Source organism: Heteronotia binoei, chromosome 8, assembly GCF_032191835.1.
Source record: "Heteronotia binoei isolate CCM8104 ecotype False Entrance Well chromosome 8, APGP_CSIRO_Hbin_v1, whole genome shotgun sequence".
Classification (NCBI taxonomy): domain Eukaryota; kingdom Metazoa; phylum Chordata; class Lepidosauria; order Squamata; family Gekkonidae; genus Heteronotia; species Heteronotia binoei.
In genome coordinates, this window is record NC_083230.1 from 62,183,030 (window position 1) to 62,255,118 (window position 72,089).

A 72,089-nucleotide genomic window follows, 5' to 3' on the forward strand; every position below is an offset into this window, starting at 1 on the left:
AGGCAGAACAGACTTTGTTATCCAGCCAGGGAAGGGAAAGGAGGTGAATGATTATGGCTAAAACTTTGAAAATGCTCTCACTGAATGTCAACGGACTAAGTTCAGACCTGAAAAGATATAGATTAACAAGAATGGCAAAACAACACAATATAGATATCGTGTATTTACAGGAAACACATAAGGCAAAGGATGATATTAAACCGTTGATTAAACACCCAGGATGGAAAGTATTGGCTGAAGCAAGAAGTAGAACTAAGACGAGAGGAATAGCAATTTTAGTACACACAAGGATCGATATTAGGATACTAGATCTCATTAGTGATAGGGAAGGGAGATATTTGTTTATCAAAGGTAGGTTTCAAAATAGAGTAATAACGCTTATAAATATATATGCCCCAAATACAGGACAGAGGAGATTTTTGAATAAAGTTATGCAAAAAGTTCAGAAATTCTCAGAGGGAGAAGTTATTATAGCAGGAGACTTTAACATAGATATGACCAAGGAGAAGGAGGCTAGGTGGAAAAGGAATTTGGTAGAAGCGCATGAGGCCTTAGGCTTGGTTCCAAAGCCGACACATTTATCAAGTAGACACAAGACAGCTTCTTGTATAGATTATATATTTCTTAAAAAATCAAATATTTCTTAAAAAATCTTTTAAGAAATTATATATTTCTTAAAAAATCAAATAATTGGGAGGTGAGGAAAGTAACAACCCATCCAATATGGATCTCAGATCATGCTCCACTAACTATAGAACTGGTGATAAAAAACGAACAAATTAGAAGGACTTGGAGATTTAACAGCATGGTCTTATTAAAAAAAGAAAATAGACAATATATGGAAAATCAAGTAAAACAATATTTTAGAGAAAATAAGGGAACAGTGGCCACAAATATCTTGTGGGAAGCAGCAAAAGCAGTGTTAAGAGGTCATTGTATGATGAAGGAGAAAGAAATAAAAAAAGAATGGTATGCTAACAAGACACAGAAACTCCAGGAATTAGGCGCACTGCAGAGCAGTCAAGGTATTAGATTCTGCCCTGATAGGAAAAAAAAGATCGATGAAATTAGGAAACAATTGGACTTTATGGATTCGAGGGCATTATGGAAAAAACAAACCATGGTAAGAAATGAGTTTCAAAGAGATTCAATAAACTCCATTAGGAGACTGGCTAATTATCTCAAGACTAGGAAAGAAAAGCAAAAGGTGGAAAGTATTAAGAGACAAGGAAAGGTCACGCAGAACCCGAGAGAAATTAGGCAAGTGTTTCAAGAATTCTACAAAGAGTTATATGCTAGGAGGGATATAACAGAACATATTGAAGAAAGTGGAGAAGTGTTGGGAGATACAGATAGAGAGAGTTTGGAGAAGGAAATAACAGTTCAAGAAATAGAGGAAGTTGTAAACAATTTAAAGGTAGGTAAATCCCCAGGGCCTGACGGCTTTACTGTGGATTTTTATAAGGAGATGAAGGAGTTACTGATCCCCGAATTACAACAAGTGTTTAATGCTATATTGAAGGGAGGGAAAGCTCCCGACTCTTGGAGAATGGCTGAAATAACCGTAATATTAAAACCCCAGAAGGATCCTCGAGAAGTGGGTTCATATAGACCAATAAGTTTACTTAACCAGGACTACAAAATTTTCGCTAAAGTTTTAGCAAATAGGTTAAGGAACATATTACCTCATATAATAAAAGAGGATCAATATGGCTTTGTAAAGAATAGGAGTATTGCACATCCTATAAGGAATATATTTAATGTATTGTACCATAAAATTAGATGTACTTAAATACTTAAATTAGATGTATACAAGGCATTTGATACGCTGTCCCATGAATTCTTATGGTCCATAATGAAGAAGTGTGGGATTGGGCCACTATTCTTAAAAGCCATTCAAGTGGTCTATAGGGAGGGGTCAGCAGTGGTAAGAGTAAACAACGAACATACGGATCAGCTCCCAATTGAGAGAGGTGTGAGGCAGGGGTGTCCACTTTCCCCATCCCTGTTTATAATGGCGATAGAGCAACTAGCAGAAAGGATTAGGAATTCAGGGAGGATAGAAGGCTGTAGAATAGGAAAGGAGGAAATAAAAATCAATTTATTTGCAGATCTCATAATCATGACAATATCTAACCCGAAAGAAGCCATTAGGGAAACGAAAATTATTTTAGAAGATTTTGAAGCAGTATCAGGTTTAAGAATAAATATGGGAAAGTCTGAAATAATGTACTTTAATGTTGGTTTGGAAGAAAGGAAAGAGATTAATAGGATAACTAATATGGGGATGGGAGTTAAGAAATTTAAATATCTAGGGATAGAAATTTATAAAAATATTAACAGGATAGTGGAGGGAAATTATAATAAAATCTGGGAGAAAATAGAGAGGGATATGCAGCAGTGGGGGAAAAGGACGATGAGCCCGACCACTAGAATAAAGAGTGTATCGATGTTTTGGATGCCAAGGTTGTCGTACCTTTTTCAAATGATACCATTGGAGTTAGATAAGCAAAAAATGACTAACTGGAACACTAAAATAAGGGAATGGATATTTGGTAGTAGGAAACTTAGATTTCCAAAAAAATTGGCATACAATCATAAATCAGAACTTGGATGGGGAGTCCCAGATATAGTCAATTATTATGAAGCATTTCAGCTTAAAGCATTATTAGAAATAGAGAAGGAAGGGGACCAGAAATGGATAAGGTTTGAGAATGAAGCTAATAATGGGGTAGGAAAACATGGCATCTTTACGAACATGGGGGCGAAGGAACTTAATTTAAACGTGGGACCAAGGAAAAATGGGCTAAATGTTTGGAAGAAATGGCAACCGAAATGGCTGAATCGGGTATCTAGATGGACGCCATTAGAAATGTTGATGGAAGGAGACAAGGAGCATAGGTGGAGCGAACTACTTAAGGCTAAAGGATTTAGAAGGGTAGAAGATTTGTTAATACTAGATAAGTTAAAACCATTACATGAATTTCAAGAAGTCGTAGGAATACAATACTGGCTTAAGGCTACAGGATTGTATACTAAAGTTAAGAAGGAAGTGGAGAAGAGTAACTTAAATGAAGAAGAACCTATGGAAAAGTTTTATAAATTAATGGGTAAAACAAAAAAAGGATTAGTAGGCATCCTATATAGGAGCATGAATTTAGGTAACGAAGGAGCAATAAGCTACCTTCAACGGTCATGGAGTTTAGAAGGCCAAATAACGAAACGAACAGGGGAGAAGATAATGGAAGGTTTAAAAAAAGTTAAGATACATAAGGTTAGAGAAATGGAATTGAAATTTTTCACTAAATGGTATAGAACTCCGGCTACTTTAGCCAATATGTTTCCTGGGTTGAGCCCTAAGTGTTGGCACTGTAAGAAACAAAAGGGATGGTATTCCCACATGTGGTGGGAGTGTCCTGAGGCCAAGAAACTATGGGATATGGTAGTGGGAATGATAAAGAAATTCTTTCAGGTAGAGCCGAGAATTAACTTTGAACTAATGCAGATGAGTTTATTAGGGAATGAAAAAATAGGGAAGAACAACCAACATTTACTAAAAGCAATGATATCAGCGGGTAAAGCGGTAATAGCGGCAGGATGGAAGGATAAAAGTAAATGGAAGGAAAGTACTTGGCATAACTATCTCTTTGATTTTGTCCAGTCAGATATAGCCGCTATAATGTTGCAAGAAGAATCATGGGAAGAAAGAAGATCAAGAATTAAAGAAAAGTGGCTGACGTATCTGAAATGGGCGAAGGAAGAAAGGAGAGTGGACATTCAGTGGAAGCTTCAAGTCCTTTGTCCCTGGCTGGAAGAAGAAAAGGATGTATAGACTAAGGGGGGTGGGTTGGGGGTAAATGTAAAATGGATATCAGAAACCATGTAGAGAAACTGATAATGTATTAATAATAAAAATATACATATTAAAAAAAAGAAAAAAAAAGAAAAAACTTATAAAAGATCGTAGCCCAACCAACTACATCATAGTGCTGCACAATTTTTAGTATTCAGGTTCTTTCTTCCAATTTTTAATCCTAGATTATAATACAGTCTACAAGACTCTGTTTATTCCAGCTGCATGACAGGAAACCTTTGAATACAATGATGGGAGAGGTATTACATGGCATAGCACAGAAAAAGCAAAGGCACCTGACAACACCACCAATTATTTTGTTTTATAAATATTGTATCCTTTTTCCAAGGCAAGAGGAGTACAGAAATGAATAAAGAAACAGGAAACGCATCCAATGCAACCCCCCCCCCAAAAAAACCGCTAATTATAATATAGGATACAAGTGAGATGAGAGTCTTACTGATACCAGCCATGTCCTGGAGCTGGTTCCTTTCAGTGTCTAGCTGAAGCAGCACAAAGATTCTCGATCAACACAAACCAAATCTCTTGGCATTGAAGCTGGAAATATCAAAGGCACAACAATTGTAGGAGAAGCAGCTGCAGCAGCCCACTCTGTTTCTAACATCCCTTATGACTTCACTAGAATGTTTACAATAGCAGCATGACATCTACTTCTACACATGACCCATAGGAGGAAATGTGCTCTAATCAGGCAACAGGTTCCCTGAAAGCTTCCTCTTTCCTAAGATAAAAGGCAGAAGAGGCAGACAGCTGGGAGCACTCAGTCAATGCCACAGAAAAAAGACAGGGGAAAAAAGCAATGCTGCACAGCAGTTTTCATAAATTCGACAATGCAGGACTCCGTGCAATCTTATCTAGGAGCAGGAAGAACATTGATAACATGCAGTTAGTACTAGTTACTCCTCAGAGTGTTGGCTATGATCACTACCACTGGGATATTTATAATACATGGTGTCCCAACCTTGTGTGGTAGTTCATTCCAATGAGCTCTTCCCTGCCTGAAGTGGCTGTTCTATAGGAGACATTGGCTGCTAACAGACTGGCACTTTGGGCTGACTCAGAGATGCTTCTGAGATCGACCCAAAAAATCCCTCTACACACAAACATCTGCTGCCCATCCTCCCCCGTCCTCACCCTGTCCTCCAGGTGCCTGAGACTGGCTCAAAAAGCTACCACTTCCAAAGTGGTAGGAAAGCTTTGAGCCGGCTGCCATTCACTTCCCTGCCATCTGGACAGAGAAGAGCGCAAGCGAGGTGACTTGGTGGTGTGAAACTGCCAAGCTGCCCCAAGCCATTTCTGATTTTTTTTTCTGACAAAACCATTCAGAGTGCTTGAGCACGTATGTGCATTAGCGCTTGACCTGCAAAGAAAAAAAAGAGGAATCCAGCTTCTGAGGCGCCTTTCCATGTGGAGGCGCCATGCCGCCTCAGAGACAGGATGGGGACGGCTTGCAGAGGACCATCTGGAGGTTTTAGAATGACTCAAAAAGAGCTCTCCCAATTCGGCACGCCTCCCAACGGGCCCAAATTGCCCGTCTGTTATCAGTGATCATGTGTTTTTTTTTTCCTGAAGTGCCAAGGTTGTAGCTAGATACAAGTACTGTTGCCAGGGTGCGCACCCTCCAGCCAGGGGTGGTCTTTCCCCATGAGTAGAGACACCCCAATATCCACAGACACTCATAGCCTCCACAGCAGTGCCCTCAGAAACACCAGGCTTAGCATTAATGGTGGGTCTGCCAGGAGTCATTGCTGGACCTGAGAGAGATACAAGTTCCACTGACAAGCTGGTTGCAACATTCTTCTGTGCTCCTCCCCCCTTTCATTCTTCTGTCTCCTCTGGGAAACAAAGGATGGGCAATTGCCATAATTCAAAGATCCCAGTTTCTAATGGGCTAAGAAGATACCTATTGTCAAGACAAGGTACACAGATAAAAGGATCCTGCCTCTGGCTCATCCTCCATAGTATGATTGAATTATTTTCTGTTACTAATGCCATTTTCTCCCTCTAGCTATCACTTTGAGTGTGGACACACCTATTATAATGTTTCTCTATATAAAAATAACGAATTTCCTTTGCCAGTTCTTTTAAATATTTGTTAAAATCTGCATTTCTCCTCTTCAAGCCAGGCTATCAAGGAACTATTACCTAGGAAGCTCCACCCAGCTGCCACCTTATAGAATTGTTTTTAAAGTGGGAATTGTTTTTAAAATGAACGCTCAGAATTCTTTTGAATCGTATCCCAAACCTTTTATGTTTCTTCCATAGGGCTGTCCCTGTCTGTAGCCTATCCAGACCACAGATAGAACAAAACCACATTACCTTGCAAATGAAATGCTTTCCTGGTTTGTGTCACTTCAATGGCAGCCATGTGTCTCCAGTGATGTCTAGGTCTAGTCTTAAACTGATGCTCAGCATTCATCAATGTTGTGCATTATTAAGCATTCTCTAGCTGAACATTAGAGCTGTCAACGACAAAAAACCCGGTAATATCCGGATTCGGAAATATCTGGAAATAAATTTTTCAGTATTCTGGATATTACCAAATAGTGGTATTCGGATACATCTGAATATACAGATATATTTGGATATATATGGTATTCAGCTCCCATTATACCCTATGGGCCATTGAAGTCAATGGCAAAATAGGTATATTGGAAGCCACCTGGAGGGGAGGGGGTTTGAGGGAGAGCCCCCAAATTTGCAGAGAACCTTCAGGGAACCCTCCCCTGCAAAACCCCCAAGTCCCAAAAAGATTGGGCCAGGGAGTCCCATTCCAAGGGCACCATTATACCATATGGGCCATTGAACACAATGGCAACATAGGGAAGACTCAAAGGCTGCTGGGGGTCAGGGGGGTTGAGGAAGAGCCCCCAAAACTGCAGGCAACCTGCAGGGAACTCTCCCCTACAAAAACCCCAAGTCCCAAAATGATTGGCCCAGGGGTCCTTGTCTGCGGGCTCTCCAAAAGGCCCATTGCTACCAATGCTGGGGAAAGCCCAATTAGCCACTTCCTCCACTATAATTGCTGCAAGAAAAGTGGCTGTGGCCAGAAGGGGGTTTGAGGGAGAGCCCCCAAAACTGCAGAGCAGATTCAGGGCACTGTCCCACACAAAACCCACAAGGCCAAAAAAAAAAAAAAATTGGACCAGGGGGTCCAATTCCTGGGGCACCCAAAGCCAAACCTAACTTCAAATCTGATAATCTCTATAGGACCCCAATACACTAAATCTGTCTATCTACTCTGTGCACCCTCGCACCAATATAAACCCAGTTGCCAACTTCAGTGCCACACAAAACACAATCTGCTCAAGGTCTGCTCTGCAGACCTGGCTTTAGCAAACCGAGATGCCAGCTCTTCAGACCTGCCCCAAACAACATGGGGAGAGCAGGCCACAGACAGACAAAAGCCAAAAAACAGCAGGTTAACCAAGCCCCCTCCCCAAAAAACCCTCAGGCCACAGAAAAATGGCCTGTGCCAAGGAACCAAAGTAGACTACCAGAGGCCCAAAACAGCAGAGCAGACCAGGAAGGGTAACCAGCCCCCCGCCAACCCACCCATAAGCACAACAACCAGACCAGGGATCTACTCAGGCCACAGAAAAATGGCCTGTGCCAAGGAACCAAAGCAAACTACCAGAGGCCCAAAACAGCAGAGAAGAGCAAAAATAATTTTAACAAACTAGACAGCATAATAAAGTTATAAAGTGATTAAAACAAATAATCCCAACCAGGCCAGACCAGAGCCACCCCCAATCCCCCCCAGCAACCCCTCCCAAACACAAAACCACCCATACACCTACCCAAAGCAGAAGGAAAACAGAAGGTTTTCTAAAAGATAGAAGCAAAAACCTGCTTATAAAAATTCCCCAATCCTCTTCCCCATCATAAGGGGAAAAAGGAAGGATTTCACCCAGTCAGATGCGGAAGTCCAGGATTTAGGATCAGGATCACCACACCAGGCCACAGAGAGCAGAGCAGCAAAGCACTGTGACAAAGCAGCAGAGGCTCAACACCAGCTCACAGTCTATCTATGGCAACAGGAACAGCCATGGAGTCCAGGGGGCCAGAGATGGTAAATAAATACCATCTCTCTGCCCATGGACAGAACAGGTTTGAAAATAAATTGTTCTGTTCTCTGGTTGGCTTGAGGGGGAAAGCATGCAATTCCACTAGAGAATTGCAGTTTCTCCCCTCCCCCTACTTTGCACAACAGAAACAGTCCTGCAGGGTCCTGAAAAGTCATGCATTAGCAATCTGCAAAAATGCATGGCTCTGATTGGTCAGAGGTCTCCCCCCACCCTCCCCCCACCCAGAGGTGGGAAAAGGCCAGGGAAAGGCAATCACAGTCTGCCTTTTGCCTTTCCCCATTGTTTTCTATAGAAAATATAGCTTTACCGAATATTTCCGAATAATACCGTAATTATTTGGAAATCAGGTATTCAGAAATACAAAATAGACTCAAAAGCCTATCCGGAATCCCTATTGCCGAATATTTACCAAAAAGGCTTCTATTCGGTAAATATTCAGTAAACCCTTTACTGAACTGACATCCCTACTGAACATCTCAAAAATACATTGTTCCATGCTACCTTTGATTTCTTTGAGGAACAGATGGCAGGGAAAGAAAAGATGGAAAAATCAGATAATCTTCCCAGGTGCCCCTTGCCCTAGCCATATTCCATTGGCTATAATACCCACTGGCCCTGATGATACACAATAATGGCTCATGAATTTACAGAGAAATGAGGTAGCATTGCTAATGTTGGTTGAACTACTGCACCCTTTTACTGCCCATATATTTGTTGGTGAGGATTTTCCCTGGTGTGGTAGCCACTTCAAGCAGTTTTCCAGGGTAAATTGCTGTTTGTACCACTAAAGCTTAAGCTTCAAGTCTTTAAAATCCCATGCTAGACATTCCAATTTCTTGCTTATAACCAACAGACCATGTGCACCAGGCCAGTTTGGTGTAGCGGTTAAGTATGCGGACTCTTATCTGGGAGAACTGGGTTTGAGTCCCCACTCCTCCACTTGCAGCTGCTGGAATGGCCCTGGGTCAGCCATAGCTATTGCAGAGATGTCTTTGAAAGGGCAGCTTCTGGGAGAGCTCTCTCTGAGCCCCACCTACCTCACAGGGTGTCTGTTGTGGGGGAGTAAGGTAAAGGAGATTGTAAGCCACTCTGAGACTCAGAGTAAAGAACGGGGTATAAATCCAATATCTCTTCTTCTTTTTCTCCTCCTTCTCCTCCTACAATATATCTTCTTCTTTTTCTTCTCCTCCTCCTCCTCCTCCTTTTATTTATTTATTTTATTATATTTACATCCTGCCCTCCCCTAGCACTACTACTACTACTACTACCAGGGCCAAATGCATGCTTTTATGCCCTCATTGAGCCTTGAGTGAGCCTCCCTCCCCGCTTTCATTGCAGCTGGATTGAAGGAAGCATAGTAAACCTTTTGACCATATTGGTTCTAGCAGATACAAATGGAATGTGTAAGGTTTGGCCTCCTTTCTTTCTAGTGCATCTGCCACTGATAAATGGGAGAGTGCACAAGATGCCCTTGTCTTTCAAGACTGACTGATGTGTGCGTGGAGGGAACAGCAGGGAGTGATTCTTCTTGTAACTGCCACTGCCACTGTGACTTTCTCCCATTAAAACATGAGAGTTTGACCACCTTGGCAGATGCCCAAACATGCTTACCCTTGACACCAGCTCTGGTCACTATTAGGTTGAGGATTTACCTCCCATACACCACCATAAAACTCTAGTTTGCCACAGCTGATTCTGACATGGCAACAGCACATATGCTCAACATGGGCTGACAGCCACTATGTTTGGGATTTCCGCATGACTATTGTGAACCAAAGGGGTGATGTGGACAAGTTTTGAGAAGTGTAAAAGTATAGGACCCCAACTTAACAGATCTTCATGCAGTGTAAGATCATTTCAGTGTTTAGTATTTCTCTACTCTGTCACTCTTGTGACAAGAAGGTATTTTACTCCTGTCATTTCAGACTCCACACAGTATAAATGTCCTTTTGCAGCCATAACAAATGCAGTCACTGTTGATTGTCTCAGATCTAATGCCTAAATGTGCCCATATATCATACACTGACAGCTCCTGTGACATCAAGACAAGCACTGTATATTTTGAACTTTAAAAACCTTTAACAGTTGTCAGCAAACCATGTTAGGAAATTAGAAATAATATGCTTGAAATAAATATTAATTTAAAAATCTAGCTTTCAATTAAGATTTATTATTGACATTATTGGAGGGAGCAGAACATGTATTTGTCCTTTAGTTTACAGTTTCTTATAAAATAATAAATACATGCAGAGTGTCATCCACAGTTTAAATAATTGATTGCTTAATGACACTTTTCAGGGATTTTAATTCCCTCTGAGGCTGACAGAAGAATGAGGTAACCCTGTAATTGTATTTCAGTTTAGGTTTTTTCCCCTTTGCATGATTGAACAAGAACCTGAAAGGGTCAAAACTTCAAACGATTTATGGGCTAATTTTAGTTTGGTAAGTCTAGAAATATTGATCTGACCTAAATACGTAATTGGAAAATCTATTCCCAAGTAGCATTTTAATGACAACACTTTCCCAATCATTATTGTAACAATGTTTCATGAATGAGATAACCATAGATCTTCTTACAAGGCCACCTTTTCTGCTTCATTTGCCAACTCTTTCTATATATGTAATCTGGGACTAGACAGCATATTTGACACTGAAAATGACATCTTTTTTTTTTAATTCCATATTTTTTTTTCTATTTTATTGTCAGCTCCAAGCTAGATGTAACCAAGTATGTTGGTAGCCAAAACACAGAATTGGAACTGTAGCTGAATATCTTATAAGCAACAATAAAACAGTACAAATCTAGTGACCACACAATAGAATTAGAATCAACATAAGGTTCTTAGGAACAATGCCTTCCTATACATTCTTCTAAATGCATGTAAGAAAAGAGCACTTAATGGCTCCACTGGCAACCAATTCCAAAACATCAGAGCCCACTTAGGAATGGGCTGCTATAAATCAAATTTCTAAGAGTACTTTATATCATAAGTGGGAGAAAAGTGAGGATGGAAGGAAAGAATGGTTGCCACACCAGGCTATATCAGAACATTTATAGAGTTTTAAGTACTAAAAATGGAATAATAAAAGAGAAAAAAGCCCACACATTTTAAAAACAAGTTTAATTTTTTTAAAAATAAAGATGAACTTTGGTAGGTGATGTAGTTTTGATTGAATAGTGTAAAGTTCAGTCAAAACTGGTCCTTCAATTTGTGATTTGTTAAGTTTTTCCTAAAGGAACACATCATCTGCCACGTGCAAAGCATTGTTGCTGCTGTATTTTAAAGAGCAAACTGATGTTTCAATAACATTATTAGTAAAAGTATCTGTCCTCTCCAAATGACATACTTGTCTACTCAGCAAAGTTTGAAGGCTTCTTTCAGTCTGAAAAGCTTATCTCTACATTACACATCGCAGAGTACATGCTTTGCCTCTGTGGTCTCCACTCTGTGTCTCCACTTTGAATAAAGCATTAAGCATGTTTGAAGTAAGGAGAATCTCAGGACATACGGCAGGGAGGCCAGACTCAACTTGTGTACTCCAGACTATTTAAATTCACCCCACTATGAAAGCACATCTTCTCTTGGAAACAGAGCTTTCTTGGGCTGTTTCTACACTTAGCAAAAAAATCCTCTCTTTGTGTGAATTTCAAAGACACTTTCTACACTGAACATCACTGTCACTCCTCTGTTGCCTCACATTTTCATAAGTCTTCTATATGCATTTTGTTGAATGCACAGTGAAGCTGCTTTCACACTTGAGTTGAGTTCCCCGCAGTTTTCAGGAGTAGTTCCAATCAGGAACTTTTTGAAGATCTGGATCTAAAGTAGGCTTCCAAACCCTCCCACCCTGGCGGGGGACCCCAGGATTTCCACCCTCTTCCCCCGCTCCCCAAAAAAATGGAAGCGGGAGAAGGGGGGAAACGGCGCCGGGGAGCATGGCGAGCCGCCCGATCCTGGAGCAGGCGAGGCCGCCACGCAGCTGCCGCCCCCTCCCCGCCCACCGCAGCTGCTCCTCTGAGATGGGCCCAGGCTGAGCCCATCTCGGAGGAGCAGCCAAGAGGCGGCAGCAGCGCAGGGGAGGGCGAGGCAGGCCAGGAGCATGGCGAGCTGTGAATCCGGGCCCTTCTAGGACCCGGACTTGCGGCTCGCCACGCCCCCAGCCCGCCTCCACCCCCCCTCCGCTTCCACCCCAGAGGCGGAGCAGGCGAGGCCGCCACACCGCTGCCGCCTCTTCTCTGCTCACCATGGCTGCTCCTCTGAGAAGGGCTCAGCCTGAGCCCATCTCGGAGGAGCAGCCACGGCGAGCGGAGAAGAGGCGGCAGCTGCGGGGCGGCTCCCCATGCTCCCCAGCACCATTTCCCCCCTCCCCCTAGCTGCACCCCAGTGTCTCCTGGCTCCACCCCCAAAGTCCCCAGATATTTCTGGGGTTGGATTTGGCAACCCTAATCTAAAGCCCAGTTTAGAAGTTTTCCTTTGGATTTCCAAACTCCTCCACAAGCTCCGCCCCACTTTTAATTGGTCTCTTCTCCAGTGAATTGAAGTTGTTGGGCAATTGATTAGCCATGAATGAATGACCTGCAGCAGTTCCTCAAAGGAATAAGCAGCATTGCTATGGTGGGAGGGGATAGAAATACAGACTGTTTGGAAGATAGCCTTAAAAATTTGCAAGGGGAATTAAATTTCCAGGCACTTTCTTCCTTATGTTTTTTGTTAATGATGAACAGGAGTGTCCCTCTTCCTCTTTATAATCTGATCCATGCCCATCTTGTTGGCAAACAGAAAGAGTTGGGAGGACATGAAGTGCATTGAATGATTGAATATATAGAAGGAAAACTCCACAAAAGGTGCAAAGCAAATTTTTAAAAGTAGAATCAATGATGTGGATCTAGGTGAAGTGGATCTGTAGCAGGTGGATTGAGTGCTCACAAACTGCCTCAAAGCTGAGTGCAGAAAGGACCTTAGTTTGGAAGACTGTTTAGGCTGCAAGAGGGCTTCAACATTTGTGAAGAGTAGTAATAGTACTAGCTGTCAGTTTTGGATTCCCAACAAACTTAATAAAATTTTGCATCATCTCTAAATTCTAGCCACAAAGGTACATGCCTAAGTGAAAGCCAGTTTTCTGTGAGTCAATCCTATGAACTATGTCTTACCACCAGGCTCATTTGATGCTGAAGTTTTGTAACTGGTGTTTCAGATATGTAATTTAGTTCTTTTTAAAAAAATTGGAGGGGATCCAGTATTGACTGGTGCTGTGGTACAAGTGGTTACTTTTTTCACATGCCATTTCTCTGGTCAAAAAGATTCCATTCTTTGTCTGCTTTAAACAAAGAATAAAGTTAGGGTCCAGTGGCACCTTTAAGGCCAACAAAGTTTTATTCAAGGTATGAGCTTTTGGGTGCATGCACACTTCCTAAGAAGCATAGAAATGGAATAAAACCATTCAAATGTATAGACAGGCTGAGCAGCAAATTAGCATATAACGTGATGAAAATATTTCGAGACAAAACTTCATCTTGTTATATGTTAATTACTGCTCAGCATCTGTCTATAAACTGGAATGGTTTTCTTCCATTTCTGTGTATCTGAGGAAGTGTGCATGCACACAGAAGCTCATACCTTGAATAAAACTTTATTGATCTTAAAAGTGCCACTGGACTCAAACTTTATTCTATTGCTTCACACCAACGCAGCTATCCACCTGGATCTGCTTTAAACATTGGCTGAATTCAGATGGCCAATTTTAGCTGACATAGGCATGACCCCCAGGCAGATTAAAAAAGCAAGGTCAGACAGATACAGCTGCCACCTGTCTTACTCTCATACTCACCCCATCCTCTGGCATCTCTGCGATGGACCAAATAGCTACCACTTGGGAAGTGATAGTAAATTCTTCTGCTGCACTCCATCCATCTTTCCAAGCATCATAACACAGGAGTGCACAAGCAGGGTGGATTGGTGGTGTAAACCTACCAATCCACTCTAGGCACTCACTGGTATTTAAAAAAAAATGCTGTCCAGAGCACATAAGCATATGTGCACATGAGCACAAAACTAATAAAAATGTAAGGAATGGGGAAGAAACCCAAATTGTGCTAAGAGGATGGCACACAACAACCGTGTGAATGTGCCAAAGTGTTCCTGCACAATATACAGGCATATCTCATGGGAGCATATGATTGGAATTTGCCCACTCCATTTTGGAACAGCATAGTTTGGGATGCCGCTGGTGCGTATGAAGTTGCTCATCTGTACCCAACCATAGACTCAGTATGGGTTTTTAAAATCCTTGGCACAGCTGAAAGTAGCCCGGAAGGCCACTTTGAATCTCTCTTTCTCTCACACACACAAGTTTATGGAAAGAGAAAATACTCCTGTATCCTCGCTATATTATAGGCCCTAATGTAGTTGCTCTTAAAAGAATCAAATTGTCCTTGAATGATGTAATGATGTGGATGGATACATAATGTAAGTCTTTCTCATGGAACTGGCAGCCTGCTGAGAAGAAGAGTAGATGCTGAAGATTGGAAGAATGCAATTAACTCCTGAACACACGTGTCAGTCACAGTACCCAGCTGTGTAGAATCAACTCAATACTATACATCTGGAAGGACTTCTAAAAGGCACTGTCACTACATCATTATATGTTAACTCTAATGTTGTTGTCCAGGAATTTATCAGAAACTGTTTGTGACTTTTGAAAAGGATTTTCAATCAATACTGCCTGTTACAGCCAGAACTAAAAAATTAAGCTAAAAGTTCCAGTTTTCTTTGAAAACTGGATGAGTGTCCGTCATTCATTGTGGAGTTATTTAGTTGGCTCATTCCTGGTCCAACCATGTACGTATGGCTGATAATTCAGACCCAGTCATAGATTCAGTCCTGTGTTTTAAGGTGTGGTTCTGGTGAAAAGACCAATGTATTTGGTCCCTTCCCAAGTAGCTATTGAATTGCTTCATAAATCCAGGACAGTTGTCATAACAAGTTACTTTGTTACATTCTACTATAAAAGCTTTATATAAAATAATGACATCAGCATCTATCAAGAATGGAAAGTCTTTGAACCTGACAGAAAAAAATGGCCTAATCATTATTGTATAGGCTTAATGTAATTCCAATATGAAGAAAATAACGGCAAGGGGTTTTTTTTGTAGCCAATTTATTAACAATTTGATCTGCTTAACTCTGTGTCTGAAAATGAAAGGCAATACAGTTGGTATGAATACTGAAATCAAAGAGTAAAACTAAGGGTGGGGGGGAGAGAGAGAGATGCTATGCTTTACTATATGTTGTAAATTCCTTCTGAAATTCATAATTATTAAACTAGCTACCATACAAGATAGGCTTTTCTTTTTCATCTCATGAAAACTTGGTGCCTTGAAATAGTATTCAAACTATATTCCGCACCTTCTATGGGATTGTGTAATATACTTGGCGTGTAAAGGGGGAAAACTGATTAGCATATGATTTGATATCAGCATTGCCAAAAGCTGGTTAGCACAAAATAGTTTTGCCCCCCCAAGTCAGAATAAAGAGATGGACACAATTAGATTGGTGAAACTATGGGCCACTTTATTAAATAACACAGCAAGGGCAACCAAACTGTGGCCAGGTCAGGGCCAGGGGTCTCATCAGACCACTCCCCTGCCTTTTCCAGCGGGCGAGAGACCTGGCCCCCCAGCCAGAGCTGTGAGCTACAGCTCCTGTTAGGCAAGCCCAGCAGGGAGGCTCACATCGGAGGGCCCAGACACCAGACGCGAGTCTTAGCAAAAGGCACCCATCCAATCGAGTCTCCAGGACAGTCTGCATTCCCACACCTTGGGCCACACCCAAAGGTTGATCCTGCCAGACCCCTAACTCCCCAAAAGGGGGAGGCTAACCGGTCCTCCCCAGGCTGCATGGTGCCATAAACCCCGTAAAACCTGCCCTAAAAAGTGACCAAGCTATATGAAGGCACCAACCTGAGGACAATTCCTCAATCCACTGATATGCTATGCAGGGTAGGCAAAAAACACCCCCCCCCCCAGTCACCAGCCAAACAGCCGGGGAGTAAAAAATTCCTACCCAGCCGCTCCACAAAAGAGGCGAGCAGCAATTGCTTACATAACAAACAGGGTGGGCGGGAGGGCCGAGCACCAAGAGCGGACTGAAGCGACGGGGAACAGAGGCTTTGAGGCAAGCACCAAAGCCCCGCCCCCGCCAGACGTGCCCAAAAGCGTGCCGAAGCGTCCGCTCTCCCTCGGGGGGGGGGGCAAAATCTCCCCTGCAGCCATGCCACAATGCAGCGGGCCGCAGGAGGCTTCGTTCTCCTGAATAGCAACCATTTGCTCCGTAGAAGGCGAATTACATATAACTGTAAGTTCTATTTTGGCATTCAAACAGATTATTACATATTATGCATGTAACTTTAGTTTAGCAATGCTGTCAAAGTTTAAAAACCACAGGCACAGAATAACCTTACAATTGCATATAGAGCAATCTTTAGCAGAATTGCCTCCTTCTAAGCCTATCAACTGAATGGATAGAAACATGCAGCTCTGCTTAGAGCTGCATTGACAGTGTCCACAGGACAAGATATGGTCCAACTGGAAAGACAGCTCACTGATAGATGTAGTTGTGCCATGAAGATTAATTTTTTGTCAGAGAGAACTTCTGCTCACTCTATTATTGCTTCCATTGTGTTGCTTACAATTGTATTTTTATCAGAGTTTTTGCTGGAGGTGCTGCTGGTTTGACCTGTTGTGTATTTTAGTGACATTCCTGACTCAATTCAGCATATGTTGCTTGATTGTTCCATATATCATAATCTCTGTAAAGATCTATTTTGCAAGCTTTCCTTCTCCCCAGATCTGTCTATTCTTCCAACTTGTCATCATTTACTGAATGATACTGATGAGAGGTTAGCGAGGCTGTGGCAAAATTTTTGGCTGACTTTCTTAAATTTAAATATGACCATGTATAAATGCATCTGTAATCTTGGTTTCTTTTTGATTTTATCTCCAATGTTTAAATTTTTTATATTCTCTGTATTCTCATTTGCAACTGTTATGTCATTAAAGGTTTGGTATGCGTATTTTAGTGATGCTAATTTAATTTATGATGTTTTTATGAGGACCTGAAGAATAACTGAGAACTGGCTGATAATTTTAATATCATTGAAACATTATGTTTGTTTTTAATATGTTGTAACCTTCCCTGAGTGTGGTTCATCAAATAAATGAAAAGGGTGTTCATATAAATTCAAAGGGTAGCATATAAAGGATTTCAATAAATAAAGCTGATCAGGGAGGCTTATGTTATGAGGTTCTAATGTCTATGGTAACTTGAATTAAGCTCTCTTAAAAGCTCAGTGATTAGATACAACCAAGAAGGATATGCTTGCTACTTTACACCCATGGATAGTGTAACAGGAAATTCCTCTAGAGCATTTATAGGGCACCCCAAGTTAATGAGCAAACAAACAATTAGAAAGGATGTGGAAAGTGAGAAACAGAGCTAGAGAATTCTTTTTGTCATGGCAACATACAAACATAGGCTTACACCAAAATGTTTGGAGTACTTCTAAATAGAATGTCAAATAATTGCCTATAATGTCAAATTGACCCAACCTTAGCAATCAAGTTTAATATAACTCATGCTCATTTACAAGTATTTTTTTAAGATTGCAAGTACAAGTTCAAGATTCCAAGTACAAAATAGCATATCTTTATACAGTGATGTAAAACCAAATCCACTCTACTACATTATGTTTCTTATTTTGTAGGACCAATGTAGAGACAATTATTTACCCCCCACCCACCCACCCACCAACCCAACAGAACTATGGCAAAAATCATAATAAAACTTTGATTTTCTAGTTTTTTTCATTAAGCAGCTTGAAATCATACCAACATTTTAAAGACGTCTGTTGAAGACAGCAAACAGCAGTTTGGCTCCATTCTGTGTATTTTTGCTGCGGATGGGAATTACTAAATTGCAATGAAGAACCTGGCAAGACTGAGAATACAAGTAGCTACTGTCACAGGTGCTGCATATGCAGAAACAATTAAGGTGTCTCTCAGTGAGAATCAAGTATCTCTTGAGAAAGCAGGCAGGCAGAGGAAGAGCAAAGCTACTTGATTACTTTGGAGTAGCTTTGCATTCATGTAAACGCAAATGGGTTAAGAAATTGTAGAAATAATGGCGGGGCACTAAGGGCCATCTATTCAAGTGAGAAACAAAAATATCAGTTTTAAGCATATTTGAGGAGGAACATAAATGTTCCTTTGTGTTCTGTAATGGTTTATTCTTAAAACATACAGTGACTTCTCATGCAAAATTTGCTGAAACCTTTCAAAACTACCCCAATCCCTGATCATTGTGTCATCTAGTGAAAGGCAAGGTAGCAATGGAGACAGTTTTCTGACTCAAGCATAAATTGTATGGATATGGACAAACTCTTTGCTTCAGTTACACATTTCTTAAGCTACATGATGAAGGCCTAAGTTCCAGGAATATAATATTATTAGAAAATAATAACAATGGAAATTACTTCGTACATTTAAAAGTAACAATTTCCTATAAAGTAACATGTTGTGTTGCTGTCTTTAACAAACCAATGTGTAAGTAATTGTTTCATCTTCCTCCAAGCCAAAGGGATCTTTGGGAGTTTTGGGGATAGATTAGTCTCAGCCAGTTCCTGCCTGCAACTCCCCCAATGAAAAGAAGTCTAGTTCAGATAGGATAGACCAGCAGAGAAAGCACCAGAATCATTGTTTTTACAACAGACGTGAAATATAACCCCAATTGGTTAGCAAGGGTGGACTTGATTGTTGTAGCATTGTCCACTGAGAGCCATTATGTTCTGTAAGCATATTGATTTCCTCACTCCTTCAGCTCTTGAGGAAATGAGCTGGGTGTTTTCCAAATATTCTATCAAGCATTTAAAACTGCTGCATGAGACAATGTCTTTGACCCATTGGTTCAGCACATAGACATTGATTCAGGCTCAAGAAGCATTTAAGATTTCATTTATTTCTACACAATTTGCAGATGATTTCATCGTGCAAAGGAAATGTGTATTATAATAAAATAAAGAACAAAAGGCTTGTTACAGTTATTTTACATTCTCCTCTAATTCTGAATACCTCTTTACTTTTTGTATTAAAATTTTTGCTGCAGTGGTAGGAAAATACAGTATTTTGCAACCATGGAATTATTGTTTGCTAATTATATTTAGAAATTAAAAATGAATAGAATGCTCATGTTATCGTTTGAAGGAAGGATCTCTCTTATGCATTTTGTGTCACATGCAGATCCACAACATACAGTTCCAGTTAATGAGAATCTGTCATTTCGATCCAGGTTATAGTTGACAGAAACAGTCATTTATCAAGTATAACTCACAGCAGCAGGTATACAACCACGTGGAAAGCTAGTAGTCACATGTTGACTTTCAAGGTACAACTGGACTCAAATGTTATTACATTAAAAACCATTCACATTGCACAATCCTAGTGTCTTGCTGTATTTCTTTAAGTTAAATATTCAATTTAAGTTACATTTAGCCTAAATTATGTTCTTCCCATATGGTTAGTCCTGAGAAACCAGCCTGAAGAGAAGAGATAGGTGATCGGTTTCTCAGAAAGGGACCAAAAAGTTCAGGGAGATAATCAAAACAGGATATTTGGAATCAAAAGAAAAAGAGTCTATACCCAGATGAGAACATTACAGGGAAGGCTAGCTGTTAAGGCCTGCCAGTGAGATCAAGAGAGAGAACATGGCAGATGCAGTTCATGTGTGGCAGATACGGTTCAAACGTGGCGTCAACGTGACAGATGCGGTTCAATGTTGCCAAGTGCAAAGTAATGCACATTGAGGCCAAGAACCCCAGCTACAAATACAAGTTGATGGGGTGTGAACTGTCAGAGACTGACCAAGAGAGAGATCTTGGGGTCGTGGTAGATAACTCACTGAAAATGTCAAGACAGTGTGCGTTTGCAATAAAAAAGGCCAACGCCATGCTGGGAATTACGTATTAGGAAGGGAATTGAAAACAAATCAGCCAGTATCATAATGGCCCTGTATAAATCGATGGTGCGGTCTCATTTGGAGTACTGTGTGCAGTTCTGGTCGCCACACCTCAAAAGGGATATTATAGCATTGGAGAAAGTCCAGAAAGGGGCAACTAGAATGATTAAAGGGCTGGAACACTTTCCCTATGAAGAAAGGTTGAAACGCTTGGGACTCTTTAGCTTGGAGAAATGTCGACTGCGGGGTGACATGATAGAGGTTTACAAGATAATGCATGGGATGGAGAAAGTAGAGAAAGAAGTACTTTTCTCCCTTTCTCACATTACAAGAACTCATGGGCATTTGATGAAATTGCTGAGCAGACAGGTTAAAATGAATAAAAGGAAGTACTTCTTCACCCAAAGGGTGATTAATATGTGGAATTCACTGCCACAGGATGTGGTGGTGGCCACAAGCATAGCCACCTTCAAGAGGGGTTTAGATAAAAATATGGAGCAGAGGTCCATCAGTGGCTGTTAGCCACAGTGTGTGTGTGTGTGTGTGTGTGTATATATATATATATATATATATATATATATATATACATTTTTGCCACTGTGTGACACAGAGTGTTGGACTGGATGGGCCATTGGCCTGATCTAACATGGCTTCTCTTATGTTCTTAAAACAGGAGCAGATACAGAGACATGGAGGGTCACATGAAAGGAAAGTGGAACAAGGACAGGAAAACATACTTCATCTGTCTTGATGAGGAAGGTCTGGTGATTTCATGCTTATGATGATAGAAGGTTTTGAAGTAGAACCAGTTAACACATTGTAAGGCAGGAGAATCCTACAATTTTAGTATTGGAAGAAAGCTCATGAACAGAGCTAGGTATGAAAATGGAAGATTTGAGATGTCCTTCTTATATACCTAGAGTAAGCTGAATGCAAACAGAAGAAGCACTGCAATTAACTGGGTTTCATGGAGAATGAGGATCTGCAATAAAGTTGATTAAAGTTGCCATATCTCATGATAAGACTTCCGGGGGAGGAAAATGTCGAGCTGAGCTGCTTCTCACAACGGGAGCAGGCTGGAACTTCTTTTCGTGGTAGTGGAAGGCAAATTAATGCCTACTGCCTATTTTTCTCAGTTAGAGATTAGCCCAAGATATGCACAGGAAACTTTGAAGAGATTTACCTTGGCTTAAAAGAAGTCCCAGGTGGGGGGGGGGGCTTCTTTGAGGCTTTGAGGGGTCTCCAGGAGGAGTTGCATTTTCATCTTCTGCAGAAGTTCTCAGAGTCATTTATTTGACATAAGCTCGACAGGATCCTAACCCTCTTGGACATTGCTAAACATCTAAAGCTTTGCAAGACCAGTGGAAACTTGGATAATTGGAAGAAAAGGTACAGATGACTATCTTTCATTCTGGAATTATTTACAATTTAAAGAAACAAATTTAAAAGATGAAAAAGGAAAATTTAGAGAGTTGGGAAGAAGAGGGGAGGAAGAGATGAAATTACGACTTTATAAATATAAAGGACAGTGTTAAAAACTGTTAAAAAGTGGAAAGGAATTTATTGTTTAGTCTATTTGCAGTTCTGGAAGAAAAAGCACCATCGTCATATTGGCACAGACCTGCATTACATTTGAGCAAGACAGGAAATACGTCAAGTATTGTGAGATCTCCTTACCAGTGTGAATGAGATTTTGTGGCAACAAAAGCAGGAAGTAGTGGAAAGAAAACCTACTCTAGGAATATATACCATTGAGAAACATTGGCGGCCATTGCTGAGAGACCAAAATAAAAAACAATATTTTTAAAGAATTCGGGACATTAAAAACTATTGGGATTAAATGAGAAGAGGGTAAGAAGATAAATACTATTGGTCATATTATTTGTGTGGTCCTCGGAAGTTTTTAAAAGGGGAAAAAAATTGCAAAGAGCAGTAAAACGTTGCGACCGTCATTTTGGAAGATTTAAAAACTTTAAAAATAAATATCTTGAATTTGGGAACTCCAAGGAAGGTGAAATTGGGCTTGTTATAGAGGGCAAGTCCTACTCTATTGATCCTGATAGTTGAATTGGAAATTGGTGAGGTCCAAAATTTCGTGGTTTTTTGATGGGTTTAAAAGTTTTAAAAATTAATATCTTGGTCTAGGAAGCTCCGAGGATGGCAAAATTAGGCTTATTATAAAAAGCAAGCTCTAATCTTTTGAACCTGATAGTTAAGTTTCTGTGAGATTAAAATTTTTGGTGTTTTTAAATGTCTGAACACAAACAGCCCCGAACAAGGGCTATTTAATTAGAAAAAATGCAGGATCAATTAGAGGCAATAGAGGCAAGAATGATGAAAGGGGTGAGAGAGATGATAGATGATTCAAAAAAAATATTGCAGAGATTAAAAAAGATATGGAAGATCTCAGAAAGGAAACTGAGAAAACATCTAAGAAAGTGCAGGAGGTAGAAGGCAAAATGAAAGTATATGATTCCACCTTGTTGAAAATGCAAGAAAAAGTGATGATCCATGACTGCAAATTGATGGAGACCCAGATACGTCTGAGAGGACTACCTGAAGGGGAGGATGGTGATTTAAAAGGATATATAATAAAAATAATTGAAGAATTTTTAGATGAAGACCCTGAAGAAACTAAAAACATGTATGACTATATGTATATGAGTGAATTCACTTTTTGCCAAGAAAAATAACCTTCCAAGAGATGTTCTTATAAGATATATGACGAAGGAAATGGTGGGAAGGATCATGAATAAAAACTTTGAAAAGACATTGATTGTGGGAGGCAGTAAAGTGAAGTCATGAAGGAGATGCCAAGGCAAGTGATAAGTGATAGAAGAACATATAAAAAGTAGACAGAAAAATTGAGAGACAATGGAATGAGGTTTAGATGGATAATACCTGAAGGCTTGAGTTTTGAACTCCAGGGGAAGAGAATCACAATTACAAATGCTCAGGAGCTGCATAGATTTTTTGAAGAAAATAAAGAATTTGCACCATGATGGATTACAAATTATCATCTTGGAATGTTAATGGACTAAATTCACCACAAAAAAGAAGGGAAGCATTTCATTGGATTAAGAAACAAAACTGTAATATAATTTGTTTGCAAGAAGTGCATATTAAACAAAAGGATTATAAATTTTTATGGAACAAACAATTGGGAGTAGAATTTTTTTCATTAGCTGAACAGAAAAAAGGGGAGTGGTTTTGTATATTAAACAAGAATTGGAGCCAAAATTAGTGTTTAAAGATAAAGATGGAAGATTTGTAGTAGTAGAGACAATATTAAATGGGGGAAAAAACGTTGTTATTGGGATTGTATGTGCCTAATGGTGCAAAGGATGCTTTTTAAAAAGATATTACACAACAGCTTGATGAACTGACCTATGACCAAGTTTTGATAATGGAAGATTTTAATGGAACAGTTAAAAACTCATTGGATAGATCTGGAGGGGAAAAAAATAATTGTAAAGAAGGAAAATTGCCAAAGTCTTTTTTTGAATTGGTTAAGCAAGAAAATTTGGAAGATATATGGAGGAAATTTAACCCTGAAGTTTAGGACTATACTTTTTTTTCAGCAAGACACAAAACTTTTTCTAGAATTGACATGCTGTGGGGAACTAAAGATTTAGGTCTTATAAAAAGAAAGATAGAGATTTTACCTAAAATTGGGGCTGATCATAACCCAATAATGTGGATTACAAAATTGTCCAAGAAATTGAAAAGATGGAGATTGAATGAAGATTTGCTACAGAATAAAGAAACAGTGACATTCCTAGAAAATGAAACTAAAGCTTTTTCCCAAGTGAATGATACAGAGGATATTGATTTTCAGATGGTCTGGGATGCTTATACAGCAGTACTGAGAGGAGTGTTGATTACTTTGAATAATAAAGATAAGAAAATGAAAGAAAAACAGTTGTTGGACATTCAAGTTACACCTTTGTTGTTAGCTAAAATACAAGAATATGGGAAATTGGCAGGACTTTGTATTAATAAAGAAAAATCAAAAATTCTGTGTAAAATATGCAGATGATTAAGCAACAAGAACTACAGAGACTAACGGTAGTTGAAATCCGCCTCTCTCTTTTGCATCAATCAAAATTTTCATTTTAATCCTTGGTTTCTTCCCAGCCCACACAAATTCTGAGATTTTCCTTCGCCATTTATCAAATTGTTTGCCCTCCTTCACAATAGAAATAGTTTGAAACAAATACATTATTCTTTGTAAGATATTCATTTTAATTGCAGCTATTCTACCCAGCAATGACAAATTAAGCTTGTTCCATTTTAGCATGTTTTCATCCATTTTACTCCATAAATCCTCATAGTTATTTTTAAATAAGTCAATATTTTTCATTGTAATCTCTACCCCTACGTACTTTACCTTAGAAGTGATTTCACAGCCCATTATGGATAGTGCCAGCTGAAGTAATAAAAATAATGGCTGAGATAGGTGAAGAAAAGTGGTTGTCATATAATCAATTATTAAAAATACAAAGTGGCAAAATAGAACTGAAAACTGCTGAAGAGTTGAATCATAAATATGATTGGTTCCAAATGCAACAAATAAAGAGCTTGGTGGAGAATGATATTAAAACTGAAGGATTAAGGAAAGAGCAAACAGAAACGGAAAAAGTTCTCCTTGGAGACAATGATAAATTAATTTCAAAAGTATATAAATTACTTCTACAATGGTCTACAGAAGATGAAGTAGTGAAATCTCAATTGATATAAAGAAATACAGATGGAAACTTGGGAATATTTGTGGAAGAACTCTATGAAACTTTCAACATGTCAAAATATTAAAGAAAACTGTTTTAAGATGATGTATAGATGGTATATGACTCCTAAAAAATTAGCAAAGATGAATAACAAGATGCCAGATAGATGTTGGAAATGTAAAAAGCATGAAGCTTCTTTCTTCCGTATGTGGTGGACTTGTGAAAGAGCAAAACAGTATCGGCAAATGATTAAACAAGAAATTTCTAGGATATTGGAATATGAAGTAATGGAAGTTGCAGAGACTTTCTTATTGGGATTACAAATGGAAAAATTTCCAAAAGAAGATAGAACTTTAATCTGGTACTTGCTTTCAGCTGCTAGGACATTGTATGTGCAGTTGTAGAAGCAAGAAAAAATACCAGAGAAATGGGATTGGATTATAAAAGTTTTGACATGGAATGAAATGGACAAATTAACAAGAATATTAAGAGACTATGATTTAGAAGTTTTTAAGATGGAGTGGAAAAAGTTTAGAAGATATATAGAAAAAGAGTGGAAATAAAACGACATTGGAAAATTTTTGATAATTAAGCTTTAAAAAGAAGAAGAATATACATTTTTGTTTTAATAGTTAAGGGTACCTTTAATATTTTTTAAAGTAAATAACACTGGCAGGGGTCAAGTAACGGGGGGAGGAATGGGTGGAAAATAATATATGGGGTAGATAAAATAATTTTTTAAAGATGTATGATATGGATATAGATTTATTACCATATGTTACTAGTAAAAATTGTTTTACCCCCCCCCCCCAAAAGTGCCGTATCTATAACCCATTGCTAGAATTTGGGTCGTACTATGAGTGGTGGAACTTTATTATCTGAGACCCCACTCTTGTGAAGCAGTCCCATTGTCTGTGACTATGGTTTCGGGGATCCCATGGGTGCAAAAGACCCTCCGTAGGGCTCTGACCATGGCTGCGGTGGAAGTTGAAACTATGGGAATCACCTCCAGCCACGGGGTTTTTCTGGAAGTCTCGCGGTATGAAATCAGCAGGATGCAACCAGGGCCAGCCGTGGGGGCAGAGTTTTCTTAGGGTCTCCTCCGAGATTATGGAGATGGAGGATCCCAAGTCCAGCTCCATTAGGCAGGAAGCACTACATTCTACAGTGAGAATACAATAATGTGTCAGATGTTTAAAGTATACATCTAACCGAGTGAAAAAAATATAATAAACAAATACAGTTGTAACTTGAGAACTGAATGAGAGGAGACACAATCGGAATAAGCATTAAATTCCCTAGTCATGGCATCACGTTAAACAGAATCCAAACTAAATGAGAGAAAAGGAAAAGAAAGGGAGGGAGGGAAAGAAAAAAAGGGGGGAGGAAGGAGGTGAAAAGGAGAAAGGGGAGGGGTTGCCAGTGAACAGCTATAACAGCTAAATAATCCTCAGGTGTTACAGAAAGATATTGGGCATCAAAACCTGAGTTCCACTCAAGAAAAGGTTTCCATTTCTAAATGAAAGAACAGTTACAAGGGCTATAGGATGATAGTCTAGTATTAGCAATTTTGTCAAGTAAGGAATGTTCCCAGAGCTTGAAAGTCCAAGCATGAAGTGAAGGGGAGGAGCACTTGGTATCAATAATGTGTTTAGCAACTGTTGTGTCTTGCAATTAGGTCCCTGAATGCACAACACAGCGCACATGTGCAGAGGTGACCAGTGGGAGACCGCAGGTCGCTGGATGTAAGGATGAAAATAAACTCTGCCTATGAAGATCTGTGGTGGGAAGCTTAACTGGCCAGGATTGGACCTGGCCAGGTAAGAGGGTTGTTCTGGGATATGTATATAATCAGGGACCCGGCCCCGCCATGTTCTCTTTGTGATGTACTCGCCAATAAAGCATGTTGCCTTCTACAAGTCTAGTAACTCAGTATGTTACACTGGTGACGAAGGTGGGATGCTAGCCAGGTAGTTTCCCCCATCGGGAAATTGCCGACCTGGCCAGAGATGAAGAAGGCATGCAACCCAGAGAGGCAGAAGCGCCCGCCGCCGCCATGGCAACCCTGAGTGGGATGACGGGCAACATCGCAGAGTTCAACACCGCCAAACCCAAAAGGTGGGAGACCTATGCAGAGCGTGTCAACTGCTATCTACGGGCGAACATGATTACGGATGATAGCCGGAAGCAAGACATGCTCCTGAGTGTCTGCGGGGATGCCACATTCGAGATTGCCAAAAGTCTCTCGGTCCCCGCGAAAACGTATGAGGAAGTAGTCAAACTCCTGATCAGGCATTTGTTGCCCCAGCCATCCAACATTGCCCGCTGATTCCTGTTCCACAAGAGAGATCAAGGGGCAGGAGAGACGGCCACCATCTACCTGGCCGCTCTCCGCCAAATCGCGGGAAACTGCAGCTTCGACAAGCTGGAGGAAGCCCTGAGGGATCGATTTATCTGGAGCCTCTGGGACGAAAGGCTACAGCAAAAGCTTTTTGCAAAGGATGAGCTGACCCTCCGACTCACCTTCAATGAAGCCACCACATTCAAGAGAGCTGCCAAGGCTCACTCCAGCCCTTGAGCGGAAGCCGTCCACCATGAGGAGATGGTGTCAGTGACCCCGAGCAGGAAGAGGCACACTAGCTCTGCCGCCAACCAGGAAACGGGCTGAAAACTTCCACCCAGCCGTGAGCTACAGAGAGGCCCACCGGCACAAAATGTGCCAGCGATGGAGACCCACACGAGCGATGGGACTGCCCCTATCGCAACGTTGGTTGTAGGAACTGCGGAAAAGTGGGCCACAGTGCGCGTGCTTGCAGGGCTAAGTCCAACTGTAGGCGCCAGTCCACTCACCATGACTCGACCGATGCTCACACGACTACATTGACCAGCATCCAGGTAATGAATTTGCCCCTAGCCACCCCTGATAAGGTCAAGGTGTTGGTCCAAATGGAGGGTGCTTCCTGCCTAATGGAGCTGGACTTGGGATCCTTCATCTCCATAATCTCGGAGGAAACCCTAAGAAAACTCTGCCCCCACGGCCGGCCCTGGTTGCGTCCTGCTGATTTCATACCGCGAGACTTCCAGAAAAACCCCGTGGCTGGAGGTGATTCCCATAGTTTCAACTTCCACCGCAGGCATGGTCAGAGCCCTACGGAGGGTCTTTTGCACCTATGGGATCCCCGAAACCATAGTCACAGACAATGGGACTGCTTTTATCTCCCAGGACTTCCAAGAGTTCCTGAACAGGTACCTCATCCAGCATATATGGTCCGCTCCCTTTCATCTAGCCACCAACGGCCAAGCAGAGTGCATGGTGTGCACCACAAAGGAGGCCCTGGGTTGCATAATAGAGAGGGATTGGGACCACTGCTTAGCAGCCATCCTATTTGGGAACCGAATCACCCCCAACCCAGTCACTGGTTTAAGCCCTGCGGAGCTGCTCATGGGGAGGAAGTTGACCACTAGGCTAGATAGGTTGCATCCAGACCGGGCCCCGGACCTCTGCAGCTCCCCTGAGAAAAGAGAAACCGCTAGGAGATTCTTTCCAGGGGGTTTGGTCTATGCGAAGAACTTTGCAAGCGGGCTGGAGTGGTTACCAGCCCAGGTGCTGCGGGTCACCAGGTCCCGCTCTTACGAGGTCTTGTCAGAGGGGGGGCAGATCCTTAGGAGGCACATAGATCAGCTGCACTGCCGCACCTTGCCAAAAGAACAGGCAGAGACCAGGGGAGTGGGTAGTGGGGTAATAACTATAACACCACCAGAAGCCAGCCAGCCAGTGCCGGCCTCACTGGCTCTGTGGGTGGAGGAGCCCAGCAGCGGCTGGAGCAACCCCTCCCCAGGGGGGTGCAAGGAGAGGCCCCGGAGCGGTTGCAGGCACCGGACAGCACTCTTCTGGCTTCACCCCACAACGAGGAACCAGCGGTCCCTGCAGCCACAGCAGCCGCTCCAGTTCCCCAGATAAAACCGAGGAGGTCAAGCACGGAACAAAGGGCACCAGCTTACTTGAAAGACTATGTTTCTTGAACTGGGGGGGGGGGGGAGGAGTGTTGTGTCTTGCAATTCAGTTCCTGAATGCACAACACAGTGCACATGCATGTGCGCAGAGGTGACCAGTGGGAGACCGCAGGTCACCAGACATAAGGACGAAAATACACTCCGTCTATGAAGATCGGTGGTGGGAAGTTTAACTGGCCAGAATTGGACTTGGCCAGGTAAGAGGATTGTTCCGGGATATGTATATAATCGGGGACCCAGCCCTGCCATGTTCTCTTTGTGATGTACTCGCCAATAAAGCATGTTGCCTTCTACAAGTCTAGTAACTCAGTACATTACAGCAGCTGTAAACATTAAGGAGAGTAACTTGTTGAGGTTTTTGCAAATTAAGATCTTCCCATAGTTTCAACAGCAGGATTTGTGGTAGGTATGGAACCACTATTCTAGTGATTTGCCTGTTTGCAAAACACAAAGCCAAAAATCCCTTATAAGTGGACAGGTTTAGCAATTATGGAAGTATGATGCACATTGGTTACAACCCTTCCAGCAAGTAGATGAAGCCAAGGAGGATAAACGGGAAAGGCGGACCGGAGTCAAATATCATCTAGCTAAAAATTTGTGTTCTTGAAGACTGATATTCAATGACTTGGACATAAGAGGTGGAGACCGCCAGATATCATGCCATTGATCTATTGACAAGGAAATATCAAGGTCTGCCTGCCAGGCAGAACAATAAAGTGGTAACTGCAAATTTTTAGAAACCAACAACAGATTATAAATCCTAGTAACCATTCCTTTGATGGGTGTTTCATCACAGAAGAGAAATTGCTCATAAGCAGAAAGGTGTACTCAAAGGGGAGGGGGGTAAACGTATGTCTAGATAAAAAGTCTTGCAATTGAAGATACTCAAACCATGGCAAGTTGACATGTCAAGAGTTCTAACTCAGCCTTAAGTAACAAACTGCCTCGGTGCAGGATATCATTGTGGGATATCATTGGGGATATCATTGGGGAGGGACGGTGGCTCATTGGTAGAGCATCTGCTTGGGAAGAAGAAGGTCCCAGGTTCAATCCCTGGCATCTCCAAAAAAAAGGGTCCAGGCAAATAGGTGTGAAAAACCTCAGCTTGAGACCCTGGAGAGCCACTGCCAGTCTGAGAAGACAATACTGACTTTGATGGACCAAAGTTCTGATTCAGTATAAGGCAGCTTCATATGTTCATATGTGTTTTGGGGTGCATGACAAAATAGAATTGTGTTAAAGAGGCAGCTCTCCAGCAAGGAAAAGCAAAAAGAGTTGCTAGGTTGGAATAAGCGATAATGTGTCAATTCCATTAGAGGAGACATTCCAGGAGACATGAGAACAAAACTTGGGAACAAAGCTACAAATCTGTGTGTGTGGGGGTGGTAGTTGAAGTCTTATTTTAATGGGAGAGACCACAAGGGGGGGGGGGGTGGGATGATTAAGCCCCTTCTCTTCTCACACTATTGTCTCAACAGTCAGCTGCTATTTGTTTTTAGGTTCCAGTGGCGGCGATACTGGTTTACTGGAGAAAAATGAGGTTTGAGTCCAGTAGCACCTTAGAGATTAACAAGATTTTGGGTGCATGAGCTTTTGAGAATCTTGTGTTAGATATTTGCTTTTAACAAATGTTGGGGAGTTCTGATTGCCTCCCCCCCCCCCCCAACCAGGCAAGATCCCGGGGGAATCAGCTGGCTAGGAAGAGAGAGGAGCTGCTTTGACTTGTGAAATGTCTGGCTAAAATTTCTCCCTTGCTGGCTTTTATGCCTGAAACCTGCATTTTGGAAGACTTGCTTAATTCTGCCTCTCAGGATTGCCAAGTGGCCTGTATGTGTATAAAATAGATGTACTCTGCTTCATGTCTCAATGAGAAAGGTGGACTATAAACAAACATATATACATAAAACCATACTTTGCTTGCGTAGATTTTATCATATCTGATAGCAGTGTACATTTGTTGCTCTCTTGGGGTTGGTTTATTCTATGGATGGTGAGGGGGAGGTCAGGTTTTTTTATTGCTGTATTTTACTAAAAGTGATCTTACTGCTTGTCTTGTTCTTATGTTGTTTGATATTTGGACTCCTTGAATTGCTTCAGATAGTCTTGAGTCTTCTACACACTTATCTTTGGGGCTCCAGGAATAATTAAGAAAGTTGCTGTGATGGACTCAGGCCCTTAGCCTGAGTAGTTGAGAAACAGGCTTGCAGCAATTGGCTGGAACGTTGCCCGAGCAACAGAAAAGTATCCTTTTGAGGCTTGCTCAGCAGAAAATCACCTCAGGATTTTTAGTCTGAACCAGGGAGTCTTCCAGAGAAGTCTTCAGAATACCAATCTGAAGTGAAGACAGTGGGCTTAGGCCATGCAGTTGTAAACAAACTGGACAAGGGGCTGAGAGTGGCCAGAGTGGCTGGGCTCCTTGTGGCAGACAGAGCTGAGTGGACTCTGTCTGGAAAAGGGAGTTTTAAGACGGTTTGAAACTCTCTGAGGGAGGTTTTGCCAGTGCATCAGGCAATCTCCAAGTACAAACAAAATCACACAAATACACACTGAGGGGTGAACTGGATTCTGGTGGTCAGCAGGAATACCCAAGACTCAGACCAGAGGACTAGCTGGGGGACTGAGATGCATTGGAATTGAGGGGTGCGAGTCCTGGAAGATAGCTAGTGTGAAAGGGTCTGTGAGGGAGAATACTGACAGCAGTCAGGAGTTCTCTATGTGTGTGTGAAAGAGTGATTGAAGTTTGTTATTTATATGATTTGGCACTGCCTAAGCTAGGGCTTAAACAACTGAAGGAACCGCATTCTGAGTGCCCAGAAGGCACAGCCTGTGTGAAGTAGAATCCAGTGGGATTCTGAAACTTGCCTGGTTTATTGTTTATTTTAAGGATCTTCTGCCAAAGTCTTGTTATATTTTTACCTCAGCCTCAGCCTGAAAAAGTCTCTACTCTCTGTGATTGAATTATTCTGCCAACCAGCTGCCAACTCATTTACCTTTTTAATATTGAACAGTTATACATCTAAAGATATATGACTCTTCAGAGGTAGAAAAATCATCTACCTCTAACCCCAATTGATTGAGTTTAGACAGAAGCACTGCTGTCCAGGACGAAATATATGGGTCTCTTTTCATACAATCAAGAAGGCTGTTGGGATCTGTTCTAAAATGAATTTTGAGCCAGAATTTAAACACTGCAATCCAGGCTTTTGTCTCCACCAAAGACTGACCCACTTCAGAGCAGAGAGCAAAGTAGGACACACATTTTGGCAAACCAAGAATTTGTCTAAAGAATGAGGCTTGAATGCCCTCCACTTTCCTGGTAAAAGCTGAGATCCATATAGGGATACCATAGAGGATTTGGGCAAGCGTTTTGGCTTTGAATACTTTAATAGCTGCTGGAACTAATTGGTTGCCCCTTGCAAAGAAAAACTGTTTAATTTGAGCAGCTGAACACTTGGCCAAGTTGATGGTGTTGTTACGATGTGAAACCCAGCTTAACTTGTGGTTAAAAGTGATCCCCAAGTATTTAAATTTTTTTGTTTGCTCGATTGTTGAATTGCCAATAAACCATCTCTGTGGGCCCCAGCAATTTGAAAAGACAACTACTTTAGACTTGGTATAATTGATAGTAAGTGAATTACAATTACAGTAGTCATAAAAGGCGTTCAAATACCTTTGCAGGCCCACTCTTGTACAAGAGAGGATGGTAGTGTCATCGGCATAAAGTAATAAGGGGACCGCTCGGCCTGCAAGTTTAGGCGGATGACCATTGATAGGGGTCAAAAATTGTGCCAGGTCAGTTAAAAATAAATTAAAAAGATGTGGGGCCAGCACACAACCTTGTTTTACCCCCTTTAACACTGGGATTTTACTAGTCAAGTCACCGCTAGAAGAAAATTTCACTTGGCAAAAGGTATTAGAATGAAGTTTCCTCAAGAGAAACAGCAAACGAGGGTCCATTCCCAGGTAACCTAGCTTGATCCATAGTTGGGCTCTATCTATTGAATCAAAAGCACCCTTCAAATCGATGAAGGCAGCATATAATTTTTTTGACCCGGTATGCATATATTTTTCAGCAAGGAAGGCCAGAGTGCAGCAGTGATCCATAGCAGATCTGCCTTTGGAGAAGCCAATCTGTTCAGGACCTATGATGTTGCCTAGGCGCATCCAGTCAGTTAATCGGAGTTCTAAATGTTTTGCATACAATTTGCCCACTATAGATAATAAACTAATGGGGCGGAAGTTTTCTGGTAACTCCAACCCCCCCTTTTTGTATATTGGGATAATTATAGAGTCAAGCCAAGAGTCAGGGATGGAGCCATGCAGATCGATAAAAGAGAACAATTTTGCAAGGGGCAAGAGCCACCAATCGGCAAACTTTGTGAATACCTCAGCGGGAAGGCCATCAGGGCCAGGTGCTTTACCCGCTTTTAAATCCTTCAATAACTCACTGATTTCCTCTAGAGTTACTGGAGGCCAGACCGGCATATCAGTAACTGAGGGGCTTGCTAAGATAGGAGGGGATACACATGGGGCAGCAAAAATGTTAGAGAAGTAATCAACCCATGTTTGCTCAGAGATATTTGGGTCAGTAACAGAATTGTTTTTTAGATTACCTGAAATGATTCTCCAGAAGGCCTTATTATCGTTAGATTTTATCGAGTGGTAAAGTTGGTCCCATTTATTCTGAAAGAAAGCTTTCTTTTTGGATGTAGTAAGCTCCAGGTAGGCTGTCTTGTAAGCAATGTAGGCCTTAATTTTTGATTGGTCTTTGGAGTGACAAGCCTCTTTAAAATGAGCTCTCAGTTCTTGTTTCCAAGCTAAACAATCTGTATCGAACCAGCTGGAGAAACTAGACCTAGACAAGATCACCGGTTTAGCTTTGGCACTACAATAATCAATTAATAATGAAAATCCTGAAAGGATTGAATCATCTGAATTGGAATTTATGATTGAATCCCTTAATCTGCATAGCGCTTCAGAGCCAAAGAGGGAAGAAAACTCCCTTTCTAGGGCCGGGGACCACTTGATTTTTTTTAGAACATTCTCAGGGGCCTTCATGGATTGGGAAGGTGATACCATATTAACCTCCAGATCCAATCGTAGGGATAGAGTTAGGGGCAGGTGGTCACTTTCTGTGCGCGGATCGATGTAAAAGTTATCGATAGATGACAGAAGGTTGGGTGAGCCCACACAAAAATCTATCACACTGCAACCCCTTGTGGAAAAAAAAGTAAAGTCATTTGCAGCTGGAAATTTGGAGAGACCATTAAATATTATAACATTGTGCGCTATGCAGAATTCAATTAATCTAAGACCCGCCTTATTGGTTAAAGTATCTTTAGAACAACGGGGTAAACATAGTTGTAGTGGAGGGGATTCAACCGCTTCAAAGCCAAAATGAGAGATCCATTTCTGATTGTTACTGCCTATCCGAGCATTAAAATCACCAAAAATCATGAGCTGAGCAGTATGGAATTTCCTAGACAAAGACGTCACATAGTCAGAAAATTTCTCCCAGACAGCATCAAACTCCAGCTCACCATTAGAAGGGGCTAAATAAACATTAATCATGATTAGGGTCAGTGCTGGGGAGGACAGCAATAAAGCCTGGGCAATTGGCGGGCAAGGATCCAAGGGGATCACCTTAAATGGTAAGCTGGATTTCACCAAAGCAGCCATGCCTGCTTTACTGCGACCTTTAGAGTGAGATCTATAAGCGGGGAGATTAAAAACTTTAAAATCCGTCAGTCTAAAACTGTCTTCTGCCCATGTTTCCTGAAGGAAGACACAATCAAAGGATTTCAAAAAGTCCAAAAAATCTGAGTCATTCGCTTTACTCTTCCACCCAGCGATGTTCCAGGAGATGATGTGGATCTTCCTTGTGGCTTCCCTAGCTGGTAGTCAATCGATAATGGATATCCTTTCTAGAACCCTGGAGTCATCGGTGAAAATACAACCATTATGTTGGGGTGCCCTTGAGCCAGTTAGAGAGAGTTCCATAGACAGATCAATTAAGTCAGCTGATGGGGGACAAGGGGGCAGGGGGTTGCTTGCAGGATCTAGGTTGATTGAAGGAACTGATTTCCCCGGCTCTAAAGACCTTTGCAGCTGCAGCTTAGTACCTTCAAGTCTTATGAGTATCGCCTGTTGAACAGTTATAATCAATATTATTTCATCCCTCCTCCTTGCCTTTTGTTACTTAATAAATATTTTGTGGTTGTTAACGTTAAAACCATCCGGCGCCAATTATTACTAATTCTGACAGGATTTCTGTTAGTCTGACTGAGGGAAGGTGACTGGGGAGAAATTTAAAGTGGTCACCTCCCGAGTAAAGCCTCTGAGTGGGTTCCTCACAGTTACCTTTGCTGTTTTGGTGCTGAGATAACACAGTCATGTTCAATCAATGCAGTTTAGACCTACAGAGTTATTGGGGTCTAAGAATTCAATGGTAAAAATATTTTTAATAAAACCCACCTTTCTCAACCTCAGCTACCCAGATTTTAAGACAGTTCGTGGATTTGTGGTTTAACTTACGCTTGTGAGGGGGAAAGAGTGTGTGTACCCTAGATGGTTTGCAAGTGGTGTCTAATGTGGGAGCTAAAGAATATTGCTTGCAAAATATTTCACTTTCATGAAAAAATTCAGGAAATAAAAAGAGGTTGTGCCTGCTTTTATTCTTGCCTGATGCTCAGTTTGAGATTTTTTCAAGGTTATGGCTATGATTATGTCTGTGGCACAGTGGTAAGCTGCAGTACTGCAGTCCAAGCTCTCTGCTCATGACATGAGTTTGATCCCAGCAGAAGCTGGGTTTAGGTAGCCAGCTTAAGGTTGACTCAGCCTTCCATCCTTCCAAGGTCAGTAAAATGAGTACCCAGCTTGCTGGGGGTAAAGTGTAGATGACTGGGGAAGGCAATGGCAAACCACCCCATAAAAAGTCTACCATGAAAATGTCATGATGTGATCTCACCACATGGGTCAGTAATGACTTGGTGCTTGCACAGGGGATACCTTTATGTTTTTTGTGTGTGTGTTTTGGCGGTGGGGGGGGGGGGCAGAAGTTAGCCTTGCCTAGGGTGCCAGATAGTCCAGGGCAGGCCCTGGGTGGAACTTTATTATCTGAGACCCCATTCTTGTGAGGTTCACAATCCAAGCTGTCACTGGTTTAAACCTGTTTGAGCTCAGACCCTCCACCTACTCCCTGGGTATCCCCCTGGGTCACACCCTTTCTTTAACATTAAAATGAATTTCATCTGCATCTCACTTCAGAAGGCCAGAGGATCTCAATGCAGGGAGAGGGTATAGCCAGCAATATGATATAACACAAACATGGATTTCTTTTGCTTCCATACAATGGTTTACAGGGCTCCATTGTGGGGCAGAAAAACAAAATCAACACACCACTCATAGAGATAAACAGAATTCAGTATGCCATCCTAATATGCATGCAGTATAGTTAAATTCAGTAATAAACCTAAGATGAAAGGACAGATAGAGAGTCAGATAGATCAGAGAAAACATGAGAGATATATACTGTAGAGATGTATCTAAGATATCTCAGTGTAATTTCATTTTGCACTGGAGACACTGAGGTTTGCCTCCTCTCCAATTCCCTTTAAACCTGCAGAGAACTGAACCTCCACAGCTCAATTTAAACTTTAGAACATTGTCCTTTTAATTTTTTAAAAGAGATTCAGGAATGAGATTAATGATAGGAGTTCATTGGTAAACGAGGACCTCTCGGGATTTAATTTTTTTTTTTACTGAACTGTGAGATGTGTGTGTGCACTGCCCAGATGAAACCAGACTGTCCAACAGAGCCCTCCCAGGTGCCCCCAGAGCCCTTCTTGAACTCTCCCCACAGGCTTGGCTGGGGCTCTGCAAGACAGCCTGGTGAAACCAGATTACCTGACAGAAACCCCCCAGGAGCTGATCCTGTGGGGACTTGGGAGCTCTCTCCCCACAGGCTTGGCTGGGTGTCAGATGAGCAACTTTGTTTAGATTGCCCAACAGAATGTAACAAGGAACTGATCCTGTGGGGAGAGCTGCAGCTGAGCCTGCAGGGAGACCACTCCCCACAGGATCAGCTCCTGGGATGGCTCTGTTAGGGAAGTCCAAACCTGGCTGCCCAGCAGAGCTCCAGCCAAGGACACATACACCTCTCAATTCAGTTAAAAAAACCCCTCCTATTATTACTCATCCTGTGTGGTTAAAGAAAATTTTATAAGTAAGCACTGATGAATGAGGGGGAAGATGGCAGAAAGTGCAGGGTGGGAGAAAAGACCTCAATGTGGGTGAGGGAGTGGCCTCCAAGGAGCAGGAAAAGGGAGCGGAAAATCTGAGGGAATCAGTATGCTTTTGAATAACCTTCAATTTTGTGAAGTGAAGGAAATGGAAAATCCATCACAAAACCACTCTAAAAAAACAGCAACTGGAAAGCAAACAATTATTTTAAAAGAGAAATATATTGGAATACTGTGGATATATATCTATACTCAGTGAGATATACTCAGTCAGCTTTATATCCACAGTATTCCAATATATTTCTCTTTTAGAATAAAAGAGGAATAAGCAAAGGCAGGGAAATTGCATGGCTTCTACTGAATGTTCCTTGCAGATCTTCACTTGTTAAATCCTATTCATGCCACCAGCCTGCCTTCTTGGGTTCGGAAAACACTTCTCCATGCTTGCTCTGTGGAAGTCAATTTCACAGCAGTAAGCCAAGAGTAAAGCTGAGAAGGACTTTGAGGAAACCTATTTAGAATAGCTCTCTTAATTGCAATCAAGACAGGGAATATTTTCTGCTGTCTGCTTGAAAATTGGCAGGAAGAAGATCTGCTGGATGAGAGAAACATTCATTGAGAATTTCATGCCTCTAGTTACAGCTGGAAATGGAAATCAATGGAAATAAAGATTGAGGTCGTATATGAAATAACTATACAATAGTCTTCAAAGGTTAAAATAAACCAAAATAAACAAAGACCAAATTGTACATATTGCTATAAGAAAAAGAAAATTCTGAATTGGAGGAACCCTTGAGTACAGGTGCTTTAATAAAGTTTTGAGGTTCTGATTTTCTTCCTGTCCAAGTTGCTTTTGCTCCAGAAGTATTAAACCTGAATTCAAAAGTATCCAAAGCAACACTTGGTGACTAGTGTGTGCACATGTTTAAAGGACAAAGCACATAATACACTGAAGCCTATTTCTAATCTTTGTTTTATTAGAGCTCTCAAAGGAATGTTAGGAATGGAAGCAGGTGGCTCTCTATACTTTCTTATACTATGGGTCTGATTCAGAAGAATATCAAATATGTGTTTTATGCTAAACTTGTGTTATGAATTTAATTTAATTTAATAAATTATTTAATTAAATGAAATATTCATATTCATTTTTTAGTTAATAGACTTTAGATATATTGTATTCCGGTATGGAACATTTATGGTTGGGGAACTGCATTTTCCACTCTGGAATGGTTATCAGGAACAGTTTCTCAAACCCCAAATCTCCTTAAAATATTTGAACTAAATTTTGATAGAGATACTGGAAAACATGGTTTAAATTTCTATGAGATTTTTTTTCTTGAGATAGGTTGGTATTCCAGTATTATACATGCTCAGAATTCTTCTATCAGAGGAGAGGTATCTTGGAATTGCCAAGTGTCCCAGACCTGGAAGAATGAGCTCCCAATAGAAATCAATCACAATTCCATAGGGCCTCCAACCCTCCCGAACCAGAGACATTTCATCTCCTGTCAGCTTTCCCCCAAGATTTAGTTTAAAAATGGCTCTGCCACCTTTTTGATTTTAAGCACCAGCAGCTTGGTTCCATCTGGAGACAAGTGGAGACCGTCTCTTTTGTACAGCTCCCGCTTGTTCCAGAAAGCATCCCAGTGCCTAACAAACTTAAACCCTTCCTCCCTACACCATTGTCTCATCCACATGTTGAGACTTCTAATTTGTGCCTGTCTCTCCAGCCCTGCATGTGAACAGGTAGCACTTCTGAGAAGGCTACCTTGGAGGTCCTGGCCTTATGTCTCCTGCCTAGCAGCCTAAATCTTTCCTCTAGGACCTTACGACTGCAGTTCTCCGCATCATTGGTGCCAACATGCACCATGACCACTGGCTCCTCCCCAGCACTGTCTATCAGCCTATCTACAACACGCGTCATGTCCGCTACCTTCAAACCAGGCAGGCAAGTCACCATATGGTCAGTACGTGGTTTTGCCATCCAGCTGTCTACTTGCCTAAGGATCGAATCACCAACTACCAAGACCCCACCCCTCTCTCCCTGCCCAGGGATGGTTCCTTGGTGCAAAAGGATACCTACTCACCAACTGAAAGAAGAGGTCCCTTTTGAGGGCGCATTCCCCTTATCCTCAGCACGGTGCCCTGTTCCCTCTCGACCCTCATGCTCCCTGGCAGCAACGGGGCCGCCACGTTTAGAGTGGGGCTCATCTAATACATCCCCGAGAGTCTTCTCCGAGTGCCTAACTGACTGGCTCTGCTTCTCCAGGTCAGTCACCTCGGCCTCAAGGGTACAAACTAATTTCTTGAGTATCAGGAGCTCCTTGCATCGAGCACACATCCAAGACTTCTGTCCTGTGGGCAGATAGTCATACATGTGACACTCAGTGCAAAACACCAGAAAGTCCCCACCCCCCTGCTGGAATTCCACCTTCATGATAACTTTATTAAAATATACAGTCTCCTCTTAAATCCTGTTTGTTTATGTGGCTCTCCTTCTGGAGGATCTACTTTCCTTATTGGGAACACAAGGAAAATAGGATCTGGGTAACTGGTCCTTACACAGCCTCCAGGCCAAGAGCCCTTTAGCTCTCACCCTTCGGCTCGTGCCAAAGGCTCGTGCCTCTGGCAAGGCGCAGCTTAATAATGCAAAGAGGGTGGGGCCTCAGTCTGCCCCAGGAACACAGCCCTCCTAATCAATCAGCAACAATCACCTTCAGCCCACTCAAACCAAACAAACAGCAGTTCCCCAGCAGCCACAAACTCAGAATTTTCAGCAATCACACAGTCACACAAACTCAGAAATACTCAGCAACTCCCCCAGCTGTTTAGAAAGCCAAACCTCACCCTTATAGCACTTCTTATCTGCTCTCTCTCAGAGCTCTCTGAAATAATTTAAGAACCTCTCATTAGCCTGATATACAAGAACAAAAGTCTGTGCTTATACTGTTTTTACCTCAATAATTTCAACCCCTGATTCCACCTAATCTTTCCCCTCAATGTTAAATAAAACCTTTTGTTATGTTTGAATTTTAAAAGCATCTCAATTGACATTTTCAAGGGCTTAAATTAAAGGGCAATCCTATCCCTTCCCTTGGGTTTCTGTACTGAGCAAATAGCCAATACATATTACTGACATAGTGTGATACAGCCAAGTTTTCTTCGGGGAAAAAGAAAACATTACCAGGGCTGCTCAGTCAGTGAGGGGACAGCGAAATGGAGGAAAACTCTCGCCTCAGAGAGAGGAAAGTGGATGGGGTCCATCATACTAACTCTTCTCCAGCCAAGCCATTTATCCAGTAATAATAGTTATCCCCACACAAGATATTTTCATTGTCAATGCTGTATCTGAAAGACTGTACTAAATGTGACAAGGAGGAATCTTGAATATGTATATAAGTCCTCTTTCTCATATGTTAAGAAAGTGGGCAGTGATTACTGGTAATTTAATTTTTAAAAACATTTTGTGAGTTAAGGGAATGAAACAATGTTATTGCTGTATTGATCAGTACAATATGGGTTTTTTTCCCCAGCCTTTTTCACTTTTCATCCAGATCACTTTTAATTTTGGACTGAGTGGAAAAAATGCTTCATGTATGAACTATCTAGGAGCCCTATGGTGCAGAGTGGTAAGCTACAGATCTGCAGTCCAAGCTCTGCTCATAACCTGAGTTCATTCCAGCAGAAGCTGGGTTCAGATAACTGGCTCAAGGTTAACTCAGCCTTCCATCCTTCCAAGGTTGGTAAAATGAGTACCCAGTTTGCTGGGGGTAAAATGTAATGACTGGGGAAGGCAATGGCAAACCACTCCATGAAAAGTCTGTCATGAAAACATTGTGATGTGATGTTACCACAGAGTTGGAAATGACTGGTGCTTGCACAGGGGAATACCTTTACCTTTATGAACTATCTGTCTGAAATGGTAGGGAATACTTATGTCCTTATTTTTTATAAGCCATCTTATGTCCTTATTTCTCTGACAAATATATTTCTGTCCTTCAGAGTGATCTTATTCTATGCAGCTCATACTAATGACATTTTTGTACAGTTTGTGCCTATGTCCTTGATACATTCAGTGGTTTTTGAATCATAAACTTTACTATCTGTAAAATTGACTGTTTTTCCTAAATTTTAAATTAACATTTTGGTTTTTTGATGTACTGTTCAAAGGAAAGCATGTTAGCCTGAATCCAAGAAAGAAACAAAATAATATCTGTATATTTTATGAGGAAAGTGGTTTCCGAGCCTGGCTTTTGTTTATCGTCTATATCTATGGGTGTCCTTTATCAGTATAAGTGATCTCATTTTATTATAGTTAGTGGTTCTGCCCAAGACATACATTGCAAAGTAATGAGGTGCTAATGTTTTCTTCTTTATTTGAAGCAACTTTCAGATGGCCCTTTTAGTGATATCAAGTTTAGCTCATTTGAACATGTAGAATCTGGGTAATGGAAACTGAATTTCTTGCAATGTCTATAATTTGTAAATCAGATAATGTACAATACTTAAGCCCCAGAGATTTCAGTGACCATGTGGTGCATTAACATATGCATTGCACAATGGCTTCCCAGAAGAAATTGAAATCATTAAGGTTTTTTTTATTTGTTGACTCCATCATCAACCAAAAGGGAGACTGCACCCAAGAAATCAGAAGGAGATTGAGACTAGGGATGTGCATTCAGTTCGGCCAAATCAAATCAGCCACCGAATCACCACTGATTCGGCTGTATACGGAATCGCATACAGCCGATTCCAATTGGGGCCCATTATGCGGGAGCTGAGTACGGCTCCCCGTATACTTCCGTATATATATTCGTAAGTATACAGAAGTCAATGCAAAAGGTGGGAAAGGGGCTTCTGCAGCCTCAGGGGAGCTGCTTGCCTCCTTCCCAGCCTTTGGTAGCCTTTTCCCGCCTCTCCCATAGCCTCCCTGGGATTAGGAAGGGGGGGAGGGGGAAGAGGAGCCCCAGCAGCCAATCCAAGGCATGCATTTGCAAAATGCATTGCAAATGCATGCTTTGCAGGGCTGTTGTGTAGCTGATCACCCAGCCATCAGCAACATGGGTGCTCTTTTGATCTTTTGCTTACTTGGGTATCCAAGTAAGCACTGTTGTCTGGCCAATCACAGAGCAGTGCTATTTTTTGAAACTGCTCTCTGTAGGGCCAGAGAACCTTTTTAAGGAGTCTGCCTGGCTGGACTCCTCCATTGCTGCTGTGTTAGTGTGTGTTGGTGTGAGAGATTGTGCTATGCTGCTGGCTGGCCCTTGGTCTCAGCTGCTGCTGCTTTCTCACTCAGTCTTACCAGACTCCCCTGGAGTAGAGAAGACAAGGTAAGACAGTCTTGGGGTTCTTGTTTTTAAAAGGACTTTTTAAGACTCAGAGTCCCTTTACTTATCCAGATTTGGGTAGTGGTGCTTATTTGGGATTAGGGGTTTCTGCTTTGGGAAGGGGGCTTGGGGTGGGGTGGGGTTTGCCAATTTGCCCATATCTTACTTTAGTGAGAGGACTTTTAAAAGTGCAGTGTCCTTTTACTTTTCCTGATTTGGGTGACTTGGATTTCTTGGGGTTAGGGTGAAGGGGGTTTTTTTTTGGGGGGGAGGGGTTGGTAAAGTTCCTATATTGTTAAAAGTTAAGTTTTTTTACTATTTTAAAAGGATTCTGTGTTTGATTTGTTGCTGCTGTGTTGTGCTGTTGTTGTTCCTTTTCTCTTCTGGTTCTGGTTCTTGGGGGGGGGGGTGCTGTTTGGCCTAATTTTCATTGTTTAAAAGGCCACTTTTTTAACAGTTCAGTTTGTGTTGGCCTTCTGTTTGAATCTATTCTTTATTGCTGCAGGTTTTGCATCCTCCAGTCCTGTTGTCCCCCTTTTTCTGGTTCTGGTTTTAGGAGGGGGGGTGTTGTTGACTTATTTGGCCTGAGGTTTCTTATTGGTGAAAAGGCCACTTTTTTAACAATTGAGTTGCTTGGCCTTTTCTGATTGTGCTGGTTTTGTTTTGGTTTTTTAAAATTACCTCTGGTTGGTGTGGGGGTTGGTGAGGGTGTGTGTGGGCTGTGTGGGCTGGGTCACTTTCATGTTTTTATAAAGTTATTTTTGGAGTCTTAGTGTGCTTTCGGTTTGGCTAGGGCCACTAATAGGGTTCCCAATCCCCCCGCTTTAGCGGGAGACTTCTGGGTTCCCAGCTTAATCTCCCGGTCTTCAAAAATTGAGAAGCGGGGGGGGGGGGGTGGAGGGGGGGAGACCATACCTATAGAGCTCCTGTTGTAGAGCTCCTGAGCAGTTTGTAAAATCCCTGTCCCTTTAAGGCTGGGCAGGAAGGAGGAAACAGGAAGGGCTTCGGAGAACGGCCCCTCCCTTCTTTGCTTTCGTTTTCTCAGCAGGCACAGTTCTCCGGAAGAAGACCAAGTAAGTATTTGTGTGTGTGTGAGAGAGGGAGGGGGATTCCCTGGTATAGAGGCCCTCCCTCCCTTTAGAAAGTGTGTGTGGGGGGGAGGGAAATGTCTACTGGGCACTCTATTATTCCCTATGGAGAATGATTCCCATAGGGAATAATAGGGAATAGATCCGTGGGTATTGGGGGCCCTGGGGGGGCTATTTTTTGAGGTAGATGCACCAGATTTTTTGTATAGCATCTAGTGCCTCTCCCCAAAATACCCCCCAAGTTTCAAAACGATTGGACCAGGGGGTCCAATTCTATGAGCCCCAAAAGATGGTGCCCCTATCCTTAATTATTTCCTATGGAAGAAAGGCATTTGAAAAGGTGTGCTGCCCCTTTAAATGTGATGGCCAGAACTCCCTTGGAGTTCAATTATGCTTGTCACACCCTTGTTCCTGGCTCCACCCCCAGTGTCTCCTGTCTCCACCCCCAAAGTCTCCTGGCTCCGCCCCCAAAGTCCCCAGATTTTTCTTTAATTGGACTTGGCAACCCTAGCCACTAAATAGGCTGCCCCACTAATAAGGGTGTTTTTAGGGATTGTGTTTTTTGAAATTTTAAAAAACATTAATCCAGTTTAGGGCTTTATCTCCTTTAAAAATTCAAGTAGGCCAGATAGGGGTGATTTTTTAAAAAAATTAGGTTTCTCATAAAAGGCAGCATGACTACTAGGCCACATCAGGCTCCCTTTTAAAGAGACTAGGGTTGCAGTGCATCTTGCTTTCAGCCACTGAAAGCGGGTGCATCCTTAGATTTCCACAGGGTAAATCACAGCTTCTCTCAAGTTATAGGGGACACCTGATTTCTAGTTTGCAAGGAAATCAGGTTTGTCCCAGGATCTAGTTAGGAGAAGTTTAACTAGTAGGATATAACAAGGATTGCCTTCATCTCAAGGTAGCCTTTTAAAAACTGTAGCCAGGTAGAGGCAGGATCACCTAGTCTCCCAAACTTTACCAGACTACTACTACCCCAACCCAAAGAGGGACAGGTTAGGGACCAAAAAAATAAACAAACAAGTTTTGGTGGGAGGGTTCTTAAAAAGAAGTCAGGGCACCTGTTGGTTCAGGGTACAGTGCAGTGAGTTAGGTTTGTAAAAAAAAAACCACTCTCAGTTCAGGTTCTGTGAGACTGGCCAAGGGTAACATGAGTGGCAGGCAGCAGAAGAGGGGCTCTGGGGGCAAGGCCAAGGAGAAGACTAGAGGGGTGGAGGGGAGGGGGACCACTCCACAGCCGCCTACCAGCACTCCGACCTTTGGCCGGAGTGTGATGAAGAAGGCCCACCTTGGGCCCTTCATCGAGGCTGCTGTTGGGGCACCCTCAGCAGAGAAGCTAGTATGTGCTGGCATTGAGCAGGGGTCTGCTGCTTGGGCAGTCTCTCCTCCAGCTGATGTTGCTTGGCCTCAGCAGCCAGAGGAGGGGCAGCAAGAACAGCCTTCCTTGGAGATGAGCTTTGGGGACAGTTTTCTGTCCAAAACGATCACCCCAAGGAGGGTGCAGAGTGTCATGCAGGAGCTGGAGGAGAAGCTGGTTGAGGAGGACCAGCCCCCTTCTCTGGTTTCTTCAGGCACCAGCAGTCCTTCAGGGGATGACCAGGAGTGGAGGCCGCATGGGGTGGAGGGGGAAGAGATGGAGACACACAAGGTGCCTCCATCTCTGCCCACTTCCCCATGGTGGCCAGCCCCTCCTGCCACCCCGAGACACGATGTGTCTACCCCAAGCACCTCAAAGGAGGTGGCTCCAGACACCCAAGCTGCCAGTCAGTTTGGGCATCCGTTCACTTCCGAAGTCTGGAAGCATTTCCAAATTATGGAGGATCCACGCTATGCGCAGTGCCAGCTGTGCAGGGCCCGGATCAGTCGTGGGTGGGACCCCACCCACCTGACTCTGGGGGGGATGTGGAATCACCTGCGGAAGCACCATCCGGGGGTGCTTCTTAAGGGGGAGAAGCAGGCTGGTGCTGTGGTGCCCAAGCGGCCAACACCACCCAGCCAGGAGGTCTGTCCCATCACGACTACCTCCGCTCTCCAGGAGCGTTCCGTGGGAGTACAGGGACGCCAGGCATCTCTGCCTGAGATGTTTGGTGCAGGATGCACCTGTGTGCCAAGAGGGGGAATCAGGCATGGCAGGAGTGTGATCGTCCGGAAACTTGCCAGGTCGATCACCCATGGGCTTCCATTTTCAGTGGTCGAGAAACCTGGGGTGCTAGGGTTGCTCAAGTACCTGGCTCCCTGGTACAAAGTTCCTGCAAGAACCACCATTAGCAGGACCATTGTGCCAGCTGTTTTCAGGGTGACCAGATTTGTGGTGAAGGAGCATTTGTCCCGTGCTACTGGGGGGAGTGTTCATTTCACCTCAGATATCTGGAGCTCCCAACACGCGTTCGAGGGGTATCTATCCCTGACTGCACATTGGTGGCAACCCAGGGAGCTGGGGGCAGTGCAGTGTGGGGGTGGCAGTGTGGGGGTGGCAGTGTGGGGGTGGCAGCAGTAGTAGCAGGAAGGGTCAGGGCCGCCAGGCCGGCTATCGCTGGGCCTTGCTGCACGTCGAAGCAGTCGATGTGCTGCACACAGCGGACACTTTCAGAACCATCCTCTCACGGCAGTTAGAGGACTGGGTAGGCAAGGACGTCGTGGTGACTGATGGTGGCTGCAACATCAAGGCGGCTGTCCAGCGTCAGGGCTTAAAACACCTTCCTTGCATGGCCCACCTTCTCCACCTTGTAGTTAAAGACGCATTGGGCCAGACGAAAAACCAGGATCGCCGGTATCTAGCCATGACCCATGAGTACCAACTTCTGCTCCAGAAGTGTCGGCACATCACGGGTCACTTCTCACGCAGCAATACTGACTCGTATTGGCTGCATGAGAAACAGACACTGACAGGCGTGCCAGGGCACCGCCTGATCGGTAACATCAGCACACACTGGAACTCCACCTGTGCCATGCTGGAGCGCATGGTGGAGCAGAGAGCAGCCCTGGATGCCTTTGTCTCTGAGACGAGGGTCTTTTGGGATGAGAACTGTCTCACCCAAGAGGATTGGGTGGTCATTTCTCATACTGTGGAGGTTCTTGGGCCCTTCAAGACCTACACAGAAATGCTCTCGTCTGACACGGCGAGCATCGCACTGGTCGTCCCCGTGGTCCAGATGGCCCATGAGGACCTGGCCTCATTTCTAGTGCCAGCTCAAGGCCGTGCAGATGTTCTTCCAGTGGTGCGCTCCCTGGCTGTTAGGCTGCAGGAAGGGCTTGAGGCCCGCTTTCAGACTTTCACCCAGAATAAGGTCTACATGATGGCGACCATGTTAGACCCGCACCTTAAGGGTACAGTCACTGAGCGGGCCAATGAGCTCGATCGCTGGCGGGACGAGCTCTCCCAGAAGGTCGAGCGTTTCAGAGTCAGGGCGGGCCCAGTGCCGGTAGTTGAGGAGGAGGGGGGTGGAAGCAGCTCATCTGCCACTTCCACTGCTGTTGTTCATCCCCAACCTCCCCAGCTAGGCAGTGTTTCCCACCAGACTCATGCCACAAAGAGTGTTGAGGTGACATTCATCAGGCGGGTTGTTGGCCCCTCTAGGAGCGGTAAGGCACCGAGAGAAAAGACGGATGCTGCGATGGTGAGGGACTATCTGTTGGAGCCCCTCGAGCCACAGGAAGCATCTCCATTGGACTACTGGGTCACGAAGGAGGAGGTCTGGCCGGCCCTCTCTTCTGTGGCCAAGGCATTCCTCTCATGCCCACCGACAAGTGTGTAGAGCGAACGCGTCTTTTCAGTCAGTCAGTCAGTCACATTTTATTTGTATCCCGCCCTCCCCGCCGAAGCGGCTCAGGGCAGCTAACAACAAAACTTAATGCATACATTGCACAATAATAATAATAATAAATAACATTTTAATTACAATTGATTAAAATCTATTAAAATTCTAAAAAGACATTAATGTATTTGGTGCTATGATCGCTAACAAGTTTGCTTAGCAGTTTAGCAGTTTCAGCTGGTGAAGGCCATTCGGAACAAGGTGGTCTTGCAGGCCCTGTGGAACTGTTCGAAGTCCCGCAGGGCCCGCATTTCTTCTGGGAGCTGATTCCACAGCTGTGGAGCCATAACAGAGAAAGCCCGAGTACGGGTACTCTGGAGTTTTACCTCTTTTGGCCCGGGAATAGTCAGCAGGTTCTTCCCTGCTGACCTCAGCACTCTCTGGGGTTCATACGGGGAGAGACGGTCCCTAAGGTAGGCAGGTCCTCGACCATATAGGACTTTAAAGGTAATAACCAGCACTTTGTAATGAATCCGGTATATAACTGGCAGCCAGTGCAGATCGCGCAGCCCCGGCTGTATGTGCTCCCGCTTTGGGAGCCCCAGCAATAATCTGGCAGCCGCGTTCTGCACTAGCTTCAGCTTCCGGGTTCGGCACAAAGGCAGCCCCATGTAGAGGGCATTACAGTAATCTAGTCTCGAGGTGACCATTGCGTGGATCACTGTTGCCAGGTCCCAACGCTCTAGGAAGGGAGCCAACTGCCTTGCCCGCCTCAGATGAAAAAAGGCTGACTTGGCAGTGGCTGCTATCTGGTCCTCCATTGATAGTGAAGGCTCCAGTAGAACTCCCAGGCTTCTGACTCGGTGTGCTGCTTTCAATGGCGCCCCGTCAAAGACCGGGAGAGGTATTTCCCCTCACAGAGCGCCCTGACCCAAGCAAAGGACCTCTGTCTTCGCTGGGTTCAGTTTCAGCCCACTCAGCCTCAACCAGGTTGCCACGGCCTGCAGTGCCAGGTCCAAGTTCTCTGGGGCGCAGCCAGGCTGGCCATCCATTAGTAGATAGAGCTGGGTGTCATCTGCATACTGGTGACACCCAAGCCCATACCTCCTGGCAATCTGGGCAAGGGGGCGCATATAGATATTAAATAGCATCGGCGAGAGAACTGCTCCCTAAGGCACCCCACAATGTAGTGTGCGTCTCTGGGAGAGCTCACCCCTGATTGCCACCCTTTGTTTCCGATCCTCGAGGAAGGAGGAAAGCCATTGTAAGGCCAACCCCCTAACCCCAACATCGGCGAGGCGGCGGGTCAGCAGCTGATGGTCGACCGTGTCAAATGTGGCCGACAGGTCCAACAACATCAGCACCGCCACACCGTCTCGATCCAGATATCGCTGGAGGTCATCCATCAAGGCGACCAGCACTGTCTCCGTCCCATGGCCCGGGCAAAAGCCGGACTGGCAAGGGTCTAGGATGGAAGCGTCATCCAGAAAACCCTGTAACTGCAACGCCACTGCCCTCTCTATAATTTTACCTAAAAACGGTAAATTCGAGACCGGCCGGTAATTTGCCAATTCGGCCGGGTCTGCTGTACTTTTTTTCAAAAGGGGGCGGACCAAGGCCTCTTTTAAGGCCATTGGAAAATGGCCCTCCTGGAGGGATCTATTTATGATGTCCCGTAAAGGACATCTAAGCTCCCTCAGGCAAAATTTAATTAGCCAAGAGGGGCATGGGTCCATTTTCACATATGGGCGACATTGTCTGCCCACATTGCAATTGCCTGCAACCCTGGACAGTTGAGCAGTTGGTCTTCCTGAAGGTCAACTTGCCTCTGTTCAGCTTCCCGAACATAGACTTTGAGAGTGAATGAAGTGAGCACCTACTTGTGCCTGCATCCTCTCTTGGCCCGCGCTTGGAAGGTGGTTGTAAAATGCTCTTCCACTAAAAATAGACGTGGGTCCAAAAACAGCCCAAAAAACTCACTCACAAATTGATTGGCAGTGCATCCCCCCACCACCACCCCTCATCCCTTCCCAAATCAAAAGTGAATGCTGGTTTAAAAACCGCAAAGCAATCCAAAAATCCTCAGTCCCCCATCCACACATGCCTAATAATACTGAAAGGGCCATTGCAGCCCCCAACTGTAACCGACAACACCCACAGGCCCAGCCCGGATAACCCAGGTTTTTTTCAGAGGAAGGAGGATGAAAGAGGGAGGTGCCAGTGATGATGACAGGCAGCCAGCAGCCATACCAATGCTGAGGTCCCTCTAATGGGACAGTGATGCTGGTTTGCCTCCTTGTGGTGCACCCTGGGTAACGCAAAAGAGCCTGGACCAGCCAACCATCCATCACTCAAGGTAAGTCAAAATGCTTCTTGCTTTGTGTCAGATACAGAATGATGTGGAGCTAGGTGTGGTGGTCCACCACTTCTCTTGTTTGAGAGTTGTGTTGTTTGGGGCAGGGCTGGAGAGCTGGCATCTGTAGATTGTGTGTTCTGTGGCAGGGAAGCTGGCACGTGGGTGAGAGACCCAGAGCCAGCATGCTTGTTGTGCTTGGCCAGCTCTCCTCATGTTGTTTGGGGCAGGACTGGAGAGCTGGCATCTGCAGATTGTGTGTTCTGTGGCAGGGAAGCTGGCACCTGGGTGAGAGACCCAGAGCCAGCATGCTGGTTGTGCTTGGCCAGCTCTCCCCGTGTTGTTTGGGGCAGGGCTGGAAAGCTGGCACCTGCAGATTGTGTGTTCTGTGGCAGGGAAGCTGGCACATGGGTGAGAGAACCAGAGCCAGCATGGTTGTTGTGCTCTCCCCGTGTTGTTTGGGGCAGGGCTGGAGAGCTGGCATCTGGGTTTGCTGCAGCCAGGTCTGCAGAGCAGACCTTGAGCAGATTGTGTTTTGTGTGGTGGTGATATTGGCAACTGGGTTTATATTGGTTCCAGGCCTGCAGGGTTCATAGAGTAGATAGAGGGATGTAGTGCATTTGGGTCCTATAGAGATTCTCTGGTGTGAAGTTAGGTTTGGCTTTGGGTGCCCCAGGAATTGGACCCCCTGGTCCAATTTTATTTTTTGGCCTTGTGGGTTTTGTGTGGGACAGTGCCCTGAAGCTGCACAGCAGTTTGGGGGGCTCTCCTCAAAACCTCCTGCTCCCTAGAGCCACTTTTCCCACGACAATTACAGTGAGGAAGTGGCTCTAATTGGTTTTTTCTCACCATTGGGAGCAGTGTTCCTTTTGGGGTGCCCACAGATGGGTGCAGTCTTTTTGGGCCAGGGGAGTTTCATGCTGGGGAGTCCACTGAAGCTGCCCTGCAGTTTTGGGGCCTCTCCCTCAAACCCCCCTCTGGCCAGAGCCACTTTCCCCACAGCAATTATAGTGGAGGAAGTGGCTAATGGGGCTTTCCCCATCATTGTTGGCAATGGGCCTTTTGGGGAGCCCAAAGACAGGGACCCCCTGGTGCAATCTTTTTGGGACTTGGGGGCTTTGTAGGGGAGAGTCCCCTGTGGGTTCCCTGCAGTTTTTGGGGCTCTCCCTCAAACCCCCTGCCCCCCAGTAGCCTCTAATTATGCCCTATGTTGCTATGGATTTCAATGGCCCATAGGGTATAAAAGTGGAATAGGGGCACCCTCTTTGGGTGCCCCTGGAATGGGATCCCCTGGCCCAATCTTTTTGGGACTTGGGGAGTTTGTAGGGGAGAGTCCCCTGCAGGTCCCCTGCAAATTTGGGGGCTCTCCCTTGAACCCCCTTTCCTCCAGGTGGCTTCAAATATACCCTATTTGCCATTGATTTCAATGGCCCATAGGTTATAATGGGGCCGTATATTTGGAAATAGCCGCGCATCTACCGTATATGCAGCTATTCCGACTACGGAATTCAGAAATATACAGGAATCTGAATCCCCCCCCCCCCCCCCGTATACTTCCGAATCCATGTACTTCTGAATTTTTTTTTTTTGCACATCCCTAATTGAGACTGGGAAAGGTAGCCATGAAGGCGATAGAAAAGATTTATAAGTTTAATGATGTGTCAATGTCAACTAAGATGAAGATAATTCATACCATGATATTTCCCATTACTATGTATGGATGTGAAATTTGGTCAATGAAGAAAGCTGACAGGAAGAAAATTAGTTCATTTGAAATATGGTGTTGGAGGAAGACAAATTAGTAGGTTCTATATCAAATCAAGCCTGAACTCTCTTTAGAAGCTAAGATGACTAAAGTGAGGCTATCATATTTTAGTCACATTATGAGAAGACAGGAGCCACTACAAAAGAAAACAATGCTAGGAAAAGTTGAAGGCAGTGGGGAAGACCCAACGTGGACAGCCATCCGTTTGCAAGATCTGAGGAAGGCTGTTAAGGATAGGGTGTTTTGGAAGTCATTAATTCATAGGATTACTATAAGTCAAAAGCAACTTGACACCACTTAACACACAAGAAAATAAAGAGCCACACCAGTCACGAGAGATTAAAAAATAAGGGCAAGGCTGATAATACAAAATTAGGTAAAATTAAATTTTATTACTCAGTTAAATGTAAACCAAAAAACCCTCATATATCTCACCAACAGGCTTCATCAGGGGAATCAGTTTGCCTTGCAGCAGTTCTTCAAAAAGAGTAAAAAAATCAGTCTGTAATATGGTGGTTGTTGACAGCCTTGAACTATTGTGTTCTGTATGAAATCTTTTTTTATTCTTATCTTGTTTTTTTTTTCCTTACATTTTTCTTCTGAAGCAACAACAACAATCAAAAAACAGTTTTTTGTTGTTCCAGTAGGGAAAAAAACCCTCCTGGGACAAATAACCTGTCTGGTAGGGTTGCCAACTCAGCATTGGGAAATTTTTGGAGATTTAGGGGTGGAGCCTGGGGAAGGGAGGGTTTGGGAAGTGGAAGGGCCTCAGGGGGTGTAACACTCTGCAGTCCATACTCCCCAAAAGTCATTGTCTCTGTAGTCTGGAGATCAGGTGTAATTCTCGTAGATCTCCATGCCCCACTTGGAGGCTGATGACGCTGCTGTGTGAAAATGACTTCAGTCAGATTTGCTTCTAAGTAAGTTCATTTCTGTGATGCTCATGTGACATTTATTTCATATTGCAGTCTAATTGTATTGGCATCTACTTATTTAAGAAATAGAGTTTATCAAGGATCTACTTTCCAAATGAGTTTAAAATGTATATATTCTATATCAACATCTCATCCCACCCCCCATTGTATGTGTTTATCTTCAAAACAGTTCAGCTTTTCATTTTCAATTCCCAATATCTCAGATAGGGTTGCCAAACCCCCAGTAGAGGTGGGGGGCCCTTCTGCTAGGCCCTGCCTCCCAGCTGCTGATCAGCTGGCCACTGGGGGGACTTACCAACAGAAAGAAGGCATAGGCTATGTTGCTGGCATTGCACAAGAAGTGATCTCATGTCAGTGACTTTCTGGTGGTGCTCTGGTATTTGGACAAAAACTCTATGGTAGAATCCAGTTTTATCATAGAGTAGGGAGTGGTGGCTTGAGAGGCTGTCTAGGATGAAAAGAGTCTATAGAGCAGAGCCTATTTCAGAGCCAGTATGGTGTGGCTTTTTTGGGGGGGGGGGAGAGGCTCTGGAGGCAACTGTTCTTATCATTTAAATAGTCTTTGTGTGTAAAACAAAGAATCACAACTTGAGAAAGGAATTAGTTCTCCAGTTTTAAGCTTTATATCCAGTGTGAGAAGACTATCAGTCTGGACGATAAGGATTTGGTAACTTGTTTGAAGTGGCATTGAAAGGCCTTAAATACACCAAAAGCTCAGGTTATTGATCTTAGAGAGGAGATAATAACAATCTTGCCAGAGAAAAGGGTCTAGTAGGAAAACCCTAGTCTTAAACAATGGAATATAGCTGAGTACATTCTCAAGACTGAGTAAGATGTATGAAATTCAAAGGGAACTCTAGAACAAGTAATATCAAAGAATTATTGTAATATCTGTAATACATTCAATAAAAGTCTAAAAAGTCTCTTGTGTACTCAGTAACATAAGGTGCAGTTCCGTGACAATATTTTGCTGTCTATCAATTCCAAAGCCCAAACTCTATGTAAATATTGATTCCTTTCCCTGCCAGTTTATTCAAATAAATAAAAAATTGTTTAAATCTTAAGTGTGCCTAACATGCCATTTTCTGATTCAAAAGATTTGAAAACTGATGTAATAGCGGTGTTTTAGAGGGGAGACTAATAAAGTGTTCACCTTGTCACATGCTGAGCAAGGTGGTCTGGCATGACTCTGTTAAGCATGCATTCCAGGAACTGTGAACCCATATTGTAGGAAATCTTGTATGAACATATGACAAAATAAGTGTTGATACATGTGTCACACCATTATTTAATCAAACTTCAAAAATTGTGAAATTAGGTTAAGTTTAATTGATTAAATTTTACCCAGCATTGTCATCTAGAACAGTACAGAGAATTCTAACAGCCACAGATGTCCATTGTTTAGTATTTTAAGGCTGTTGCTTAGTGTTATTTTTTATGACATGGAATTCTTACTGACTTTGTAATGTGCAATAGTGTGAGGACTCATAGCATTACATATTTTTTTATCATCTTTTTACCTAGAAAGACACAGAGGAGAACCACTACTGCTATTTGTATTAATGTACTGTTTCCCTACTCTCATTTTTTTTTAAAAAAATCATCACCATGTCTTTACCAAATTTGACAGTTTTATGGCTGGTGGAGAACAGCTAAGCAAGTTTGTGGGAGAAGAGGGACTTGTAGTCGGTTCCTCAAATTCAAAGCCAATACACAATCTACTGTCCCTACTCATAGAGAAGCCTTCAAGGAGTATCATTCCTTATTTTTAGGGTAACCACTGAGTGAATACAGAAAAACAGTTTAGCTAATGGAAGATGTGGGTAGGACATACCATTTTGTAGAGACCACACCCCAAGACATTCAAGAGGAAATAGTCATATCTCACATATGTAGTAATAACATAACCTGGCCTCAGTGGTGTAGGGAGGGGGGGCGGGGGGGCGGGTCGCCCCAGGTCTGGGGGGTCCCCGCATTGCCAAGGGGGGTCCCGAACAATGGCCGTGTTGCTGCGCTGCATCATTTTGCCGCTGAAGCAAGCAGAGAGCCGTTCGCCCAGGCGGGGAGGGCCGGAGGGGGCTGACGTGGCCTCCCTGAGTCAGGCTTTGCTGCCGCCTTCCTCGCGTCCGTGAGATTTAAAAGTGCCGGCAGCCGGCGAAGCAGCCCACAGACAGCGGGCGAGAGGAGCGGCGGGCGAAAAGTGTGCGCGAAACAGAGCAGGAGAAAGAAGGTGCCATGCACGCTCGCTGGCGCCAAGGGCAGCCGCCACAGCCTCTAGCTCCATCCCACAGCGGGAAGGGCGGCGTCGCCAGTGGACAGCTCGGTCCTCGGAAGTTGCCAGTCGGCTGGGGAGCCCCCAGGCGGCTGCGGGTCCTCTTGCTCCTCGTCTTTTGGGTGAGCTTGTGCAAAGGTAAGGTGGGCGCCCTTGGCCCCTTTCCATAGCCCAGACTCTGAGTGTCGCCTCCGGGTCCTCCCCGTGGGGAATGCTCAGCCCTTCTAGTGGAACTTGAACAACCCCCGCGCGTCCATTGGCTTTCATTTCGTTGTGCCCTTGTTTTAGCGGCTAAACTTCAGGGTAACCTTTGCAAACATTTAACAAACTTGCACGGACTTCGCTTTTATTTATTTTTTTGCACTCCTTAGGTCTTCAGCGTGATCCGTCTGCCTGCCAATAAACAAATGTGCAGTTAGCACAGGGGTAGCCAAACTTGCTCAGCGTAAGAGCCACATAGTATAAATGACAGATGTCTGGGAGCCGCAAGGAAGGAAGGAAAGAAGGAAGGCAAAGATATGGGGAGGAGAGGTGGAAAGAAAGCAACTTTAAATGCATTCTTCAAGCTGCCAGCCGTCTTGGCTTGGAGAAGTAATTTAAAAAGAGAAATGCCTTCTCCAAGCCAGCCAACAGGGCAGTGGGGGCTTCAGGAGGGCCACGGTTCGCCCCCCAGCCTGCCACAGCAGCGGGTCGGTGAAGGCGGCGGCGAGATGCGCCAAGCCGCGCCGAGCTGCCCGCCGCCAAGAGCAGCGAGAGGATGGCCCCCTGCCTGCCAGGGCAGCGGGTCAACGGCGGCGACAGGCAACGGCGAGCCGCACTGAGCCCCGGTGGCCATCTTGCAGAAGTGACATCACCGGAAGTGACATCATATCCTGTTTCTGGTGGCGTGCACACACATGGGGGGGCCCACATAAATCTTGGGCCCCAGGCCCCCAAAGCCCTATCTACGCCCCTGCCTGGCCTTAACTTGTAATTGATGAATATATCTAATAAAACTTTAATGCTTTAATACTATTAGCATTTATAACTAACAGTGTAATCCTAAACATAGTTACCTTAAATCATTGACACACAGAAGGGTATAACTCTGATTAGGATTGCATGTAAATCAACTACTTCTTTACAAAGGAGAAAGATAACTGAATGGAAGATACTGTGTAATACTCTGTTTCAGATAATCTCTAGCAGGGAGATAACTATACAACAATGAGATGAGCAGTTATAATTTATCATGTGGGCATCGTGTTGCATTTTAAGTTCTTTGGTCTAGGTGAAATAGTGAAAACAGCAATAAGTCAAGAATATTCTTCCTACACTGAACACATTGATCATGGCTGATGAATAATGAATGCATCAAAAACATTTGCTTGGCCTCCATGTTTGTTTATGAAGATTAATAGGTTGAGTTGCTCAGTTGCTTTCTCCACAGGAGATTCCATACATCAGGGAGCTAGGATGCCTTATTAACATGCAAATATTTTGTTCACAGCTCTTCTCAAAGATTCCGTGCTTTTATTACCAAGAAGTAAATGTCTTAAGATTGTGAAAAACTCACAATCATGTTTTTTAACAGAATGATCATAGACAATAGCACAAACGACTTATAAACTGTTGTAACCTACTGTAAAACATACTAGTGAATCTGTGTAACTGTTTTGAATAATGGTCTTTTTGGAATGATGCTATTACGTTTTAGCAGTCTGTGTATACCATCCATATGTATCTTTTCTATTGTAGTTATGATGTATGTTTGCTGTCATTTTTTTGCTTATATTTTCAATGAATGCAACAGGAATTACATTCCTACTTGTAACAAATTCTCAAGTATTGTATTTGTCCCCTTAGGACCCTTCCTCCCAACTTTCAACCAGATGGAAGAAAGCCTTCTTGTCACTGAGGAAACTGATTGTAGCTTTAGGTTAAACTGAGTGGGAACAATTCTTCTAATCAGGGCTTTTTTCTGGAAAAAGAGGTGCTGGAACTCTCAAGAGGGAAATGAAGGGGAAACACATGTGATTCTTTGAAACAATATTATTTTCATGTGCTATGGACTTACCTCCAGTGTCCTCTCTAAGCTGAGTTAATGTGAGCTAGCTCACAGGTTTTTAGCCTCCAGATCACACATTTTTGTCTTAGCTCAGGAAAAATGGGCCCAGAGTAATCTAATGTATGCAGTAGCTCACATTGAATGCCAGTAGCTCACAAAGTAGAATTTTTCCTCACAGCTTAGAGGGGACATTACTTCAAAGCAGCTTCCAAACTTTAGACAGGTTTTTCTGGTCTTGCTTTTGGTGCTCAAAGCTAATGATGACCTTGTGAATGGGGAGAGGGGGTTCAAGGTAGAGGCTCAAAATTTGGATGGCAGCTGCAGGAGCCTCCCACACAGATCCCCCAAGTTTCAAAAAGATTGGATCATGAGATCCAATTCTAGGAGCACCCAAATGGGTGCCACCCTCCTGTCATTGCTCCCTATGAGCCATTGAAGTCAGTGGCAAAACATAAGGTAATGTATGGGTGCTGGGGAGGAGGGGGTTTGAGGGCGAGTCCTCAAATTTGCAGGGTAGTTGCAGGAGCCTGTCCCCCCACAGAACCCCCAAGTTTCAAAAAGATTGGACCAGGGGATCCATTTCTAGGGGTACCCAAAGAGGGTGCCCCATTCTCCATGCTTTCGTATGGCTGGGGAAAAGGTGTCAATTTCCCCATAGTGGGAAAATTGATTCTAGGGAGAAGGGGGTTTGAGGGAGAGGTACCAAATTTACAGAGTAGCTGCAGGTGCCTCTCCCCAAGTTCCAAAAAGATTGAACCAGGGGTTCCCATTCTTATTTATTTATTTATATTGGGATTTATACCCCGCCCTTCGCACCGAAGTGTCTCAGGGCGGCTTACAACATGATAATTCAAATACTACAATTTAAAACACTTACAAGTAAAATTAAAACCATAAATTAATAAAAGCAAGATAGATAAAAACCGGCGGTCTACAGATGCATTTTGTTCCATCCAAAAGATTTCCTTGTCAGTCAGTATTATAGGCCTGCCGGAAGAGGGCTGTCTTACAGGCCCTGCGGAACTGCCCTAGGTCCCGCAGGGCCCGCACCTCCTCCGGCAGCTGGTTCCACCAATAAGGTGCCGTTACTGAGAAGGCCCGATCCCTGGTGGATTTTAGACGGGCCTCCTTTGGCCCGGGGACTACCAACAGGTTTTGTGAACCCGAGCGTAGTACTCTCTGGGGAACGTGTGGGGAAAGACGGTCCCTAAGGTAGACAGGTCCTAGGCCATATAGGGCTTTAAAGGTAATAACCAACACCTTGTACCGGACTCGGAATATTACTGGCAGCCAGTGCAGATCCCGGAGCCCCGGCCGAATGTGCTCCCGTCTTGGGAGCCCTAATAATTCTATGGGACCCCAAAGTGGTTGCCCCTCTTCCCCATTGTCTCCTATGATGGCAAAAACAGGCAGCAGTCAGATTCTCCTAGAGAACCTCTGCAGTGGAAAGTCAACTGTGGTGAGGATGCTTATTTGCAAGGAGCATAACAGTATTATGTGCCCAGCAGAACAAGTGCCACTGTGGCAGTGCCAGTGCCACACACAGGACCTTAGTTCAAATCTGAAAATCTCTCTGAATTAGAAATCTGCAAGAACCACAGAAATTGAATGCACTGGTGCTTGGGGGTTCTGTGTGCCAGCCCAGTGACCAGCCCAGTGGCCCAACCCTACCAACCCTCTAAGTTAAGTTACTGTGAGCTAGCTCATAGTTTTTTAGCTTCACATTTTTGTCTTAATGCCAGTAACTCATTGCCCCCCCAGTAGGAAGAACGAGACAAACACATGTATATGGGGGAAAACAGGGCAACTTTATTGAACGAAACAAAGGCATGGGGAAACCTAATCTGCCGGGCAAGCCAAGGGAAACCCCTGATCCTTCCAAGTCTGGCGGGGTGAGCCACCCAGTCCCCGGCAGTAGCCAATAATAACAGCTAATGCCAGGCCGGCAAAGGCCAGGTATACCCTTGACCAGCCAGGCGCCGACTCCAGCAAACCTGCCAGAGGAGGGAACCCTATAGCGGGCATACCAGCAGAGAGCCGTGCAGCCCTTCTGCCGTACCATCCCGCCACATTCCCTGAAACAGGGAATAAACTGAGGGTGCTCACCGGTTACCTAACTAGCCAACAAAAAAACTTCTGCCACCACAATGCCAAGCCTCAGCTTAGGCAATTGGGCCCACCAGTTGGCCTAAAGCCAACCGCAGCCCCAGCCGTAGTTCATGCAAAAAAGCTCCGTTACCCTTTACGGACAGGTGGACACCGTCCTGCCAATGGCCCATAGGGTATAATAGGGCCATATATTCGGGAATAGCCGCGCATCTACCGTATATGCGGCTATTCCGAATGCGGTATTCAGGAGTATATGGGGATTCCGAATCCCCCCCCCCCCGTATACTTCCGAATCCGTGTAAATCCGATTTTTTTTTTTGCACATCCTTAGTTAAAATCTATGATGCAATGATATTTATTGTGGTGTTCCAAAGATTTGTATAAACTTTAAAAGGGTTTTATTGTAATGTGTTTTATTGTAAAAAACCAAAATGTTCCAGAGTAAAATAATATATTTGTAATGTAGGTTTTTGTAAAAAAGGCATGTATTATATATTTCTATGATGTAATAGGAGACTTAACAAGTAATATACCTTCAATAGGAGAGGCACAGTGACTATCTCAGGTGTATTTCATGGATAGCATGACTTATACTGTTATGTGACTAACTGTTGGTGGATGCCTTCAATGCTGATATGGAAGGTAATTAACAGCAGCGTCTTGTAGAACTATGTATAAAGATTGGAGGAAGCCTGAGTGAGTAGCAGCCATGAATGAATTTTATATTTTGATTTGCAGTATGCCCAATCTGATATAATTGTAGGTATCTTTTAGATAAATATAGAGGATCATCACAATGAATTCTAGCACTACTGGATCAATTAGAAATTATTAATAATATAAAAAGTCCCAAGAAAAAAGGATTTTATACCCAAAATGGTTTTCATAACTGGACCGGTTTGCTGTTGGACTATCTGCAAGGATACATATGAGACTTTGGCATTTTTGCCTTATGTGGACAGTAGCTGCGATGAGCAACTGACATGACTTTCCTTTTTGTATTTTTCCATTATTATGTTTATGATAATACATGGTGACAATGTTATATTTGGGGATTTAGTGGTATTTAAATATATTTCTATTCAATTTTTGGTGCACTGAGAGTTGGTTGTGTATTTCTGAAGCTTTTCTTCCTCCGTGGTCCCAATACTACTGTGAGAGCTCTTTTTCTAGCAGGAGCTCCTCTGCATATTCAGCCATGACGCCCTGATGTAGCCAATCCTTCAAGAGCTTAGAGGGGTCTTAGTACATGGTCTAATATGCAGAGGAGCTCCTGCTAGAAAAAGAGCTCTGATTCCTGCAAAAAAAAAAAAAGCCCTGATAAGAAGTCATGTGTATTCACACATTACTGCTCAGATCATCAGGGTCATCTCAGAGAAGACTTTGAGCGTTGTCAACAGTCTTCATCCTGTTGTGACCCAGCCTTTCTTCATAGATCCGGGGAAAAATATGTGATGTGGGGGGAGGCAGTTTCTTTCTGCACATGTGATCTGGTCTTTATTGGGGAAGTAAACTTCTGCTTCTTTTCCTGGTATTCCTTAACGTTACACAGGATCATAAATAACATGTTTTAAAGTGGGAAGGAATCAGATTGTTTTAGACTAATGCAGTGCCCACATTCCACAGCTCCTCACAAATTCGATTTCAGGAATTCAGGAAAATGCCAAAAGACCACTCCTTTGCCATATTGTCTATGCATGAATGTTTATCTTAGGATGGCCTTGGCTCTGACTACCTAATGATGATGATGGAAAATTCAGATTCTAACAGCATTAAAATGGACAATGAAATCTTTCATGTTTTGAGTCCTCAGGGAAAAGTAGAAAAAATGTAAAACAAAACAAAGGAAATTTTAGTGTGCAAATAATGGCATTTTCAACAGGGTTACCTTTCAGTACAGGAACAAGACTATATCTACTATATTCTTTCCTTTCTATTCTGCCCTTGTTTCCAAGATGGGTGGAGATAGATAAATAGATGATAGATAGATGGTAGATGGTAGAATAGATATATAGATAGACAGACAGAGTATAAACAATTATTGTTATTGCAAATGATATATATACGGGGGAGAGCCTGTTTGGTGTAGTAGTTAAGTGCATCTGCGAGAACCAGGTTTCATTCCCCACTTTTTCACATGCAACTGCTGGAGTGACCTTGGGTCATTCATAACTTTGTCCAAGCTATTCTGAAAGAGCAATTTCTGACAGAGCTCTCAGCCCCACTTACCTCCCAGGGTGTCTGTTGTGGGGAGGGGAAGGGAAAAGAGATTCTAAACTGCTCTGAAACTCCTTCGGGTAGTAAAGGGCAGGGTATAAATCCAATCTCCTACTCCTCTTCATAATTAAGAACAGGAAATTCTGATGAACCACATAAATAAATGACTTCACTCATTAGATGACTCCTTATGAACTTCCTCTATTTAATTATTGTCAGGAAATATTTTATGCCAGGAGATGGGGAAAAAACCCCCTGAAAAGACTGATTTCATTTTAAATGCAATCCTGGTTGATTCTACTATGTTTCCCCAAATAAATTGGTGAAGAAAATGAAACATCTACTTGTTCTAGTTCATCTGGTTAAAATGTTTTTATTCCTTAGCTTGACAGGATTAGATATGACATTAAGTAGTTTGCGCTCTAGGAAACTTCATAGTCAATGATGTTGCTTGTGCAATCAATGACCTTTAAACTGCACCCTTAAAAGTAATAGGTAAGGAGTTTGAAATTTCAGCCTTGTTTATAAGGTCCCTGACAAAATTATGTTCTAATGGCCTAGATGGTTTCCTAATGATGCGATCCAATTTCTGTTGAAAACAAGGATTAAACCTTCTTTTAATACAAAAGGCAGTACAAAGGTTATAGCTGAAAAGATTTAGTTAGGCTGTGTGTCTGTTACAGTGAATGTCCCAAATTATGTGAATGTTGACATTTACATGTAATTGCTGGCAATTCCCGGTGAATTTTTTGAATATCCAAAAACTTTAATATATTTATCCTCTTTCCAAGCATGAATGTAACTGCTAACAGTTACATTCAAATGACTTGTAACAATTACTAGTTTTCAACCAACTGATTGGGGTATAAACATTCACCATATTTTAGACATTCACTATATTATGAACTTACTTGCATTTCTTACACTATAATATATGGTATGATCCAGTACAGCACATCATATTTCTCATAAATTAGATGTGTGGTTCCGTTTTGACTTGCAGTTTGAATGGATTGTGCAAGCCTCCTCTTTGATACCTAGTACAAGTGAATTTAGCAGTTTTCATGTAGTGTGAAATGAGTAAATGTTGAGTCAAGGACCTGTCTGGATATGCCTGTACTAAAGTAGAAATTATCATAAAAACAGAGAAATGTGCAACAGCAAATGGTTATCTAGACTGACTGGAGTATTTTCCCAGAAAATTCTAGAATGATACACTGTGATTTGTCCAAAGCATGTTTAGGAACATGTTATTTCACTCAGTATAACTGAATGAGGGTGTGTTTAGATTTTTGAAGATATATCTGGCTATCCACAGGTTATAACATAATATAAATGAAACATAATATAAATTACAACATAACATAACATAAATTATAATATACATTATAATATAATATAAATGAAAAATATCTCTTTGATAGGGATGGGCACCAACTGAGAAAATGCCCTAACCAATTTGTGACCACATTCTCTTTGGTGTAGTGGCAGTTTAGTGTAGTGATTAAGAGTGCAGACTCTAATCTGAGAGTACTGGGTTTGATTCCCCACTTCTCCACATGCAGCTCCTGGTGTGACCTTGGGTCAGTCAAATTCTTTCAGAGCTGTTTTCTCAAGAGAAGCTCTCAAAAGAGCTCTCTCAGCCCCACCTATTTCCCAGGGTGTCTGTTGTGGAGAGGGGAAGGGAAAGGAGATTGTAAACCACTTTCTGAGTGGATGGGGTATCAATCCAGTCTCCTCCTCTTTAAACTCTTTTGATTAAATTTCAACCCATTGGTTCTGGTCCTACTTTTTGGAGTAACAGAAAACAATTCTGCACCATCTTCTATATGAGAGCTCTTCAAGTACTTGAAGATAGTGATCATATCACCTCTCAGCCACCTCTTCTCCAGACTAAACATACCCAGCTCCTTCAACCTTTCCTCATAGGATTCAGTCTCCAGACCCCTCACCATTTTTGTTGCCCTCCTCTTGGACTTGTTCCAGCTTGTCTATATCATTCTTAAACTGTGGGGCCCAAAACTGAACACAATACTCCAAGTGAGGTCTTACCAGAGCACAGTAAAGTGAAACCATCACTTCACATTATCTGGACACTATACTTCTGTTAATACAGCCCGATATTGCATCTGCCTTTTAAGCCACTGCATCGCACTGTTGACTCATGTTCAGCATATGGTTCACTAAGGCTACTTGATCCTTTTCACACAAACTACTGCCAAGACAAGTCTGCCCCATCCTATAACTAGGCATTGGATTTTTCCTACCTAAATGCAGAAATTTACATTTACCCCTGTTAAAATTCATTTTATTGGTTTTAGCCCAGTTTTCCAGCCCATCAAGATCATCCTGTATCTTGTTTCTGTCTTCTACTGAATTTGCAATCCCTCCTAATTTAGTATCATCTGCATATTTAATAAGAATTTCCTCTATTTCTTCATCCAAATCATTTGTAAATATGTTGAACAAAACAGGTCCCAGGACAGATCCTTGAGGCACTCCACTTGTCATTCCTCTCCAAGAGGTTGAGGAGCTGTTCACTAGCACTTTTTATTATTTATTTATTTATTGTTTAGATTTCTAATTAAACAATTTTATTTGGTAATATATGGTAATTATATCCAATACTAATAAAATATTAATAAACACTTACTACCTTCCACATACATTACATTTTCCCCTCCTCCCCTCCCCCCAAATCTTGACTTCCACTGGTGCCAATTACCTAAAATTCTAATATCAAAAGATATCTTTAACTTTAAAAGAATCTTAATTATATATATATATATAAAATTTTGCTAAGAAATAAAAAACCACATTTCTTATACTTTATAAAGTCCCACCCAGTTATTATAGTTCATTTTCTTTCTTCTCCTAAGAACCAAAGTGGTATTCTCAAAAATCACCCAATGTCCTTTTACTTTCCGTTCTTTTTCTATATATCTTCTGAATTTATCCCAATCCATTTTAAATCCCTCTAAATCATAGTCTTTCAAGATTCTTGTAAGTTTATCCATTTCACTCCATGACATAACTTTTACAATCCAGTCCCATTTTTCTGGTATTTTATCTTGCTTCCATAACTGCACATATAATGTCCTAGCAGCTGAAAGCAAGTACCAAATTACAGTTCTATCTTCTTTTGGAAATTTCTCCATTTGTAATCCCAATAGGAAAGTCTCTGGAGTTCTCTTAAATTCATATCTCAAGATTCTAGAAATTTCTTGTTGAATCATTTGCCAAAACCGTTTCGCTTTTTCACAAGTCCACCACATATGGTAGAAAGAACCTTCATGCTTTTTACATTTCCAACATCTATCTGGCATCTTATTGTACATTTTTGCTAACATTTTAGGAGTCATATACCACTTGTACATCATTTTATAACAGTTTTCCTTGATACTATAACATGTCAAAATTTTCATAGAGTTCTTCCACAAGTATTCCCATGTATCCATCTGTATTCTTTATTAACATCAATTGCCCATTTTATCATTTGAGATTTTACTACTTCATCTTCAGTAGACCATTTCAGTAATAGTTTATAAAGTTTTGAAATCAACTTTTCATTATCTCCAAGCAGAACATTTTCTAATTCAGTTTGCACTTTCCTTATTCCTTCATTTTTAATATCATTTTCCACCAAGCTCTTTATTTGTTGCATTTGGAACCAAACATACTTATTATTCAATTCTTCAGCTGTTTTCAACTCTATCCTGCCACCTTGTATTTTTAATAATTGATTATATGACAACCATCTTGCTTCACCTGTCACCGCCGATATTATAGTTACTTCTGCTGGCACTATTCACAACGGCTTCCTTTCATCTCCATATTTTCTATATTTAATCCATGTATTCAACAAATTACTTCTTATATAGCGATGAGAGAAAAAAACATCCATCTTTTTCTTCCCATAGTGTGCCAACCAAATATATTTCCATGACCATCCAATGCTAAAAGTTTTCTCTTCAACAACGTCCCCCACTCTTTTATCCATACTAGACATACGGCTTCGTGGTATAACTTTAAATCTGGTAATTGATATCCTCCTCTTTCTTTTGCATCTGTGAAAATTTTCATTTTAATTCTTGGTTTCTTCCCCACCCATACAGACTCTGAAATTTTTCTTTGCCACTTATTAAATTGTTTACTGTCTTTCACTATCAAATCTCTCTCTCTCGGCTTGACTTCGCGAAGATTTAAGAAAGGTGCAGTAGTCCACGTCTGCTGCAGGCTCGCTGGTGGCTCACAAGACCAATGCGGGACAGGCAGGTCCGGCCACAGTGGCTGCAGGGAAAAGTCTGATTTGGGGTTGGTGCTGTAGCAGTACGATTCTTCCTCAATCTCCTTTTGTCCTCAAGACCAGCTATGCGTGCGTTCTCAAAGGAAGAGACAGCCTCGTGGATGGTGTGCCTCCATGCTTTGCGATCTGAGGCTAGGTCAGACCACTGGTGATGGTTAATGCAACAGGTACCAAGGGATTTCTTCAAGGAATCCTTGTACCTCTTCTTTGGTGCCCCTCTATTTCGATGGCCGGTGGAAAGTTTGCCATACAGGGCAATCTTGGGAAGGCGGTGGTTTTCCATCCTGGAGATATGCCCTGCCCAGCGCAGCTGTGTCTTCACAGCAATGCCTCGATGCTTGTAACCTCCGCCCGCTTGAGGACTTCAGTGTTGGTCACAAAGTCACTCCAGTGGATGTTGAGGATGGTGCGAAGGCAGTGCTGATGAAAGCGCTCAAGGAGTCGCAGGTGATGACGGTATAAAACACATGATTCGGAGCCATAGATGAGGGTTGTCATCACAACCGCTTTGTAAACATTGATCTTTGTGCTTTTTTTCAGATGCTTGTTGCTCCACACTCTTTTATGCAGTCGGCCAAATGCACGGTTTGCCTTTGCCAGCCTATTGTCAATCTCCTTGTCTATCTTGGCATCTGAGGAGATGATGCACCCCAGGTAGCTGAACTGCTGGACTGTCTTCAGAACTGATTCACCCACAGTGATGCAGGAAGGGTGATAATCTTCCTGGGGTGCAGGCTGGTGGAGAACTTCTGTCTTCTTCAGACTAACTTCTAGGTCAAATAGCTTGGCAGCCTCTGCAAAGCAGGACGTCATATGCTGCAGAGCTGATACCGAGTGGGAGACGAGTGCAGCATCATCAGCAAACAGTAGCTCTCGGATAAGTTTTTCCATTGTCTTGGAGTGGGCCTTTAGTCGCCTCAGGTTGAACAGGCTGCCATCGGTGCGATAGCAGATGTAGACACCATCGTCATCATCTAAATCTACTGCGGCTCTTTGAAGCATTATGCTAAAAAAGATCGTAAAGAGAGTTGGCGCTTTACACCTGTGCCAATTGGGAAGGGCTCCGAGAGATCGTTGCAGTGTCTGACTTGGCCTCGCTGGTCTTCATGTAGCTGGATGACCATACTGAGGAACCTTGGGGGACATCCTAAACATTTCAATATTTGCCACAGGCCGTCCCTGCTAATAGTATCAAAACTTTGGTGAGGTCGACAAAAGTCACATATAGACCCTTGTTCTGTTCCCTGCATTTCTCTTGAAGCTGCCTGAGAACAAATACCATGTCGGTGGTGCTCCTGTTAGCTCTGAAGCCACACTGGCTCTCTGGGAGGAGTTATTCTGCAATGGTGGGCACCAGTCTGTTCAGGAGTATTCTAGCAAGTATTTTGCCTGTGATGGAGAGCAGGGTTATTCCCCGGTAGTTGGAGCAGTCTGACTTTTCCCCTTTGTTCTTATGTAGAGTAATGATGATTGCATCGCGAAAGTCCCGTGGTAGTTTGCCTTGTTCCCAGCAGGTGACAAGTACTTTGTGTAGTGTACTATGTAGTACTATGCCCCCATGCTTCCAGATCTCTGGTGGGATTCCATCAACTCTGCCTTGCCACTTTTCAGTTGCTTGATGGCTTTAACAGTCTCTTCTAGGGTGGGGATCTCATCCAACTCTCTTGTCACTGGTTGAAGTGGGGTGAGGTGGATTGCTGAATCTTGAACTACGCGATTGGAACTGAAAAGATCCTGAAAATACTCCGACCACCGGTTCAGTATGGATGCCTTGTCTGTGAGGAGCACTTGGCCGTCTGCACTACGCAAGGGACTCTAAGCCTGATATGATGGACCATATATTGCCTTCAGGGCTTCGTAGAACCCTCTTAAATCACCAGTGTCTGCACATAGCTGGGTTCTCTCTGCAAGCTTGGTCCACCACTAGTTCTGAATGTCTCGAAGCTAGTGCTGGAGGTTGCTACATACAGCGTGAAAGGTTGCTTTTTTCCCGGGACAGGAGGGCTGAGCAAGATGTGCTTGGTAGGCAGATCTCTTTTTCGCCAGTAATTCTTTGATCTCTTGATTGTTCTCGTCAAACCAGTCCTTGTTCTTCCTTGTGGAGAACCCGAGGATTTCTTCAGAGGTCAACAGGATGGTAGTTTTTAGGTGTTCCCAGAGTGCTTCTGGAGAAGGGTCTGTGGGGCAACTGGGGTCCTCAATTCTTGTCTGGAGTTTTGCCTGGAAGGCAGCTTTAACTTCGGCTGACTGAAGGCTGCCAACCTGAAATTCCTCCGGGGAATACTGCCTCTCCTGAGTGTAGATTTAAAGTGAAGACGGAGATAGTAGCGTACTAGACGATGATCCATATGACATTCTGCACTGGGCATTGCTCGGGTGTGTAAGACATCTCGAAGGTCTCTCTGGCGCACCAGAATGTAGTCAATAAGGTGCCAATGCTTGGACCGTGGGTGCATCCAGGTTGTCTTCAGACTGTTCTTCTGCTGGAAGATAGTGTTGGTAATGGTGAGCTGATGCTCCATGCAGAATTCTAGCAGGAGGCGCCCGTTATCATTGCAGTTGCCAATGCCATGTTTGCCAAGTACTCCTTTCCAGGCTTCCGAGTCTTTACCTACTCTGGCATTAAAGTCGCCAAGGATGATCACCTTGTCCTCTGTAGGGTTGCATAGATCAGCATAGAACTTGTTCTTTTCTGCAGGATCTGCTTGAAGGGTTGGAGCATACTCACTAAAGAGTGTTGCATGCTGCTTGTTTTGAAGTGGGAAGCGCATAGACATGATGCGATCTGAGTGACCTGTTGGCAGGTTTTCGAGTTTAGAGGCAATGGAGTTCCTGACCATGAAGCCAACGCCAGAAAGGCGACTCTCAGCCTTTGACTTACCTGACCAGTAGAGGGTATAGCCGGCACCGTGTTCTTGAAGACTACCTTCCTCAGGGAAATGGACCTCACTGAGAGCTGCTATGTCGATATTCAACCTGAGAAGTTCGTGGGCAACTAGAGCAGAACGTCATTCAGGGCGACCACTGTCTACTGTGTCAAGCATGGTTCTGATGTTCCAACATGCAAGCTTTAGTCTTTGCACACTTTGTGAGGCAGGTGCATGCCTTTTCTTTGTTGTTATTTTTCGACCGCAAGTAAGGATGCCCGTTTACCGTGGCTAGCCAACTGGGGGGGGGGGGAGACGAGCTTTGTTTAGGCCACCTTTTCTAGGCCCCTCTCCATACGGAGCAAGCAGTGCTGTCCCTAAATAAGGCTGCTTGGTCGTTCAGGGTGCTGCCGAAAAATGCTTTCGTCTCCGGGTCAGCATCAGGCGACCAATACCCTGAACCGCCTACATGCAGGATCGGGACGGCGGCTTCCAGTGGCATCTTTCACCTGCCGTTTCGCCCCTTGCCCATCGCTGCAGGACTTGGTATGTTGTGGGTTGTGGATGTGGATACCCTTCAGGCCTGCGCAGAGGAATTTTTAGGTGAAGCGCAGTGTGCGCAGTACTGGCTCCACCCTTTCACCATGGGGTCATCTGCCATGGCCCAGTAATCCGGGACGCCGGCAGCGAGTCCTCCAGGTGGTACATGTTACATTAACGGCTCTGTTTGCCTGGGCTTGATGTTGGAGTTTTCCTTCTCTTGGCTGGCGAGGTTGGTGAGCTCAGCCTGCCCATCAGGTTATACCGTCGGACATTCGGTCGCACCATAATGTGGCATAACGTGGCAAACTCTGTGTAAACGGGGGGGGGGACCAGCGAGAAGGTGTTGCCACGGATGCAGTAATGTAGGAGAGACCATTGCAATGACCATCTGCCAGGCATAGCCAGACAGTGACCACGCAGCGTTCACTACACCGGGAAAGGAGAGGCGATGTATTGTGCATGCACTTACCCTGGGGGGGGGCAGGACACCCAGAGGGTGCTCCCCCCGAACTATCGAATAGTTTGGAACAAATACATGATTCTTGGTAAGATATTCATTTTTATTGCAGCTAGTCTTCCAAGCAATTATAAGTTAAGTTTATTCCATTTTACCCTATCTTCATTCATTTTATGCCATAGCTTTTCATAGTTGTTTTTATATAAATCAATATTTTTCATTGTGATCTCCACACCCAGATATTTTACTTTAGAGGTAACTTCACATCCCGTCATCTCCTGCAATTCTTTTTGTTTACTCCCTTGCATATTTTTGCATAAAAATTTTGACTTCTCTTTATTGATATAAAATCCTGCCATTTCTCCATATTCTTGTATCTTACCTAGTAATAATGGCGTTACTTTAAAGGATTTTTATTTATAAACATTGCATCATCTGCAAATGCTCTGTATTTATAAGTAAAGCCTTTTAGTTTCAAACCTTCTATTTCTTTATCTTCTTGAATTTGCGTCAACAAAACTTCAAGAGTCATTATAAACATCAATGGAGAAAGAGGGCAACCTTGCCTTGTTGCCTTACTAATTTTCATATCCTCTGTAAGATCCGCATTAATGTAAAGTTTTGCATACTGTTCAGTATATATTGCTTTCACCATTCTTATAAAGCTTTCCCCCAATTCCATTTTTTCCATCACTGCAAACATAAAGTCCCAGTTTAAATTATCAAAAGCTTTCTCTGTGTCCACAAAAAATAAAGCAACTTCTTTTTCTGGATATTTTTCATAATATTCTACAATACTGACAACAGTCCTTAAATTGTCCCTAATTTGTCTTTTGGGAAGAAATGATGCTTGTTCCTCCTTAATAAAGTTCATCAAATATTGTTTAAATCATTCTGCTAAGATTCTTGTATATATTTCATTATTTACCAATCAAATTGGTCTATAGTTTTTTACATTCGTGACATCTCTATCCTCTTTTAGAATCAGTGAATTTACTGCTTCCTTCCATGTATTTGGTATTTCCCCCTGCAGTCTTATAATAGCCAGTTTGGTGTAGTGGTTAAGTGTGCGGACTCTTATCTGGGAGAACCAGGTTTGATTCCCCACTCCTTCACTTGCACCTGCTGGAATGGCCTTGGGTCAGCCATAGCTCTGGCAGAGGTTGTCCTTGAAAAGGCAGCTGCTGTGAGAGCCCTCTCCAGCCCCACCCACCTCACAGAGTGTCTGTTGTGGGGGAGGAAGGTAAAGGAGATTGTGAGCCGCTCTGAGACTCTTCGGAGTGGAGGGCGGGATATAAATCCAATATCTTCTTCTTCTTCTTCTTTTTGAAGCTTCGGTGTTAACTACTCTTTAAGGGTTTTAAAAAAATTTGCTGTATATCCATCTGGACCAGGTGCTTTTCCCATTTTCATTGAATTAATTGCTGCTTCAATTTCTATTTTTCCAATTGGTTCATTCAAAACTTTTTCCATATTTTCTGTTAAGGGAGCTATTTTTGCAAATATATTTCCATCTTCTCTTTATTTATCTTAAAGTCTTTAAACAATTTGGCATAGTATTTAAAGAATTCTCTTTTGATTCCTTCTTGATCCACAATCTCTTTACCACCAACTATTATTTTGTTAATAATTTTGTTTTCTCTTTTTTTTTCATTTGCCAAGCCGAATATTTTCCAGGCTTATTTGCTCCTTTAAAAGATTTCTGCTGCAATCTTTTCAGATTCCATTCCAATTCTTTATTTTACAAATGTCTCATTTGTGTTTGAAGTATTGTAATTTCCATCATAATTTTCTTTTTCCCAGGTCTCTTCCTCAGCTCCCCCTCTTTTTTCTTTATTTCATTCTGAATGTTCAACAATTGTTTTTCCTTTGCTCTTTTATCTTTAATATGCAGTGTAATCAATATCCCTCTCATTACTGCTTTATATGTATCACAAACCGTTTGAACTTCGATATCCTCCTAATCATTTATTTGGAAGAAAGCTTTAGTTTTTTTCTCTGGAGATGCCACTGTTTCTTTATTTTGTAGTAAATCTTCATTTAGCCTCCATCTTCTCACCTTTTTGGTCGGCTTGGTTGACCACAATAATGGATTATGATCTGCTCCCACTTTAGGTAAGATCTCTATTTTCTTTGTAATAAGACCTAAGTCTTTTGTACCCCACAACATGTCAATTCTTGAAAAGGTATTATGTCTTGCTGAAAAAAAGGTATAGTCCCGCACTTCAGGGTTGAACTGCCTCCATATATCTTCCAGATTTTCTTGTTTAACTAATTCAAAAAGGACTTCGGCAATTTCCCTTCTTTATTATTTTTCCCCCAGATCTATCCAATGCATTCTTAATTGTTCCATTAAAGTCCATTATCATTATTTGTTCATATGTCACATTATCCAATTGTTGTGTAATGTCTTTAAAAATATATACCTTTTCCTCCATTTGGTGCATACAGTCCCAATAGCAACGTTTTTTTCCCCATTTATTATTATTTCCACCACTACATATCTCCCATCATTGTCCTTAAAAATCAATTTGGGGTCCAATTCTTGTTTAATATAGAAAATCACTTCTCTTTTCTGCTCAGCCAGTGGAAAAAAAATCTAGCCCCAATTGTTTGTTCCATAAAAATTTATAATCCTTTTGTTTATGTGTACTTCTTGCAAACAAATTATATTACAATTTTGCTTTTTAATCCAATGAAATGTTGCCTTTCTTTTTTGTGGTGAATTTAGTCCATTTACATTCCAAAATAATAGTTTGTAATCCATCATGGTTCAAATTCTTTATGTGCTTCATAAAATCTACGCAGTTCTTCTGTATTTGTGATTGTGATCCTTTTCCCTTGAAGTTCAAAACTCACACTTTCTGGTAGTATTCATCTACACCTTATTTCATTGTCCCATAATTTTTCTGTCAGTTTCTTGTATGTCCTTCTGTCAGTTAACACTTGTCTTGGCAACTCCTTCATGATTCTTACTCTGCTACCTTCAACTGTCAATGTTTTCCCAAAATTTTTATGATCTTTCCCACCATTTCTTTTGCCATAAACTTTATAACCACATCTCTTGGTAGATTATTCTTTTTGGCATAGA